The sequence below is a fragment of the Schistocerca serialis genome, chromosome 1 (genome assembly GCF_023864345.2).
Source record: "Schistocerca serialis cubense isolate TAMUIC-IGC-003099 chromosome 1, iqSchSeri2.2, whole genome shotgun sequence".
Classification (NCBI taxonomy): Eukaryota; Metazoa; Arthropoda; class Insecta; order Orthoptera; family Acrididae; genus Schistocerca; species Schistocerca serialis.
Genome location: NC_064638.1, coordinates 805622615 through 805694703, shown reverse-complemented (window position 1 = coordinate 805694703; position 72089 = coordinate 805622615). Strand labels below are relative to the sequence as shown.

The 72089-nt window shown below is 42.6% G+C and overlaps 1 protein-coding gene across 1 annotated transcript; it reads left to right on the top strand.

Moving 5' to 3' along the window:
• Positions 1-30293: 30293 nt before the first annotated feature.
• Positions 30294-64165, top strand: LOC126435305 (ETS translocation variant 4-like; the record flags this gene model as incomplete). The annotated part of the gene is made up of 4 exons (XM_050090463.1): positions 30294-30470; positions 47944-48052; positions 55955-56009; positions 63820-64165. Coding segments are annotated over 4 exons (687 nt in total), but the record flags the coding sequence as incomplete, so codon positions are not given.
• Positions 64166-72089: the final 7924 nt, after the last annotated feature.

Below are 72089 nucleotides of genomic sequence, written 5' to 3'. Positions count from 1 at the left end.
TGATTCTAATGCGTCTAGGCACAGAATTCAATGACAGGCTTTAATGATAAATGGGCTAGGGCATTCTGTGAGGCTTCAGCTTTGAGCCAGAGTTCGCATATCTTTGTGCTTTTGCGTGTAGTGGTGTGCTAGTCCCTCTGTAACCGAAGAGCAAAAGTATTTACCGGATAATAGATCTCGTGTAGATGTGGCCAGGGCAATATTCGAACACCCTCTGCATCAAGGGAGGTCTGACTGTACGAAAAATATGCGGTCTCAAGGTCTTATTGAAAGATAACGTCACTAAAAGGCAAAGACACGGGCCTTGACATGTGTGAAATTTAGCATCTGTTTTCCAAACTGCCAACTATTTGAACCAAAGGTGACCGTGTTGTGTATTCAGTGGCATCTCATACCACTACGGCAGCTGCTGTGCCCTCATTACAATGATGAATGCAAGCTGGCAACATTCACTTTCCTCGGAACCTTCATGTGTGGATACCTTATTCTTGATACTACGCACAGAAGCGGGACTTGTTTAAAAAGACAGCCTGTTCTACTCATGAGTCCAATGTTCGTTTGGCGCACCACTGTCGGCGCACTTCCTTCTGCTCGCAAGTTGAGGAAAGCTGAACCACGCTCATCGAGCTGCGAGTCCGTGATGTCTGGAGGTTGTAAGATAGCCCGTGAGGATACGTGTCTTCCTGCAGACAAGCTCACTTCCTGACTCAAGGTGCGTGACGTGGCTGCACGATCCTGAACGACACAGCGAGTAATAAGTATGTACTCTCGGGAGCTAATTATGTGGGGCCATAGACAGCCTGCCTAGTATTGTGCGTAGTCCTACGAATTCCATATTCGCATGACAGTCGTGGAAACCCGACTGCGGCTACCGGCTATATCTCGGAACGATAAGCCATAGTTTCGATAGGCCACGATCCTGCCACAACTGAATACCGACACGTGCTGGTAGGCCTTCAGCTGCTTGTATGAGGTGCAAAACGAGCTTCTCACCTACACCAAACATTCAGATTCGATTTCTGAATGACAAATCCTCTGGGTAATCTTCCTTTATATATAGAATGTAAGTGGGGTTATTACTATCTACTTTTTCGGTTGCGCTGAAATGCTGGTCATTTGCGTATCCAAGGGAGCAGAATACGCCGTACCAGTTTGAGGTTGATCGCATGCTGCCTTCATGATGTCATAGTTTTAATATCTACCAGGGTACTTTACTAAAGTACAGATATGCATAGCTCACTGAGATGGACGTCCATATTCCCTCGAATCTCAGTTCCACATTCCGATAGAAGTTGGCAGAATGAGTCCCTCCACTGGTGCAGACAACGCCATTGGAATGATGAATGAGCGCTCCTCTACCACCGGTCCTCGTACCCCTCAATGATTTATTAAACTTATTTAAAAAGTTAATTCAGAATTTTGTTTGTTAGTATGGCTTTCAATTTTACCCGAGGATGAGTTTGATGTATTACTCGTACATAATACCACGTAGAATATTTCAGTATCAAGTGAAATAGAAACTTTGGTGCCACCCCAAGCCCTTCCCGCTTCGTTATGTCATTGCCCACTTTCAAAGTCTAACGTTCCCTTGGAGAAAGCCGGACGAGCTGAAGACTATGGCTATGGTAGGCATCTGCATTTACTTCTACGTCTGTAGAATACTAATGTGGCGGAGAACAGTGTTTATTGTGCCGTATACTGAGGCTTCTTCTCGTACTATTTACAGATGGAAGAGGGAAAAATGTGTGCTTTTACGCGTCTGTGTGAGCTGTTACGAGACTAATTTTATCTGCACTATCTCTGCGGGACGGACACGTAGGGTACTGAATATTTGCAATGTATGTCCTACAATGTGTTCTTGAAGCAATGTATTTCCTGCATAAGGTGTCAATGTTGTTCTGACTGAAAGCCTATTGAAACTCTAGAAAAAACTCGGTTTTCCCATATCCACACCAGTGAGGATATTATGATCGAAGAACACATGCCGATTCCATGGAGAGAGGTACTTTCGTCACGTTAAATCATAGTGTTTGACCCCAGAGTATGTTCCAGATGTAGGTGATATAGGTCTGTAGGTTCGTGAATCAGTTGTAATCACTTTTTTGTAACGGTGTAACCTGTGCTGGTTTCCATTCAAAGTGAACATGCCTGTTCGCAAGGTATCTGCAGTAAATTATGAGCAAAAGTAGATAATTCACTCGCATGCTGATATTAGCAAGGCGACTCGCTCCGTAAGGCACAGTGCAACATAAAAAAGAACCTCACTTCACCTTCACTTCATTATAACGTGTAAACACACCGCTGCCTCAGACTCTTATAGCTAAATATCTCTCTTAGAAATGTTGTCCGTTACCAGTTTTCTAAATCTAAATTAGTTGTGATCACAGGAGGGCGAGGCAGCGAATCTGATGACGTAGCGACGTGGAGCAAGCTCTTTCGAAAGAAAATTAGAAACGCCACAAAAGTGCATGTGGTTCAGAGATTAGGTTGTAGTCATCAAACGCACTTGGTGCTAAACATACAACAGCGGCAGGAAGAGTACTCCCTACCACCGAAGTACTTCCTGTCATGAGGTGGCTTGCTTGCATGTGGCAGCTGTACATCCTCGTCACCGATCCAAATAGGGTTAGGGCAACAACTGTGGCAAAAATAGATGGCAACAAAGATTAGAAACCACAGACAGTCATTAATTGAGAGAACTTATAGAGGTCTGATAATACTTAATTGTAGTAGAAATATTGAGCATGACAATACGGTTCAGCGTTCGTTTCACTGTTCTGTCTTCAGAGTCTGGTACAGTCCTAAATCCGATGAGTAACATCACTTTTATAATGTTCACATTAACTCTTCTCGTCGGCGGCTGTAGATGAGTCCTGAAGCATTCGCTGATACTGTCCGACGATCGCCTTGAAGAAGTACAAACTCCTGAGTGGAGCCGCGCGTCTGCTTACATTCACTTTTAGCGGTATATATCCACTTGGGAGTTATTTCTGTGACGTAAGGCAGATGCGTAGTATAGTCCTACTCGTGTGCGGCATCTCCCGAGTCTGACCTTTACTATGTTGCGCCTGAGTTGTAGGCAGTGTGGCGCTCTCTTCTGTAGGCTACGCCCCTCATCTTCTGGAGGACTCGGCGCATACTACCCGCCAGACATATATGAGATAAGACGAAGCCAACGTAAAAGTTTCCATCAAGAAGTAAGTAAAGTAAGCAAGAATAGACAGAGAAATGTAGTTCACTTTTATGACAGCACAGTCTGCTCTATGATTGAAATATAGGCCTGGCCATCCTCGCCTTTGGCGTATGTCATATCTCCTAAAGGCTGTATGTCTCCTTCAATGAGAGTGCAACCACTTGCCTACCCTCCGTATGTCCATCGTAGCTTCTATTTAGTTTCTGTCCTGATTCTCAATACGGATGAAAGAGAGAGCTGATTGCCCCTCCCCAGCAAAGAAGACAGAATAATGAGATGTAAGTGATCATCCATTGCATTTTCAAAGTAAGTCAGCAATAACTTCCTGCTAGACTAGGACGTTTCTCTTTTCAGGGGTCAGTGAGGTAATATTCCTGTGTGTGTGTGTGTGTGTGTGTGTGTGTGTGTGTGTGCAGCAAACATATAGCAAGCTGATTTGACACACGTGATGTTGAACACGTCACTTGTACCTAAGCACCACTCGATGTGGCAACTCTTCCACACTCCAAAGACAAACTTCTTGTTGCTTAAGCGCTGAAATCTTGATCTCAGTTTACGGGTTTATTGTAGCCAAGCAAGCGTGGTGGTGACGATATCTGTCTACGACGTATGGTTTAAATGGCAGCAGTTTGTGCTTTGGCATAATATCTTCCAACTTCCGCAAGATACCACTCAAATTACTTTCTAGGCTAAATTCAGAAAAGAGGGAAAAGTTGAAGGCCATCAGACTGTATCACTGCTTAGAATACTCTCAATGTAAAAGACATATTTCCAAATATTTGCATTTTCACTACCCACTAGCTTTAAAAACCAAAATGTTAATTGCAAAAATGTCGCTCGCTACACAGCCGTATTTTCAGCACAGTGCAAAGCACGAGAACCTCGTTATACGAAGGTAAGTCAACTATTATCCGCAAAGTAGTTATAAAATTTTATTGTAATCAAATAGGAAACTTACAATAACATAATTTTTCAACAGAATCTCCTTACGTTTCAACTCACTTGGTCCATCGTTGTACAAGCTTCGTAATGCCCTTTTAAAAGAAAGTTCTCGGTTGAACTGCGAGCCAGAAATGCACCGCTTCCTTCATTGCTTCGTCCGAGGAAAATCGACGACCCCTTAATGCCTGTTCGAGTGGACCAAACAAGTGATAATCAGAAGGGGCAAGTTCGGGACTATATGCAAGATGATCCAGTACTTCAAATTTGAGTTTGTCTAGCGTTTCAGCAATGTGGGCAGTAGTATGAGGACGAGCATTGTCGTGCAACAACACAACACGTTTTGACAGCAATCCTCGGTGTTTGCTTCGAATTGCAGGCTTTAGCCTGGCAGTAAGCATCTCACTGTAGCGTACACTGTTTGTTGTTGTGCCCCTTTCCCCATAATCTTCCAGTACTGGACCTTGTGCGTCCCAAAAAACCGTAAGCATTAGTTTTCTTGCGGACGGTTGGATCTTGAACTTTTTCTTGCGCAGCCAATTTGGGTGTTACCATCCCATACTCCGCCGTTAACGCTCCGGCTCGTAATGACGGATCAGTGTTTCATCACCAGTAATGATCCTGTCTAAGAACTTGTCCATTTCGTTAACATAGAGATCCAAATGTTTTTTGCAGATGTTCAAGCGCCTTTGTTTATGCAACTGTTTTAGTTGTTTTGGGACCCATCTTACACATACTTATATGAAACCCAAGTCTGTTGTGTATGATGTCGTAGGCACAACCGTGACTAATTTGCAGACGATGTGCCACTTCGTCAATAGTTAATCATCTGTATAAGAGAATCATTTCACGTGAACGCTCAATGGTTTCTCCATTTGTGACGGTAAATGGTCGTCCGACTCCTTCATCGTGCGTAACACTTGTGCGACCACTTCGGAATTTTTCAATCCATTCGTAGACACTCCATTCTGGCAAAACACTTTTCCCGTATTGTACCGAAAGTCTTTGGTGAATTTCGGCCCCTGATACGCTTTCCGACCACAGAAAACGGATCACTGAACGTTGCTCGTCTTTGGTGCAAATAGACAGCGGAGCAGCCATGGTTAACAGCATGGCAGCGATAAAGAAACTAACCTTGCCGCTTCAAAATTGCAAAGATATAACAACAAATAAACAAAGCATGCGTCATCTTCCTAAAACGACATATAACTAAATTGCGAATAATAACTGACTTACACTCGTGTATATCTAGTAGGAATTGGCTGTGAATTAGCGCCGCGACGACGATGAAGACGAGGGCAGTTGAAACGAAGCATAAGTTTGAAATGACGTGTCCATTTAAAAGGAGCCACCCCAGCATTTGTCTTAAACAACACAAGGAAACCACAAAAAATTAAATAAATAAAGGAGTTCGCACTCCGTCCCTCCCGGCTGCAAGTCCATTGTGTTAATCCCTGCACCATGTCGCTCTGTATACATATTTGGGCTCCTTATACGTGACCGAAGCAAATAAAAACATGTTCGTAAATAACGGCCACCAAATTGATAAAAGGAGATATGTTCCCTCGAAGCTCCTAGACTAGAGTCGAAAATGTTAGAACAGCTCGCGAAACAAAGAATTTTATCCTCTTTCATGTTTTCGGCAATAAATTAGTAAGACAGAAGTTACGTGTTTCGTGTGAAATTTCGTGCTGAATCCTCTTTAAATCAACACAGTTCTGTATTTAAAAGAAAAATCAACCCGACTAGGGGGCGAAGCACCCCAGGAAACACACAGAGCCTCCCTTTTCCAATATCTGCCTACTGTTTCAAAATATCTGTAAGTGGTATATCTGAGGAGCGCACAGAACTTTCTATCACGTCTCGCGAATGATACGCTGACCTAATACTGGACGAATTTAGTGGCACGGTTATTGTTTGAAATTATCCATAATAGTATAAACACTGGACATTGATTACCCTATGGTGTTACAAGAATAGGAAACTCTATGATGGATTCCATATGCTTCTCAGACTGATCTCCCATTGGAGAGCATTGTATGAGTTATCAGACGATTAGCAGAGTCTGTTATTTCATCACGTAATAATAACGTAGGGCCTACAAAACTATTACCCTGTCCCACAGTATGCTGACAAAGAGTAAGTATAGCTAAGTCTCACTGCTTACTACCGCTTTTAAGTTGGTGGTGAAGATTTCGTTCGCAGCATGAACTGCGCATCTCAACCGAAGTAAGTTAGTTGCTTATTCTCATCACAGATTTTGTGCACGGACCAGACAGTTTTATTTTTCTTTTTTATTCACAAAATATCGCCAACTGCGAGTTTTTGTGACTTATCCAAAACACTTGATGTTGAAGTTCATGGTAATCCTTTAGAAAAACTTAAATAATAATTAATTCATATTACTGTTGTTCTCGTATCTAACATCAAACAGTTGATAGGAAGTGAAGAATGAAGCAGCACATTCAAGAAGAGGAGAGATCACAACTGGTGTACCACTGCGATTACTATTGGCCACAGTTCTCTATATGACCCTCATTAGATATTCAAGAAATTGAAATAGTGATCGTTGCAGATCATGCAAATTTAGAGTTCAGTCCATTTCAAAATATATTCCATAGAAAGAGCTCTTATAATTGTTTATAATTGTGTGTGTGTATGTGTGTGTGTGTGTGTGTGTGTAACTGCCCACTGCCTATACGGTGCTGATATGTACATTTAAAATTCAGAGCTGCACTCCGCTTTCTGTTTCCGACGAAAGTGACTCAAAGAATGTGGCTATATATCGAATACTGGTACAGATACAGCCGTCAAAAATTTTACACTGACAGCTTTTGGGGCACATGATAACTTCTTCCCCTCGCCGACATATTAGCACATCAGCTTAGTCGCTAAATTCTCTTCTAAAGAACTATGAGCATCTTATAGTAGGGATACGATCATAACAATCTGGAGTGTACACTTTCACTGCTAGAAATTCCACATTTCTTAAATTATTCCGGGCTGTTATGTCATGTTCTAATTTCTAGGATAAACCCAACGTATCGTCTCTATCTGTGGAGGGCGTCTTCAAATGGTGTTGTAGCTTCTGTGAAGTCTGATTCACACAGACCGAAGTAAAATTTCATTTCTGCTCACTCCTGCGCAGAGGCATGACGTAAAATCTTTTCAAAACTCGAGCGCAATTGGCCATTGTCGGTTGGTGCTATTGCTATCGTCCCATGCTGGAAGACAGGTACATATATTTTTCACACCAGAGTCCAGGTACACTTCAGTTTCACACCCTCCTCCACCCGATTAAAGTTATTGTCCCGTTCAGTAATCTCCCTTACATCTCTAGACAGCCTGTCATAGGACCCCCTCTTGTCAGCCAGGGCCAAATCGCATTTGACGGTCGTTATTCCAAAGCGTTTTGTAGCAGCTGAGCTGTCTTATTTTCCCTTCAGCTGTCTTTAAGTTTTTCAGACGTTTTTACACTGTTCTTTTTGCACAACTCGTGTACACATCTCCACGACTATACGGTAACCTGTACATTTCTGATTTTTGCAACTGTTTATGAGCATCCTTAGGGGGTCTTAGTTGTTCTTGTACCTTTCGGGTGAGTTCATAAATGATATTTCGTTTCTTCCAGATTTTTCCTGTGCCATTAGTAATGTGTTTAATGAATAGTAGGAAAACTTCCTATTTCAACAGACGAATAACCATTCTTCAGCAACACACTGTTGAGATATTCAAATTCGACATCGAGCAGCTTCTAGTAGTATGCTACAGGCATTCTGGAACAACTTGACTGATTTTGAACCGTGGAGACATCACATGCAGTCATTGACCTTGAACTCGTGTAGGCATCTGTAACCTTGACATGTCCACACACGATGTCATCAGTATGACGGATGGTAGGAAACTTAAAAATTACAGATGGCGGATGGTGGGAAATTTAAAAACTAAGTATGGCTAATGGCAGGAAATTTAATCACTGGAGTGATAATTAAATCAAGACCCCAAGCTGCCGACAGGCGTTGATATGCATCAACGGGGACAGTTGAAAATGTGTGCCCAGATCGGGCCTCTAACGCGGGATCTCCTGCTTGTATGGCAGACGCTCTATCCATCTGAGCCACCGACGGCACAGAGGATAGTGCGAATGCAGGGATTTATCTCTTGCACGCTCCCCGTGAGACCCACATTCTCAACTTAATGTCCACACACTACATTCGTAGTGCCCCTGCCCATTAGACTCATTACTCGCGGCAGACAATCTTACCGAGTCCAGTAAGAGTGGGGCAATGCATGGGCATCCGCACAGAAGGTCAATGGCCGCTTAGCCTTAACTATATGAAGATGGTATCCGTTCTTTCGGACGGCCCCTGTTTTGACCGGAACAGACGGGGAATCTCCTACCCGTTAGTCAGGAGCCTGAAGATGGCGTAGTAAATCGCCGAAACTGGTTGCCAGATAAAATAAGTGTGGAAACTAGACGGCTGAAAGGTATTTGATTTGACATTCCTCAAATGAGAGTGTCTTACACGAGTCACAGCTGTGTGCGACCGGCCTATATATATATATATTCAGCCAACCATCAAGATGCTGCTGGCCGGAAACATTTGCACCTGATGACAGCATAGTATTTTTTTTCAAAGTCTGCTATGTTCAAGGTATCCCCATTATCTCCCACAGCAAACCAATTGTACAAAAAATTTTGCTAGTGCAAGCCCAAGCGCACACATATATAGTAGCAGCAGAGGTCCAGCTGATGGGCACGTGCCCACGAAAACTAACGCAGAAACATAGCATAATGTCTGCACCTGTTTTTCTGCTTGCATCTCGCTCTCTCTCTCTACACATTCTGCAAAAGATGGAGTATGGTGGTGTGAGATATCACATGTATTGTTTGCCGTCTCTCTGCAAATGAACCAACAGGCTGCTAGCTTACTGTACTGAAATTGCAAGCAATATTTCGGAGAGTTATTTGTACAGGGGCCAGTCAAATTAAAACCAGACAGATCAGAAAAGAGGTATTAAACTATTTATTGTTTCAAAAGTAATCGGCACAACTGTTGACACATTTATCGCACTGTGGACAAGAGGATCAATGCCTTCATGGAAAAATGTTTGCAGTTGTCCACAGAAACCATAATTGTACGCAACCCGCATGTTGCCAAGGTCGTTTCGAGTAGGCCCTAAAAGTTTCACTGTGAAAACCTTATACATCTTCCATTCAGTCCCAATCTCTCCTCATGCAACTTCCGTATTTTTGGAGCCCTGATGAAAGACATTCATGGCCATCAGTTTGCTTTGGATGAAGTGATGCATGATGATAATGAAGAAGAAGAGGATGAATACGATGAAGAGGATGACGTTCACGATTGGAAGATATTGTTTAACTATCATCACATATCGATTTTGTTCACTGGGATAACCCAAATAAATTGGTAGAGCGATTAGGTTACTTGCTAGCTTTCAAAGCCATGGACAATAATTCGCATGATAGTGAAACAATATCTAGTGAAGAGCAACTTCGAGAAGCGTTGATTATTACTCAAAGTTTCAAATGAAAATGGTCTCATAAATTTTTGTTATGACATATTACAGTCTCACATTTAAAAATAGCGGACAGCTAGCACTTACCCAAAAAGCCTAGATTAAAGCCTCCATTATGGAGAGCATAATCTTGGAAAAAATTAGACAGTTAAAAAACTTATTCAGCAGTTGCCATCATTAGCGACTTTCTGAAAAATTAACCACAGCAGTACGTTAACGCTCAGGTGTCCGTCCAATCATTTTCTGTGCATTAGGCGATGACCACTGATTGGTAGTATGTAATCTTGAGTGATTGAGATTTGTGGGACGGCATACGATATTTCTGTGAGCTGAATTACTTCTGATTTGTTAGAATTCTTTCCAGTTTCTTTCTGCACACTTGTTTTGTAAGGTTGAATCATTAGACTCCATTGTTTTAATCAGTTATATAAGTGTATTCGACAGAAAGTAGTTCAGAAACTGCTAATGTAATTATTTTTGATACTTGGAACAGCTTTGAATTGGCTACTGCTTGGCGATCCCGTATTCTTTTCGCAGTGACTTTTTTGTGGTGGTGACCACTGGAACGAGATCCACTCAAACTCGTAGTGCCAACTGAGTAGCCGCTTGGAGTGTGGAAAATAAACACCGAAATCGACATGCTAGCCGCCAAAGCAATTTCAGATTGGAAACCTTGGAACACGTGACATTTAATTATTGAATTATAATGAAATAAATACCCCTAGCTGCACACAGGCGTTGATATAAGTCAACGGACACAGTTGAAACTGTGTGCCCCGACCGGGACTCGAACCCGGGATCTCGTGCTTTCATGGCAGACGCTCTATCCATCTTCTTTTTTTTTTCGTTGTGTTTGGTCGTTGTGGACGTAACATGACATCCGTTAAAGTCCGTTTGTTGATCCTTCCACTCAGTTATTCATTACAGGGGCCAACCAGCTCTCTGACCGAACACGCTGAGCTACCGTGCCGACATCTGATCCACCGAGGACACGGAGGATAGTACGACTGCAGGGACTTATCTCTGGCACGCCTCCCGTGAGACCCACATTCGCAACTTATTGTCCCGCACTAAATTCATAGTGCCCCTGCCCATTGTACTCTTTACTGCCGATTCCCGTTATAGTTCGAACACTGTATGTGCATCTGCACAGAAGAAGATGGTCAAATGGCCGGTGAGCCTATAAATATAAAGTGCTCTACCAGCTGAGGACGGGACGTGAGTCGTGCTTGCGTAGCTCAGATGGTACAGCACTTGCCCGCGGAAGGCAAAGGTCCCGAGTTCGAGTACCTCTCTATCTACATTATTCCGTGATTTATATATATATATATATATATACCGGGTGATCAAAAAGTCACTATAAATTTGAAAACTAAATAAATCACGGAATAATGTAGATAGAGAGCTACAAATTGACACACATGCTTGGAATGACATAGGGTTTTATTAGAACCAAATAAATACTAAAGTTCAAAAAATGTCCAACAGATGGCGCTTCATCTGGTCAGAATAGCAATAATTAGCATAACAAAGTAAGACAAAGCAAAGATGATGTTCTTTACAGGAAATGCTCAATATGGCCACCATCATTCCTCAACAATAGCTGTAGTCGAGGAATAACGTTGTGAACAGCACTGTAAAGCACGTCCGGAGTTACGGTGAGGCATTGGCGTCGGATGCTGTCTTTCAGCATCTCTAGAGATGTCGGTCGATCACGATACATTTGCGACTTTAGGTAACCCCAAAGTCAATAATCGCACGGACTGAGGTCTGGGGACCTGGAAGGCCAAGCATGACGAAAGTGGCGGCTGAGCACACGATCATCACGAAACGACGCGCGCAAGAGATCTTTCACGCGTCTAGCAATATGGGGTGATTCTAATAAAACCCCACGTCATTCCAAGCATGTGTGTCAAGTTTTACCTCTCTATCTACATTATTCCGTGGTTTATTAAGTTTTCAAATTTATACTGACTTTTTGATCACCCGGTATATATATGGTATCTGTTCTTTCGGACATGTCTTCATATGTATTTAATTATTGGTTTAAGTGTACTGATTAAAAGTATCCGGACGCCACTACGTGATGCGCAGTTAGCGACTTGAGGTTACAAGAGGCGGATCTGCCGGAATAAAAGGAAAGAGGGGAGGGGAGGGAGTATAGTGATGTTAGTGCAGAAGCAGTAACAGCAGAATGAATCGGTCAGCAGACCAAGTGCGTTCTTACATGGACTAGCCATTGGATAACATCTGAATAACAGTTCCATCAGGGATATTTCAACCATTCTAAAGCTGCTCAAGACGATTGTTGGTGATGTGATTGTTGAGTGAAAACTCAAGAGAGCAACCACAGCTAAACGAAAAACACAGACACCTCATGCTCTGACGGACAGTGACCGTCAAGTATTGCGGAGGGTAGCGGCAAAAAATCGCTTGAAAACAGCGGACGCAATGACTCCGTAGTTCAAAAGTGCTACCAGGAGTATAATTGCAACAACGACTAAGTGTAGGGAGGTAAAAAGAACGGGCTGCAATGGTGGAGCAGCTCCTCACAGGCCACATATTTCTGTAGTCAGTGCTAGGCGACGCTTGAGGTGGTGTAAAGAGCGATGTCACATGTTAGTGGATGACTTTGAAGAAGTGGTATCGAGTAATGAATCGAGCTTTTCCCTGTGACAATCCGACAGGGGTTTGCTCCTGGCGAATGCCTGGAGAACGTTACCTGCCATCATGTATCGTGTGAACCATGAGCTACAGAGAATGTTGACTACGATATCGGGTTGTTATTCGTGGTTTGAGTGTGGTCCGCTTGTTGCACGTAAGAAAACGCTAAATGCGAAAGGAGGTGAAGACATTGTGTACTGCGTAAGGTAGAGGAGCATTTCGGAGACGATGACTGCTTGTATCAGCATGCCAATGTAACCTGTCACAACGCAGTATCCATGAGGCAATGACTTGTGGAGAATAACATTGCTAAAAAGGACTGGTCTGCCAAGAGTTCCGACCCGAACCCAGTAGGACAGCTTCGGGTTTAGCTAGAATATTGACTTCAGTCTAGACCACAGCGTTCAACATCACTACCTCTTCTGGCTGCGGCCCTTGAAGAAGAATGGGCTGCCATTCCTTCACAAACTTTTAGAAACTTCATCGAAAGTGTACCCTGCAGCGTTCAAGCCGTCATATAGGCGAAGGATGTACACAGCCATATTAATGTTCGCTAATAGGGGTCCAGATACATTTGATCAGGTAATGTACATTGTTGAAACTTCCTGTCAGATTAAAACTGTGTGCCGGACCGAGACTCGAACTCGGGACCTTTGCCTTTCGCGGGCAAGTGTTCTACCAGCTGACGACGGGACGTGAGTCGTGCTTGGGTAGCTCAGATGCACTTGTCCGCGGAAGGCAAAGGTCCCGAGTTCGAGTCTCGGTCCGGCACACAGTTTTAATGTGACAGAAAGTTTCATATCAGCGCATACTCCGCAGCAGAGTGAAAATCTCACTCTAATGTATATTGTGGCTAAATGGTCATACTGAACAAAGCCGTATGAAGACGAACATGTCGAGTTGTGCAAGGGTTGCGTGAGAAACCCGTTTAATGAGCTCTCAGCATCCTCAACTGTGAAATGAAGAAGTAAACACGCTCTCATGTGGGGAGTCAGTGCTTACTTCGAAAGTGTACGTATTGATTCGTACCGCTCTACTAATGTAGACGGACTGTTGCGTGGTGTGTACCGCTGGAACGCTTTGCTGAGGCGTAACAACAGCTGACTCGCTGTTTCAGGTGCTGGGTTCGGCGCTGCGCAGCAGTCGGGCTACCCCGTGACGTGCTCAGCGCTGAGGGACAAGCCAGCATCGCAAGGTAGGCGCAGTGTACACGCCAGCAATGCGAGCTATACTCCTGCCACACGTTCAAACACTCTGTCTCCACTCTCTCGGAACATTTCCACGGTTTAATTTTCATCAAATAATCGTTTCTCATGTACAGCTATGCCATCTGCGAAAAGTCTGAAATTATGAATAATTTTATTCGTCAAGTCACTGTTATGTAATATGAACAACACTACACAGAGCACAGCTAATGTACGAGTAGCGTTCAAAACGTAATGTTAGACTTCTATTCTCGGACAGTTTCGGCTTAAAGATTGCGGAGTTTTTTGTGGTACATCGTACAATATTCCCGCTTCAGCCCTCTAGTTCCATGCAGTTCCAATGGGTGGCTCCACTATACGTAATAGTGTCTGGCATCTGTAACGGAGGTGCGTTCCAAGCAGAGAGATGTCATTGAGCTTCTTTTCGCAGAAAACCGGAGCATCGCAGATATTCACAGGTGTTCAAAGAACGTCTACGGAGTCAGGCAATGAACAAAAGCACAATAAGTCGTTGAGTGAGGCGTGTGTCATCATCGCAATAAGGTCGCGCAAAGATGTCCGATCTCCCGCGCGCTGGCCGGCCGCACACAGCTGTGACTCGTGTAAGTCATCTCGTTTGAGGATGTCAAATCAAATACCTTTCAGCCGTCTAGTTTCCACACTTATTTTATCCGGCAACCAGTTTCGGCGATTTACTACACCATATTCAGGCCCCTGACCAACGGGTAGAAAGATTCTCCGCGTGTTCCGGTCAAGACAGAGGCGAGAAATACTGGTATTAGTAGATTTTTGCTTGTTATAGCGATCAGTCCAAAATGGCGTAGTAAACCGCCGAAACTGGTAGCCAAATAAAATAAGTTAGGAGACTAGACCGCTGAAAGGTGTTTGATATGACATCCTGTATCGAACAGCCGAGTGCCACAACCATCTCTGAAAAAATGGACTTACAGAGACTCTCATTTGAGATGATCGATGGATCACAATCAAACATGTCGTTGCTCAGCTAGCCTGACACAACTCTGCGCACCCGAGAGGAGCCCACAAAACTTCATTGGACTGTTCTTCCTCATCCACCTTACAGCCCGGATCTCGCACCTTCCGATCTCTTCCTGTTTGGCCCAATGAGGGATTCACTCTGCGGAAGCACTACATAGGGAGGTTATTGATGCATCAAGGTGTTGGCTCCGTCGCCGACCAGTATAGTGGTACCACGTGGACGTACAGGCCCCTCACAGTAAGATGGCGTAACGCCGTAGCAATCAATGTAGGTAATGTTGAAAAATAGGGTTTTGTAGCCAGAAGAATGGGGAATCATTGGATGTATAGGAATTCTGAATAAAGCCAACCTGGTTTTAGAAAAAAAAAGAGTTGCATTACTTATTGAATGCCAGTTGCAGTTTTTTGTATCTCTGGGTGACTCGTCATTCATGATCACATATTGTGTTCGCCGTGTCAAGAAGTATTCTGCTCCAAACCATACTTACATAACTTGTGCGAATAAGCATTATCGGGCATAAGTGTGATTCTCTTTTTCTACAAGAATGCGAAATTCCACGTGCATACTCGACAGATCCTGTAAAACAACTGATACGATCAAGAGATACTGCCTACAGGAAAATTAAAGAGACCTTTGGAGGAAAGAGAACCACTTGCATGAATATCAAGAGCTCAGATGGAAACCCAGTTCTAAGTGTTGTGACTTGGCAAGACAGCCAGGCCACTACGAGGTGAAGGAAGCCGAAAGGCACGCGTATAAGCACACGCAGGCTGGCGTGAGGTCTGGAACAGGTAAAGTAATTATACTAGCAAGAAAAGTACGAAGCTGCTGGAATACTTAACTTTAATCCATAATTGGTGAACATCGGTCTGACGGTACATGCATCACAAGATAAATAGCAATTGATAATGGCGCCTTGCTAGGTCGTAGCAAATGACGTAGCAGAAGGTTATGCAAACTATCGTCTCGGCAAATGAGAGCGTAATTTGTCAGTGAACCATCGCTAGCAAAGTCTGCTGTACAACTGGGACGAGTGCTAGGAAGTGTCTCTAGACCTGCCGCGTGGCGGCGCTCGGTCTGCAATCACTGACAGTGGCGACACGCGGGCCCGACGTATACTAACGGACCGCGGCCGATTTAAAGGCTACCACCTAGCAAGTGTGGTGTCTGGCGGTGACACCACACTAAGCAAAGAAGGGAAAGCAGAAAGGTGGAAGGAGTATATACAGGGTCAATACACGGGCGATGTACTTGAGAACAATATTATGGAAATGGAACAGGACGTAGATGAAGATGAAATGGGAGATATGATATTGCGTGAAGTGTTTGACAGAGCACTGAAAGACCTAAGTCGAAACTAGGCCCCGGGAGTAGACAACATACCATTAGAAGTACTGACAGCCTTGGGAGAGCCAGCCCTGACAAAACTCTACCATCTCGTGAGCAAGATGTATGAGACAGGCGAAATACCCTCAGACTTCAAGAAGAATGTAATCATTCCAATCCGAAAGAAAGCAGGTGTTGACAGATGTGAAAATTACCGAACTATCAGTTTAATAAGCCACAGCTGCAAAATACTAACGCGAATTCTTTACAGACGAATGGAAAAACTGATAGAAGCCGACCTCGGGGAAGATCAGTTTGGATTCCGTAGAAATGTTGGAACACGTGAGGCGATACTGACCCTACGACTTATCTTAGAAGGAAGATTAAGGAAAGGCAAACCTACGTTTCTAGCATTTGTAGACTAAGAGAAAGCTTTGAACAATGTTGACTGGAATAATCTCTTTCAAATTCTAAAGGTGGCTGGGGTAAAACACTGGGAGCGAAAGGCTATTTACAATTTGTACAGAAACCAGATGGCAGTTATGAGAATTGAGGGGCATGAAAGGGAAGCAGTGGTTGGGAAGGGAGTGAGACAGGGTTGTAGCCTATCCCCGATGTTATTCAGTCTGTATATTGAGCAAGCAGTAAAGGAAACCAAAGCAAAATTCGGAGTAGGAATTAAAATCCACGGAGAAGAAATAAAAACTTTGAGGTTTGCCGATGACATTGTAATTCTGTCAGAGACAGAAAAGGACCTGGAAGAGAAGCTGAACGGAATGGACTATATCTTGAAAGGAGGATATAAGATGAACATCAACAAAAACAAAACGAGGATAATGAAATGTAGTCGAATTAAATCGGGTTATGCTGAGGGAATAACATTAGGAAATGGGACGCTTAAAGTAGTAAATGAGTTTTGCTATTTGGGGAGCAAAATAACTGATGATGGTCGAAGTAGAGAGGATATAAAATGTAGACTGGCAATGGCAAGGAAAGCGTTTCTGAAGAAGAGAAATTTGTTAACATCAAGTATGGATTTACGTGTCAGGAAGTCGTTTCTGAAAGTATTTGTATGGATTGTAACCATGTATAGAAGTGAAACGTGGACGATAAATAGTTTAGACAAGAAGAGAATAGAAGCTTTCGAAATGTGATGCTATAGAAGAATGCTGAAGATTAGATGGGTAGATCACATTACTAATGAGGAGGTATTGAATAGGATTGGGGAGAAGAGAAATTTGTGGCACAACTTGACTAGAAGAAGAGATCGGTTGGTAGGACATATTCTGAGGCATCAAGGGATCATCAATTTAGTATTGGAGGGCAGCGTGGAGGGTAAAAATCGTAGAGGGGGACCTAGAAATGAATACGCTAAACGGATTCAGAAGGATGTAGGTTGCAGTAGGTACTGGGAGATAAAAAAGCTTGCACAGGATAGAGTAGTATGGAGAGCTGCATCAAACCAGTCTCTCGACTGAAGACCACAACCACAACAAACGATCAAGAGTTGGAAATGGAATGTGGTAAATAAGTTCATATCACATTAAAATCAAATAAAGATTGATTAAAATGTGCAGAAAAGTAAAGAAGAGAGAAGGAAATTATAAAAAAAGGCAAATTATTGTTTAACGTTCAGTTGACTACGATTTCCTTAGACAGGGTACAAGCTTGGAAAGGGGAAGCGTTCTCAAGGATGTCGTCTGTGTACACTGCCTGACAAAAAAAAAGCGAAGCACCCAGAGGGCATGTCAGTGTAGCGTTGTACATGTGCACACCACCGGTGAGAGTGTAAATGATTACAGTCGCAATTCTCTGTAAAAGATACAGTGGCCACGAGAGTGCTCTAGAGAGGATCATGCCACACTCTTAGAAAAACTCAAGTTTTATGGAATTGAAGGCTATACGCACAGCTGGTTTGAATCATACCTAACGAACAGAAAGCAAAACGTTGTGCCGGATAACTTAGATAGTGTTGGGAGGGTGGTAAATTCTAGTGAATGGGGAGTTATCACAAAGGGAGTCCCACAGGGTTCGATTTTGGGTCCTCTGCTGTTCCCTATTCGTGTGAATGACCTCTCACTTAACGTTCAGCAAGCAGAACTAGTACGTTTTGCAGGTGACACGGGTGTTATAACAAATCCCATTCCAGAAAAAGCAGCTGAAGATATTGTTAAGGACGTCTTTCAAAGAATTATTAAGTGGTTCTCAGAAAATGGCCTCTCCCTTAATTTTGAAAAAAACTCACTATATCCAGTTCTGTACTCCGAATAGAGTCATATAGACAATTGTTGCAGCATATGAACAGGGCTCAATTAACATGGTAGATTTCTCCAAATTTTTGGGTGTTCACATTGATGACAAATTGAACTGGAAGAAGCATATTACTGAGCTTTTCAAACAATTAAGTTCAGCTTCTTCCGCTCTTCGTATAATCGCTAGTCTTGGTAATAAACAGATCAGCCACCTAATGTACTTTGTATATTTCCACTCGATAATGTTTTATGGAATAGTTTTGAGGGGTAACTCACCACTTAGACATAAAGTATTGGTTGCACAAAAGAGGGCACAGAGAATAATTAGTGGTGTTCACCCAAGGACGTCATGTAGGCACCTATTCAAGGAGTTATGTATTTTAACTGCACCATCAGAGCACATATATTCGCTAATGAAATTCGTTATAAATAATCCATCTCAATTCGCGAAGAACAGTGATGTTCATACGTACAACACTAGAGGAAAAAATTACCTTTCCTATCCGTTATGGAAGCTGTCAGTTGCTCAAAGAGGAGTACATTATTCAGCAACAAAAATCTTTGATCATTTGCCCAACAACATAAAGTGTCTGGCAGGTAGCAGACCAATTTTTAAATCTAGCTTAAAGTCATTTCTTTTGGTCAACTCCTTCTATTCCAAGGACGAGTTTCTGTTTCAGAACTGGTAAAAAAAAAGTACCTCTAAATGTAGTTGCATGTGTAGAACTAAAAATTTCTGTAACATTAAAATATATATCTTGTAATCTGAGTTGTTCCACATCATATCGATAAAATAATCGTGAAAATGATCTACAGGACATGACATAACTAAACTAAACTGTTGTTCCTGTTCAGTATTGTTGGCAGGCATGTTGGGGTATTGTTGTTGTTGTTGGAGCATATAAGGGACTAAAACAGCGTCATATGTTGAGTGATCACTGTGAAGGTCACGAAAATGCCACAAACTCCTGTGAGACATCCTTGTCGGCAACTGATTGTTCGGAAGGAACCTCATTGTGGATCTCCATTTGACATCTGGTGTAATCGTGCAATATGTACTGGGAGATGAGCAGCCTGCACAGCATAGAGTAGCATGGAGAGCTGTATCAAACCAGTCTTAGGACTGAAGACCACAACAACAATATCTAGATTTGTGAGGCATTCGAATGTCTCAGTGACCAGATGTTGAACTCCATGGGAACTCGTTAAGTTTCCGATCTGCCTTTTGTCTGCTGCTGTGAAAAGGGGTCTGTCCTCTTCACTAAACCGAGCGAGGTGGCGCAGTGGTTAGCACACTGGACTCGCATTCGGGAGGACGACGGTTCAATCCCGTCTCCGGCCATCCTGATTTAGGTTTTCCGTGATTTCCCTAAATCGTTTCAGGCAAATGCCGGGATGGTTCCTTTGAAAGGGCACGGCCGATTTCCTTCCCAATCCTTCCCTAACCCGAGCTTGCGCTCCGTCTCTAATGACCTCGTTGTCGACGGGACGTTAAACACTAACCACCACCACCTCTTCACTAAAACCAGCTATTTAACGAAGCAATTCTCCACGTGAAGATGATGGTGTGACCCATCTAAAGGCGTAGTGACAAAAGAAATAAGTGACTGATGCAGAAGGGAGGATCGCCGTTTTCTGCGCCAAACACATCGTAACCACTTGGTACCTGCGCCTGCCGTCCATGAACAATCAGTGAATTCCCTGCAACATTCTCTGTTGTCCCGCACCATTATTCAGAGACTAGCAACAGCCTGACTAGTGAATTACCGCCCCGTGCATAGATTTCTGTTAACACCACAACAGAAACGGCTGCATTTGGGGTGATGTCGTGTCCGGGAGGCACGGACTGCTGACGAATGGCGTGACATTGCCTTCTGTGACGGATCGCAGTTCTACGCTATCTGAGATGACCGTCGTCAGCGAGTATGGTGACGACCTGGGAAGAGCTCCCTTCGATGTTTTGGAGAGCGACAGCGGTGGTACTCCTGGTGACATGGTATGGGTAGCCATCAGGTACGACTTTAGGTCATGATCGGGAGTGATTGGGAGCGCTGAAGTCACATCGGTACGTCGCTGCGACCTTACGTTCATCTTTGGTACCTTTCCTTGGGACAGTGTCGAGGAGCCAATTTTCTACAGGCCAGCGCTCGACCACACATGGCACACGTCTCTACGAACTGTATGCGTGACGGTGAGGTACTCCTGGGACCTCCGTCCCAATGCAAGTGTAAAGGATAGCAAGGACCAATTAGAACAGTTGTGGACCACCTGGCCTCAGGAGATGATACAACGGCTTTATAACACCCTTCCCTACCGAATCAGTGCACGCATTCTGGCCAAAGAGGTGCAACTCATATACATTAGTTCTTTGTAAATTTGATTCTGTTTTATAATCACTGAAATACGATCACATGTTCTCTCAAACCGTGAAGTTTCGTTTCATTTTCTCCTCCCCTTATTGGTTCTTCGTGATTCACTATTTCTTTTTTTTTTTTTTTTTTTGTCAGCCAGTGTACTTTTCAAAAGAAAACCGACCGCCGGCCGGTGTGGCCGAGTGGTTCTAGGCGCTTCAGTCTGGAACCGCGCGACCGCTACGGTCGCAGGTTCGAATCCTGCCTCGGGCATGGATGTGTGTGATGTCCTTAGGTTTAAGTAGTTCTAAGTTCTAGGGGACTGATGACCTCAGATGTTAAGTCCCATAGTGCTCAGAGCCACTTGAACCATTTTTTGAAAACCGACCGCAGACATAGTACCTATATAATGGTGTCCTTGCAATGTCTTGAACATCCGTCCTCTTGAATACGTGTCCAGTGTGCTGGATAAAGAGTACTGTATCTGCTCACTCGTATTCATTTGTATGCGACATATACTATTCTCATAGTGACAACTCGAAAGTCCAAGTATCTGTTGAGTATAATGTCAGAGCGAGTGAGGATGTCCACATAGTTTCGATGCAAGAGTTTTCCATTAGCTATAGTGTTATATCATTTTTATTCCAGATTTCGTACACCTTCTGCCTGTTTTTAACTTACGTCTGAACGCGTGGTCTTCTTCCAGTAGAAAACTGCGCTGAAATTCAACTAGAACTTGGAGGTCACGTGAGGTCTGGAACAGGTTTAATATACATTCGGAGTCACTCACTCACGGTAGTTGTCTCTTTTACGTAAGTAAATATGCAACTAAACTCTGAAATATTTGTCATTTGCACCAAGCAACTTGCCTAGTCAGCCAAAATCACATTCCTTCCTTTTATTACTGCCAGCTTAAGAGATATTTTTGTTTCATATGAACAGTAAGGTGTTACATGCACATGGTTTGTAAAGGATGCTTCACCCGTAACCAAAATCTTGTATAGAAGCGTCGCATCACTTTGCAGTTTCCGTTGTCACCATTTGGAGAACAGTAACCTATCTTGGAATTCGTTGTCATGAAACTATTGATAGAGCGAAGTGTGGAAAGGATGAAGTATGTAGGAACGGTCCTTTAAGTGATCCTACTTGCCTCGTAATAAAATGTGAATTTTGTGTTGCTATTCATTTTCTTTGGCGTAGTTTATTTTTCACACATCCATTTTCTTCAATTTTTCTTAATGTCTGCAGAAACAGATCGTGAGACCTTGGTACCATCAAGATAACTTTTACCACACAGCGGCACCGTTGTTCGAACAGTATGGCGACATTCACAATAAAGGAAAACCATATTCTTATCTACGCATCACAACTATGCGCCTATTTGCTGAACATGAAGATAACCTTAATAACTTCGTGTTTTGCCGCAAATATATGTTTAATTGCCGAATCAATTCACAATGTAAATCGTTGAAGTATGTTCGATCTCGAGGAAACTGTAGTAGCTGGAATCTATTCGAGCTACAGAAACCACTTGATCCGAACCCTTGAGTGACCTTCATACTATCCAGTGTAAGTAATCAGCAGAGAAATCTGAACGTTGAACAAGGTCTCCCGACCGCTTACAATATTTATAGCATTAGGTGGAATTCTATTGGGCACGAGAGCAAGCAGGAATGCGAGACAACTAAGTGGTAGATGCCTCACTCAACGAGGCTGCCACGACGTCTACTGTGGCACACTAACCCCCGTATATGCCGTGACCTCACTGCTGGAACGCAGGGTCATCCTTTATTGGGATGACCAGTGGCCGGAAGGGAGGTCTGTGGTCGTTGTGGCGTACGGGTACATGCAAAAGTCCGCCAGATTTCTACATGAGAGGTCGTATCATGGGTGAAAATTATTTTGGACGGTGTCACTTAGTGTCAAATGCCTATTACGTTATTTCCCTGTCTTCCCAGCTTCAACCAAAAGTGATGGAAAAGAACAATTAGCTGGTTCTGCAGGCTAATTTTCAAACAGACAGATTTTCAAATCAGTTTTGGAGCTGTCCTCATATATTTTCACACATTTTTATGTACTGATGTTTTCTATTTATTTGACTATGTGTTACTGTTATTGCATTTACTTGTATATTACTTTCTCTTTTATGCAGATTATTTGCTACATATCTTAAAATACCAGTATGCCGGTGCTAATGACAAGAACGTTACAAGCTAAGGAAAAATTATGTTTCTGGACGAAAAGCGCATCCGATGCTGTGCAACTGCAAATTTGTGCTACGAGAAGTAATAACAACAGCTAACAAGCAGGCATTTGAGGGAATCCTTTCTAAAGGTGTTGTAGCTTCGAATTTCAAATACACTAAGATATACATTTCTTTATATGTCATGTATACGAATCCATGGTGGATGGGCGAAGAAATTAAAACTGAAAATTTCTATTACGAATTTTTGTATCATTAGCTTTATCCATCAGATTTGGCACCCACCGACGTTGATCTATTTCCACATCTAAAGAAATTTGTACCTGAAAATATTTTTAAGTAGCTTAGTATCCGTCGTTGCCTGTATATATACTTCAATTCTCTAGTCAATCTCCTCTTTCCCCATCTCTCTGTACATCTTCTCTGTCCCGTTTCTCTGCATCTCCTTCTCCCCCTTCTTCTGTCCACCTCCTCCAGCCCCAGCTCTCTTTCCATCCCTCTCTGCCCCTCTCTCTACCCATCTGCTACTCCCCCTCTCTCTGTCCCTCTCCTCCTCTTTCATTTCTATGTCCATCCCCCCGCCTCTCACTGTGCCGTACAGTGATATAATTTTGTAGGTACATTCAGCGGTAGATGTGGATACTGTCTATTGAATGTTATCATGAAAGAAGCAATAAACACAAACTTCATGCCCGATGCAGCGGTTTTTCACGCATCTCGGTGTTTATGACGTCATATCTCCCGAACTCTGATCCGTAAAATGTTATAATTTTGCTCATATATTGTTCCGTACGATAAAACTGTCTGCAAAATGTGTTCCGAATGGAGTTAGTAGTAAAGGAGCAATAAATTGTCATGGCTGATGCGTCAGCTTTACTGCATGAACAGAGAAAATGTAGTAAGCGATAAACGTTTTTCCTTTCATCATTTTGTGGGGTTGTAAGCGAGAAGAATTTCCAGAAAGATTTGAAATTACGTGTAAAGTTTCTTACCAGTCACTAACAAGGAAACCCTTACATGCGAGGCCGCAGTTTCAGTGTTTAGTAAGACTCATTTGAAAGTGTTGTGTTAACGATTATGACAGGAAAAATATTATGCGCTAATGACTCAGCCACGTGCATCAGGAAGGCGACAGAAAATAGTGTCCGAGAAATTCAGAGATCAACCGCCTATGGTATGTATGTATTACACTTCACAAAATGGATCTCGTCGACATTTAACAAATGTTCAAAACAAACCATTAACTAACACCAAGAACACCGAATGAAAAATGGCGTGCCACAGTGGTCACAAAGGTTGGCAGCATCAAGATCGAAGACAAACCCCGTGGGAGTTGCAAATCTTGCAGGACCTTCAGCTGGATATCCACTACTAAGGAATATATATAGAATCACACTTGGGTAACGAGGTGATGAAACCTGATGAGATGTGATGACATGCAACCGAATGCGAAACAGTCGGTCGTGGAGCTTATCGTGAAACTGGCTGTCCTTTAAGGTCTAGCTGCAGATAGTGCGATAACATGTTTCATGGACCCGGAAAAAAACAAACATCCAGAGGCTAAATTTTTCCAATGGTTCCAGGTGGTATGAATTGCATTGTCATTCACTTTTCAGAAAGGATAGTTTGCTCTAAAGGAGCCTGATTTTTATACGCAAGCCAGGAAGCAAACAAAATCGAGTTATTTTTACCAACTTTTGACCAAAACCAGTGCTCGTACCGTAGTTGTAGTTCTCTTACACCCATTTCCCCACTCGTGCTTGTTGTGACCTAAATATTTCGTACTGTTCTTGCAAGATCACCCACACGAGAAAGAATCGTAGAGGACAGAGCACCTCCAACTTGTCGCAGCACAATCAGGAACTTTCCAGCCAATTTGGGATCCATTTTAACTGTCAGCATTATTGTATACGAATTCTTTAAGACACTGATGTTAGTTGATCTTGATACAACTCTCTTGCTACCTCCAATTATCAGGGCTCCTTTCACATGCATTTCCTCTTCAAATCCCAATGGGTCGAAGTTGACACAAATTCCTTATTGAACGACAGGATAAGTTTGTTTACCTCATCTACAAATCTTTGGGCCGATTTCGCATTTTGCTGAGCATCCTCAAGTCGACGCTTTGTTTGAAATATCTTACGTCTTCCAGTTCTGTAGCACTGAGGTTATGCAATCATCCACTGTTTCCCTTGAAATGGCTGTAATCTCTGTCGCAAGCAATTTGATGTGCATAGCGCAGTAGGTTGGTGTCATGCACCTCCTATAAATTGTGTTGAGCATCCTTGAAACGCGCAAACATCAGTTTTTGTAACAAGTGCGCCCTGTCCTCCCTTGAATATTCGTAGGTTTTGTTACGCACTATACGGTCACACTGCTGCGGTCTTATTCAAAATCTGTTCGTATTTGTTTTTGTCTTTTTTTATCAGCGGATGAACTTCCATGTACGTAATTATGTTTAGCATCTGCTCCTTGGAGAACGGTTGTCCTTTACTATGTTTCACTGGAGACACGAACTGTCATTACCTGTCCAACAAGGATGACGAACTACATGGCTCGACACCAGTTTCAATATCACTTTCACTTCTTAAGCACGCATCTTCATTAATGTACTCCTCATGTACATTGTCCGCACAGTCAAGCGTATACGACACCATACATTCCGCTGACTCATCTTGCAGAAATGCTAATATTTCATCTGCCAATTCTTTCTGAGTATGCGAAATCACTTGGGTTCCTTTCTGACTAGATGTCAACTCCGGCAACTGTTGTTACAGATATAATGCGATGTTTACTTTCTTTATCGTTGTCCTTGCTCTGCTTTGTGTCAGCACCATTAGCATTAGCATCGTAGTGCTGTTGTGAGTTACTCATAGACTAAGCAGTTCAACGACGCTCCGGAGCCTCTTGCTGTGCTCACCAGTGGATACCTTCAGTCCCTCCACCTGTTGCCGTGAGTAGCCAATACTGTGGTTGCGTGGTAGAAAATATGTGGGACGTCGAATGCAGTAAACATCACTGGCCTTTCAGACCTCGCAGTCAAGGGGTTCCTTGTCAGTGCTTTCGTTCTAGATACTGATGGTGCTCATAGTAGCTCTACGTCATACAACGTGTACTTTATACAGTAGTGTGGAAGTATGGATTAAACACACTTAGGATTGTATAAGCATTGTATTCGTTACTTTCAGTCGTATCACGTGGCACATATCAACCAAGAATAGCATTTTGACAGATATCGTAAAGATGATAAGTCAAAGAGTAAAGAACTTTTTCAACGAGCAAATATTTTTCCCTAATTCGCTTACTATTCTTCAAATTAGTAAGTATCTTGTACCACAAATGGTTCAAATGGCTTTAAGCACTATGGGACTTAACATCTGAGGTCATCAGTCCCTTCTTGTACTACAGACTTTCTAAAGTAGCCTTTGTTCTTCCTCTGGGTTCAAACTATCTCCTTACCGTATTTCATAGAAATCTGCCCAACAGGCAAGTAATACTAAATTTAAACGCCATGCAAGATACGGCAGTTTTCAATGCATCTCTCTTCGTGACATCATATATCGTAAATTATGTGTCGTGCAGTGATATACCAGGGGTATTCCGAAGCTAAGGTCAGATCTGTCACGATATGGAAACCACGGTGAAAATGAAAAATGTTTTATTTGAAAGAGTTAGCTGCACTGTTCAGATACTTCTCTAAACAATCGGTCACCGACTGAGACATTTGTCATAGTATTGTACCAGCTTTCCAATACCCTCGTTATAGAACGCAGCTGCCTGTGCTTTTCTGCCAGTTCTCTACGTCGACCTACAGCTTGTTCTCTATGTTGCCTTCTAGCCAGCGGTTTATGTCAGTAGAGATGAAAATGAGAGGGAACCAAGTACGGGCTGTATGGTGGTTGATCACTGATCAGACATTCCCATCAGAAAGGGAGCAGGTGTGCCCTCATTGCCCCTACAGTGTGCCGCAGAGAAGTGCCATGGTGAAGGAAATGCATGACAGCTACGTTATGTGAGGTGCATGAAATCCGGCGAAATATCCCACAGGCACTCATACTTGGCGGAAGACACTATTTCCTAATCATCTTTACGTGCTCACTGTGCGCTCAGAACTGAAAAGATCTACGTGACGCGATTGACAGGCATGCTAGACACACTGTCTAACATACCTATGCAAAGCGTCATCGGATTTTCCCTGTGGTTTCCATTTCGCGACCGATCGGACCTAACATTCCGAATAGCCCTTGTAATTTTGCAGGTACGTTCAGCAGTATTATGAGAATACTGTCTGTAAAATGTGTCGCCAATACAATTAATAGTAAAGATGTAATAAATTAAAATGTCATGCCTGATACGAAAATGAGCAGAGAAAAAGTACAAAGCGATAATTTTTTCCCCTTTTATCGCTTGCTACATTTTCGCTACTCATTTCGCATCAGGCATGACATTTTAAGTTTATTACTGCTTTACTGCTAATTATATATGGGATGTGTCAGCGAGAAGAAGTTTCGCAAAGGTTAGAAAGTATGTGTAAAATTTGCTGCAAGTCATTAAAGTGCACTCGTTCTCAAATACTGGGTGAATGATATCTGAGTATTCGCGTGCCGCGGCCTACACTTCTTTTTCACCTCCAATCTTACCCCTTTGATATGTAGGTTGGTTTTACCCGCACAGAGATTCTTTCCAGACAGTAAGTGATATGTGTGGTTGAAAGCGGGCCAGTGGTTTCGGGGGAGATGTGGAGCATGCATACATACGTTGAACATAAACATATGCATACATACATTTTTATGATATGTATAAGTACCTTTTTCATGATCCTATGTTGATGAAATATAGTCTTTACGGTGCCCATAGCTACTCTGAAACTACGAGTGAAAACCTACAAAAATCTGTGCAGCAGATTTGGAGATTAGCGGATTGATACAGACAGACAGACAAGAAAGCTTCAGTACAACTTTAAGTCAAGATATTTTTTTTGTGATCCGATTTTGATGAACTGAAGCCTGTATGCCGCACCAGGATACACTGAGGTTACGTGCGAAAGCTCCACGAAAATTCAAGTATTTTTGGAGCTTAGCGTGTTCAAAGACATACAGACAGATTTATTATTAGTATGGATTCTAGTGATTACGACAGCCGTAGTTGGATGGTTACATATATTCCAGAATCTCTCTTCAGGAATGGAATCTATTGACTGGAGAAATTTCGGAAAAAGTATAAGAACTTAAAACGGGACAACGCAGAAAAATACATCTTTCACTGCCAATTAAAAAAAAAAAATTTCTTGTCCCTATGTACAGCACACTCAATTTACGGTTGCAGATCAGTGTACAGGGCTATTACAAATGATTGAAGCGATTTCATAAATTCACTGTAGCTCCATTCATTGACATATGGTCACAACACACTACAGATATGTAGAAAAACTCATAAAGTTTTGTTCGGCTGAAGCCGCACTTCAGGTTTCTGCCGCCAGAGCGCTCGAGAGCGCAGTGAGACAAAATGGCGACGGGAGCCGAGAAAGCGTATGTCGTGCTTGAAATGCACTCACATCAGTCAGTCATAACAGTGCAACGACACTTCAGGACGAAGTTCAACAAAGATCCACCAACTGTTAACTCGATTCGGCGATGGTATGCACAGTTTAAAGCTTCTGGATGCCTCTGAAGGGGAAATCAACGGGTCGGCCTGCAGTGAGCGAAGAAACGGTTGAACGCGTGCGGGCAAGTTTCATGCGTAGCCCGCGGAAGTCGACGAATAAAGCAAGCAGGGAGCTAAACGTACCACAGCCGACAGTTTGGAAAATCTTACGAAAAAGGCTAAAGCAGAAGCATTTCTTAAACAGGAGATTGGAAAACCGATGGATCGGTCGTGGTGGAGATCATGATCAACAATTCATGTCATGGCCTCCACGCTCTCCCGACCTAACCCCATGCGATTTCTTTCTGTGGGGTTATGTGAAAGATTCAGTGTTTAAACCTCCTCTACCAAGAAACGTGCCAGAACTGCGAGCTCGCATCAACGATGCTTTCGAACTCATTGATGGGGACATGCTGCGCCGAGTGTGGGAGGAACTTGATTATCGGCTTGATGTCTGCCGAATCACTAAAGGGGCACATATCGAACATTTGTGAATGCCTAAAAAACCTTTTTGAGTTTTTGTATGTGTGTGCAAAGCATTGTGAAAATATCTCAAATAATAAAGTTATTGTAGAGCTGTGAAATCGCTTCAATCATTTGTAATAACCCTGTTTATATATGCATACACAGCAAAGCAACTAATGGCGAATTCATGGCCAATTGCCATCACAAAGAAACACAGACAGCAAAGAAAAAAGTATAATTTTCGTCAGGCAAAGGGACCTGTAAGGACTATGATATGAAGATTAGCATCTCCAAAACAAAAGTAATGTCAGTGGGAAAGAGATATAGACGGATTGAGTGCCAAACAGAAGGAACAAAGTTAGAACAGGTGGACGGTTTCAAGTACTTAGGATGCATATTCTCACAGGATGGGAACGTAGTGAAAGAACTGAAAGCGAGGTGTAGCAAAGCTAATGGAGTGAGCTCTCAGCTACTATCTACTCTCTTCTGCAAGAAGGAAGTCAGTACCAAGACTAAGTTATCTGTGGGCCGTTCAATCTTCCGACCAACTTTATTGTATGGGTGCGAAAGCTGGGTGGATTCAGGTTACTATATCAATAAGGTTGAGGTTACGGATATGAAAGTAGCTAGGATGATTGCAGGTACTAGCAGATGGGAACAATAGGAGGAGGGTGTCCACAATGAGGAAATCAAAGAAAAACTGGGAATGAACTCTATAGATGTCGCAGTCAGGGTGAACAGGCCTAGATGGTGGGGTCATGTTACACGCATGGGAGAAGCAAGGTTACCCAAGAGACTCATGGGTTCAGCAGTAGAGGGTAGGAGGAGTCGGGGTAGACCAAGGAGAAGGTACCTGGATTCGGTTAAGAATGATTTGAAGTAATAGGCTTAACATCAGAAGAGGCACCAATGTTACCTCTGAATAGGGGATCATGGAGGAATTTTATAAGGGCGACTATGCTCCAGACTGAACGCTGAAAGGCATAATCAGTCTTAAAAGATGATGATGATAGTGAAAGGGACCTGTGTCGGAAACGAGAAAATAGGGCTGCGAAGTACGATTTGTCGGAACGTGTACGTAATTTTTCAGTTTTGATACCCTCTGACTTCCAACAATCTGATATCAAACAAAAACTATGACTGAAAAATGTTTTCACTCAGTGAAGAGTTTTTCGCAGCTGTAGATGTGTATTTTGCAGACTTTTAAAAACCGAACTTCATTGAAAAGAAATCGGGAGACGTGTAGTGTCCAAAAAATAAGCGCAATTTTTAGCTTAACTTTTAATCTTTTTCTGCCATGCCGAGGAAGTTTTTCCTAGCACTCGCTTTTCTTGTCTCAGTGAACCTGAAAGCTTGGTTCGGAACACTGTGAAACTGTACCGCGGTATGCTGGCAATGTACCAATGTGATTCTGCTGTACAGAGTACAAGTCGACCGCGACGAGTTCGCGGCCTGCCAGCCCGCCGAGCAGCTGGGAGGTGGCTGGCAGCGGCGGCAGCGGAGGCCGAGCTGCTGTTTCCACTGGCGGGGGCGGCGGCGGCGGCGGGGGCGGAGGGGGCGGCTACTCGCAGCGGCGCGGCTCGCTGCAGCTGTGGCAGTTCCTGGTCGCGCTGCTCGACGACCCGGGCAACGCCTCGTGCATCGCCTGGACGGGCCGCGGCATGGAGTTCAAGCTGGTCGAGCCCGAGGAGGTCAGCGACTTGCTGCTGCACATAATTTATCTATCGTATGGTATTACTAGTACACTGTAGTATCTACACTCAAATGGAAAGGTCCAAATGTGACGACCAGTCAAGAGCACGTTGAATTACTTGATGTGAAGTCCTCAGACCACCGTCAAACGCTCGAAGAGGGCACTCCTTAACAATGTGATCTATTGTTTGTTCCTCCGCTCCGCAATCGCAGTCATCACGTGGACGGGAACCCTCATTTCTTCATGGTGAAACCACATCTTCCTTGGCCAGTCCTAATGCGGTTCAGCCTCGGCCAGACTTGGCGTGGTACTTCCAGTCCCTCGATCTTTATTGGATCTTGAAACAGGTGAGCGTTGTTGGGCGGATGTTCGTTTCAGTGTTGTCACCATTTTGTGGTCACGTCAAAAGAACTGCTACTTTCTAATCAACCCAGGGTGGTTTGCGTGATTTCAGACGAGTTGTTGGTGGATCTTGTAGGACGTCATACATGGGAGAGTTCTTATGAGAAGTAATCTTTTTGAGTAAGTTTATCTTCGGCAGGCAGCCACTGACTGAGAGTAAAGCTGACAGTACCAGTGGTAACTCCCACGGCATCATTAAGCTGCACATCAATCTTTATTGTGAGGGTACTGTTTTCGCACACAGGAGTGCAATACCGTTCAGCAGAATACACAAGAGCGAGTGCAAGAGCAGATTTGGGTCCTGCGGCTTTAAGAAACTCGCACATATGGCGATCCCCTTGTACCGGTATACGACACATCCAAGAAGTAAGCAAATGCTGATATTGCACAGTTCTTGAGTAAGAGGATTGTGGAGCTAAACTGAGGTGTTGCAGCGAGTATCTATATCACTTACTACTTACTTGTCTGGTGACTAACTTTTTCCAATCTTATATTAAGTGTACCAAGTTCGGTTGAAGCTCCTCCAAGCATTTCAGAGCTATGCTTTACACGTCACCCCTTCCTATAACCCCAAGGGGTGAAATGTCCTAGCCAAACGATGGAGACAACTTATTTAGTTTTGTTACTCCTCACAAAAAATGTGAAAATGACTAACAGACTTGCATACACACAAGATAACAGTTCTGGCAGTTTAAATGTCCCCAGCGGAATTTGTTTTAAATTTTATTGGGCAATTGTAAAATGTGCTGATAAAACTTATGAGAAACATCTGGAAAGTCAGTGGATGTTCTTTCAATACTGATTTCCAACTGGAGAGTCCCGATCGAGGGAACTTAAGAGTTACTATTGCCCAGTTTTGATTTTTTTCCAACAGTAACATTTCTGTCAGAAGTAGAAGGGCATAACACAACACTATTTGATCATTTATCTCTAAATATAACTTCTTTCGTTAAATAATGGGAACCATATGATAACCGGTTTGTCTGATGCTGGTGGTCAAATGCCAGCAATAAATGATCCACATATATTACCTAGATCCAAGAAGGGAAAAATAAAGTTTTGTAGATATCTAAAGACGTAGTCACCTCGTTCAGAGAAAGATTACTAAACGAACAATGGGAAGAAGTTTACCAATAACACACAGTAAAGAAGAAACGTACTTCTTTTCGAAAGATATTCTTAATACACAATGACACTAATTTTCCTTTAGAACGAGTCAAAATGCAACTGACGTCTAATTATAGACTTATCTTCCCCCTTCCCGTGTTTCGAAGGTATCTTACAACAATATACAGAACCATTTTTATGTCAGCCTATGAACAACTGCTCAGTTTGCCTGCCATAAAGGACTCACAACAGCAAAATCTCTTCTAGAATTCCTCGAGAAAAGCTGTCCTGTTGGAATTTTCTGTGACCTTGACGAAGTGTTCTTTTGAGTAGCTCAATCAGAATGTGATAAAGCCATACCCCTCACGTCGATGGAGTAGTATTTCGACAGCATAAAACAGAGAGTCATATTAGCAAATGTTACCACAGGAATAAAACTAAACTGATAGTAAAAGAACATAAAAACTTGTGTCCCTCAGGATGCTGTGCATGTTTTTCTCCTGTTCTTGTCCTACTTAAATAGTTCACAAGGAATATTGAAGGATTCTTCAAAAATTTTGACGCTTTTTAATCACACGGGTACACTGAAAGAAGGTTGAAACACACCCATACCAAATGCAGCAAGAACAATGGAATAGGCTTACAAGTAGTTCGCATGAAACAGCTTAATCATATAACGACCCATATCATTCAGGCCCAAACAAATGAAAATGACTAACAGGTAGCAGAAGTAGAGGTCAATGGACATATACCACACAAAGCTCAAAGTGTGATATTCCTAGGCATCTAGATGTGCTAAATTGAGGACGCGTCAGTTAACCAAAAAGATTGGTTTTACCTGCTTTGCACTTAAAAAAATCTCCTATTACGTAGACCTGCTGACACGATTGCTAGCATACTTTGCATACTACCATGCAATAGTTCACTATGGCATAATCTTTTGTGGTAATACACTATGGCCAAAAAAGTATTTACTCTAAAGACGTATAAAGTACGAATATTATGTCAGATTGATTACTGAACACCTTACAGCAGCGTCCTGAGGATCTAGGGAACGGTAATTTTGATTAACAATAAGATTGAATTTACGGTGAGCTGTGAAAGCCAAGGGATTCTTAACCTTATGTGCCAATATATCTACTGTCTAATGGTAATTTTGGTTAACAGTAACAGTGCATTTAAAATGACCTTTGAAAAATCGAAACCGAAATACTAGATGTAAAAACAATTTGTGTATAAGCTATATACCCCTGTCTGGGATGCAGAATGAAGTACTATGTTCAAACGCAAAAGTATTTAACAGATTTCCGGCAGACATTAGGTAAGAATGGGTACCAAGTCTTTCGTGAAGGAGTCCTTGGATAAAAATTTCTCGGTAAACTTGCCACGTCAAATCTGGATAAAATCCATAAGGTAGGAAACTCAAAATGTCCATATATTGAAAAGTAAAGTGACAGAACATTTTATTAGTCACTCCTACAAGTAATCATAACATTTGGACTCAGGGACAGCTGGTAGTCCTCTGCGTAAACATACTTTAATGCTTAGTTGAAAGCATTAAATAAAACTAGCAGCTGAGAGGTATAAGAGGAAGAGCGGTGTCTTCTTCCAGAGTAGCTGCTTTTCTGGTTATTTCCAGTACTCTAGAAGTAATTTCCATAATTATCAATTAGAATGTATTAACATTAGTCGTAGATGGTTGTTGGTACACTTTAGGGGAATAGGTGTAGCGACTGTTTCTGCCTCTTAAGGAGAGTTAGAAGGGAAAATTTGTTTTTTACATTTTCGGATTTTTATCTCATTATATATATATATATATATATGTATATATATATATATATATATATATATATATAATCACTTATAAACTCACATGGGAAGTATTTTATTTTTTTAAATATAATCTACACCTGTTGAAAATGTTAAAATTTTTACGTGCATTACTTCAAGATCTAATAAAATAGGTATTTTTTTATATAGAAGGCTGTGTATTGCTGTATTACAAGGGTTAAAAGTCGTGTCATGTCCAGAAGAGGATGGGTACCAGGTTGAGGAAGTTGAAACAAAGTTTGAGAGACAAGAAACTTTCTGATGGTGAACCCATAAGAGGCGGGCTGACTGACAAAATGATTGATGAACTACAGCAGTATTATGGGATGGCCATTAGAAATAATACTGGGGATTTGTTGAAAATGAAGCAGGCAGTATGGGCTACCTTCTTCCACAGACTGTCAACAGATAAAAAGCCAGTACACCAACTTCGCCCTCCTGGTGCCCTCATGATACAATTACCGCAATGCCCAGTACTCAGACAGTTCATACAGCCATAAACATTACATCCCAGCAGCAGTCATGGATATCATAAAACCTATTTACAGACACCTGGCAAATCCTGAATTACTGAAGAAGTGTCTACATGGTCAGACTCAAAATCCCAATGAGTCGTTCAGTAATCTTATATGGACTCGCTACCAAAATATGTTTTTGTTGGAATGAGCACACTAAAGTGAGGGGTCAGTGATGCTGCTATTGCTATTAATGATGGCAACATTGGTAGGGTGAAAGTGCTACAGCATATGGGAATTAATCCTGGAGCAAACTGCATCAGAGAGCTTGAACGGATGGACAAGGTCCGCATTGATAAAGCAGAGTATGCAGCACAATTGGCCACTAAGGAGTCCAGAAAGAAGAAAATAAGAAAAAACTTGGAAAAAGATCAAGAGGATGGTATACAGTATGGTGCAAGGTGCTTCTGAGCGACTAATAATAAAAAAATAAACATATATTAAGTGAGTTACAGCCTTTCGAAACCTTAGAACCCGTTCCTGAAAATTTACATTTTCCGTTGCATTTTTCCCTAAATCTCAGAAGCCACTTCGAGTAGAGTATTCAAATTTTCAGGGAGTAATAACATTCATATCTTGAATCTACTGAACTAAAAGAAGAACATAATGTCATGTACAATTAAAATTGTTTAGGTTAACGTAGAAAAAGTACACAAAATTTTAACCGTGCAGTTAAAAAACATTTATTTCGGAAATCAGTGGCTGAAATGCAATTATTGTAGTTCACTAGACTCAGAACATACAGTTTAATGTCCTGTAAATGTTTCATGTCAATGGCTACAGTGGTTCCTGAAATGCAGGGAAGCCAAGTCATTAAATTTAACATTGTCGGGATAGGGCGTTCCAACTCCCCTTAATCTTTACTTTAACTGCTTGCAAAATATTCGTACGACCAACCGTAGAATACTGCTCAAGTATATGTGACCAGGCGACATTGAACATACGTGTGACAGTTCACAGGTATGTTTAACTCATGGGAGAGTGTCACATAAATGCTGAAAGACCTGACTTGACAGACGCTCGAAGATATACTCTAACTGTCTAGCGAGAGCATGTCTACAAATTTTCAGGAACCGACATTATCTGAAAAAAAACGGGATAAGTGCGAGTAGTACTCGAGGCCGAGTGTTCCGTTAAAACTACATTACGTACACAGATATTTCATCCATCACGGGAATCTAGAATCTTGAATATTTTTGCCTGTTATCGATATCGATATTGGCAAGATATCAGTTCCTGGAATTCCAAGACTTTCGAGAATGATAAAAAATTATTTTCTTGCGATATAATTAAAAATTAAAAATTTTCGGAATTTTTCCTTTAGTTGCACTGTGAAATCCGCCGTAGTGCAAAAATTTCATGATTGTACGCCAAAGGTAAGTACTGTTTACCTTTTGAGAGAGAGTTTGCGAGTATCAGAATATGTGACATAAATCGCCGTACCTCTTGAATTCATTGATTTAGAAGGTTACATTTATTACACCGCCAAAGAACCATAGACCTTAGTATGTGATATGTATTTCAGCTCGATACGTCCACCTGTTCTTGAGAAACTGGATCTTAACAGACGGATGGACATATAGACAGCCAGATAACAAATAACAAAAAAATTTTTTTCGTTGATATGATTGCAAATAAGCAATTTCCGGATTTTTACTTTTGTTGTACTGTGAAACCTTGCATCTTGACAAATTCGTAATTCTAAGTCAACAGGTTTTCATGAGGTAATTGCGAGTGTAAAAGTAAGAGAAAAAATGGGCGTATCTTTTCATTCCCTTGACTTACAAGCTTCAATTTTTTTACACCGCCAATGGACTGTTGACCTTAGTACGCTACATACATTTCAGTTTCATACGTCTACCCATTACTGAGAGAAAGAGCTTCTAACAGTCGTACAGACAGACGAATAACAAAGTGACCCTCAAAATGTTCAAATGTGTGTGAAATCTTATGGGACTTAACTGCTAAGGTCATCAGTCCCTAAGCTTACACACTACTTAACCTAAATTATCCTAAGGACAAACACACACACCCATGCCCGAGGGAGGACTCGAACCTCCGCCGGGACCAGCCGCACAGTCCATGACTGCAGCGCCTGAGACCGCTCGGCTAATTCCGCGCGGCAGGAAAGTAACAGAGATTAATCGAGTACTCGCTCAAATACCAGTTCTAGAATATAATGAGATGTTGTACATGATTCCGCACATTTATTAAGATAAACAAAGCACAAAAAGTGATAAACGTTTCCATTACAACTATTATAATCAGTCAAAACACAGTCCCACCTTTCTTCTTAGAATCTGTTCCATACAGCAGTAGACTATACAAATCCATTTTCCACAGTAACGGTTCATACATTTTTTTTATTTACTTATTATTGGTTTCTAGTGCGCATTATTTTTAGCCATCAAAAATTTAAAAAATTTACGAATATAGCAAGATTATATTTTACCTTCATCATATATACATTTTAGAGCATACAATCGTAAATTTATTTTCATAGTAAAAATATTACATGTATTCACTTGAACTACTAGCTTCAGTTGACAGGTAACCACTCGTTTGTATTAGAGCAGTTAATTCAGTTTGTTAGTTAATTTCAATGGCCACCATTCCTTTTTGATGTTGATACTTTCTTGTGCTATAAACCTGGCCAAGACATCATATGCAATCCTGGTCGTATCTCCGAGAAATGGGATAGTGCAGTGTGGCAAGCAGTGACCAAGTCACGGGGGCTCCTTTAAAAAGCCGACTCTGCCTTTATTGTAGTGCTTGCACTGAAATGGAACGTGATTTGATCAGCAATTGTTATTTCATCACATTGAAAGTACTGTGTCTCCAATGCGCATTCTCACAACGGACGCTATTAATTTTCTTGACTGACTCGACTATCGGTGATTTTCACCTACGTCGTACCTCTAACAAACGTAGGCAGGATATGCTCAAATATATACAGATGAATAGGGAAAATCGTACAGGATGCGCTTTCTTCTTCCCACAAACTGCGGAAGAAAGCAAGTTTCAACTATCATGCGATGCTTCCATATTCCTGTCTGAAGTATTTGCTGTTATGCAGGGAATAAAATACGCAAGATCCCTCAAATTCCCTAAGGTAGTAACAGTCACCGACTCACAAAGCGCTCTGAAATCAATTAATTACAGGAACTGGAACAGAAAAACTAGTAAATCCACTATTGGCCTTGTTCGTACGTTTGCTTCGTCTCCAGCAAAATAAAGGCGTTTCACATTCCAATATTAAATCGTATAGGACTCTGCTCTCTCTCTCTCTCTCTCTCTCTCTCTCTCTGTGTGTGTGTGTGTGTGTGTGTGTGTGTGTGTGTGTTTTTCATTAAATCACTCATAGATTAAACAAGTGTTTTTATTTTTCTTGTACAATAGGATGATATCGCTGACGCAGCAGCTAGTTTTTCGTTCTGATCAGTCACGTGAACCAACAGCTCCTCCATTTATTTGTTTTACAGCTAAATTTGAATGTGATTATATAGTTCTGTACAAGACTCCAATACTTTAATTAAATGCAAAATTATAAATCACAATTTCTTTTTACAAAGACCATTCGCAAATATCTGGCTGACAGTTTGTATTTTTTCATATATGTTTCTTTGAATTTCTGATTTACAGTTACAGGTATATCATTTTTAATCAACAACATTCACTTTTAAATTAATAGTTTTCCTATGAAATTATATGTTCCAGAGATATGTTCCAAAGATATATTAAGTTTCATCTGCTTAGAGAACAGGAGATCCGGGTTCAAATCCCGGCCTTGGTGCAAATTTTGATTCTTTGGTTCGACCTTATTCATTCTCATGAATAAATTTCAGTCGTTATGTCTGTGTGAAATGTGCCGAAATTATCGCATATATGAAATGTGTCGTGAACCCTGGCTACAATATTTAATTAAACATAAATGAGAAGATACCACGTTTGAATGGCCCGTCTTCAGTTAGTCAATGTGAGTGCCCAGTGTAAAACTTTCGTTTCGTTTCATATTTCTGTTTATTAGTAGATGGTTTCTAGTAAAAAGGATTTATTCAACATTCTTCTGTAATTATCTTGCTACCTCAGCTGTTATGAAAGGTTGTAGATCAAACTTGGCATTCCTTCCCAGATGTCAGCAGTTTAGAGTAAAGTCAATACGCGAAGAAGTTCGTTAGAAGTTCAATTATGTTGCTAGTACAAATCATGTTCCGTTACTTGAAATTTCAACTTCTTCGACATAAAATTATTACCTCTGGGCCTGCATTAATAAGACCTCTTTCTGCTGAAATGTCTCCAAGCTTCTTCTTACACAGTGCGCCTGTTGCTAGAATACTAATAAATCTTGTGTCTATTTTTAATTACTTCTTCTCCGGTATTAATTTTTTTAAATAAATAGCCGCACTCTTTTAGCAGAAGAAAGAATACATTTTCTTTGTGGCGGGCAAAAGCATGTATCGGAGAGTGTTTTTCGCATTGGATGGCAGACGAGAAAGTTTGCCTTGTCGTTGGACAGTGGGAAGTCGGTGCAGAGAGCGTTCCTCGAGGTGAGAGCGACAGGGCAGGGGGCGGTGCTGTGCCCCCTGGCGGCCCCCGCGTGCCCTTTGAGTGTGGGCCGCCTCGGCACAGTTGAGTCCGCACTTGCCACTCTCTTAATGGGTATCGATCGCGCCAACTACACCCCAACTTGGGAGCTCAGCTCCATCTTGACACGTCCTGCGGGACAACGCACGCCAACTTCTCACCCTCGCTGTCTGCTGTGTGTTTAAACCCCTAGCTCATTCGCCTAGTTTTGTCGCGAAACGTGCCACAGGCCGTAAAGGCTGCGTGTCCGGAACTCCAAAAGTGTCATGGCAATGCAATATATGTAGTGCGTAAAATAATTCATTGTTAAATTTAAAAAAAAAAAAAATCATTCGACAGCTTACTGCCCACCTGAAAGTAAAATTTTGACGTAGGAGACCAAAGAATTAATGTGTTAGACATCTATAGCGAACAGTCTACAAGATTCTACATTCTCCCCTATACTTCGTAACCAGTGTGGTTCAGGATACACGTTGTTGCTGTTGTGGTCCTCAGTCCGAAGACTCATTTGATGCAGCTCCCTATGCAAGTTTATAATGCAGAAGCATCTTAATCTCTGCGCAATTGGAACCCACGCTCACTTGAATATGCTCACTGTAGGCACGGTTTGCTCTCCATTTACAATTTTTATCCACCAAACTTCCCTCCATTACAAAATTAACTGTTCCCTTATGCCTCAGGATGTGTCATACAGCCTACCCTTTCTTTTAGTCAAATTAAGCCATTTAGTTACCGCTCACCAGTTCGATGCATTATCTCTTCGTTAATTAATCTACCTCGGGCACGGTAGCTCAGCGTGTTCGGTCAGCGGCCATGGCCACCCTGTGTAGTAAAAAATACTGAGTGAAGTACTCATCGGAGATGTTAGAGTGGTTTCATGCGATATCCGCGCAGAACTGCTGACGGAAAATGACGAAGAACAGATAGATACAACGGAAGATGAAAAAGAAGAAAGGTAAAGCGCATGCCTGGAAACCGAGAGGTCGTGGAATCGAATCCCGGTCAGAGCACAAAAAATTACACTCTGTCTTTAGTCTAGCTTTTACCTCTCAACAATGCGAGAAACCGTGGGTCGTATTCCACGTTAAACGGTAGGTTCCCTTTTACCAGTTGGATAACTGGGGTGGGTTCTGGAACACCCAAGTCGCCAAAATGGAGCCTAATAGAAAGACTTGTACTCGGCCATTGAGCCACATGAAATTACTGCTAATTTCTTCAGTATTCTTCCGTAGCACCACATTACAAAGCTTCCATTTTCTTCTTGTCTATACTGTTTGTCGTCAACGTTTGACTATCACGCGTGATTACTCCCAAGATAAGTAAGTACTTACAGAAAAGATTTTCTGAAACCTATGCTCATACTTCAACATACTTGCCGCCGTGGTAACACCAGTTCCCGCTAGATCACCAAGATAAGCGCTGTCGAACTCGGCATGCAGTTGGATGCGTTACCACTGGGGTCTGCCGGGCACTGTTATCAAGTGAGGTACATTCAGTCTGTGTGAGGCCAGTTGAGGAGCCACTTGACTGAGAAATAGTGGCTCCAATCACGAAAACTTACAACGGCCGGTAGCGTGGTGTGGTGACCAAATGTCCTTTCTTACCCGCATCCAGTGACGCCTATCGGTTGAGGTTGACAAGAAGGTAGGTCGATACCGTTGGGCCTTCTAAGACCTGTTCGCGCGGAATTTTAGTAGAAATTTTTTTTCGATGCTAACATATTTCTGTTGTCCGAAACGATTTTCTCGCTACCACTAGTCTTTATTTTGGGCTATTTGGAAAGTAAGAAACGATCGGTCACGAAATGGAAACCACAGCAAAAATCTGATGAAGCTTTTCACAAATGTGGTGGGCCGTGTCTCTAGTGTCACGTCGCTCTTCTCAGTTGAGCACGTTAAGATACCGAGAACTACAGTGTCTTCCGCCAAGATTGGTACCTGCGGAGAAATTTCACCTGATTTCATGGAACCTCACATAACATAACTGCCATACAGTTCCTTCTTCATGGCAGTTCTCGGCCGCTTTCTGCAGGGACAATGAGGACACTGCCGCAGGTTTTTCCATGGGAAGAATTTGAACACCCTCGATACAGCTCGCAATTGGCTCTCTCTTATGTTCATCTCTACTCAGATGAGATGCTAGCTATGAAGACAACATTCTAGTGTGGACAACGAGCTACAGTCTAACGTAGAAAATTGTCGGAAAGCGCAGGAGATTGTCTTCTATGACGAGTATGTTGAAAGAAATTTGTTATAACGCGACGACAGGTATCTAAGTCGAAGCGACGACTACGCGTAGTAGTAGCTGGAATGTGTACCTGGCTGTTGTAAATAAAACAGTTTTGATTTTCACTTTGGTTTCCATTGCACGACCGTTCCTTCCTTAATTGCCCTCACACATCTTGTTTACTTCACCCATTCTCACTTATTTTGCTGACCAAATAGCTAATTTACTAGTTCTAGTGCCTCATTTTGTAATTTTATTCCCACAGCATCGCCTGAATTAACTTTCCTAGTTCTACTAATGTTGATGTTCATCTTGCAACCTGTTTTCAAGACATCATCCGTTCCTTTCAACTGATCTTCCATGTCCTTTGTCGACTCTGAGAGAATTACAATGTCATAGACAAACCTTAAAGTTTATATTCTTCTTCCTTAACTTTAATTCCTTTTTCCAAACTTCCCCTTGGTTTCCTTGATTTCCTTTGCTGCTTCCTTTGTATATAGATTATATAACATCGGTCACATGGTGCATCTCCTCTATAAATGTGTGTTCATCTTTCTTGAACCTATCTTCTAACACACATCCTAGGATCTGTATTCCTTCCCGTGATCCTACGTTTCTATGGAACCTAAATCGGTCGTTCCATCCTTCTCTAAATAATTATTGAACCGGTGGTTCGCTGATTCTCACACATGCTACTTTTGTCCATTCGAATTGAGCGATACTAAAAATCTCGTCCCGCGGATCGGATTTAAAGTTTTCCGTGTACCTAATAAGGCGATGGTTCTTTTGGAAAGGACGCAGATTATTTCGTTCCCTTTCCTTGTCCTATCCACGCTTCTTCTCCGTCTTGAACGACCTCACTGATGTTTCTTCCTCCCCTCCCCCCCTTCCCACGCCCATTCTTTCGTATCTTCCGTCAATAGTGTACGGAAAGCTTTGTCGATGCATCCGTGCATAAACTCCTATTTCTCTTCTGATCATTAAACCAGAGGTGTGTTGGAGAAATTAATGTTTCTTGACTCGTGTTGTAGCATAGCGTCAAGTTCTCCACAATGGTCAATGTTCTTGAATGAGATTTTCACTCTGCAGCGGAGTGTGCGCTGATATGAAACTTCCTGGCAGATCAAAACTGTGTGCCGGACCGAGACTCGAACTCGGGACGTTTGCCTTTCGTGGGCAAGTGCTCCACCAAATGAGCTACCCAAGCACGACTCACGCCTCGTCCTCACAGCTTTACTTCTGCCACCGAAAGAAAGGATATTGCTGAGACATGGCTTAGCCACAGCCTGGGGGATGTTTCCGGCACACAGTTTTGATCTGCCAGGTAGTGTCAATGCTCTTCTTGTAACGTCTACCTTTCGAGTTCGCAAAATATGTCTGAGACACTCACGCTGGCTAAGAAAACTCACAACTATCGCATAGTTCTTCTTTAAATCATATTCAAATCGGTGAGTGTCCTGAACTGACGACTAAAATAAGAACTGAGTGACAGACGGTTCTATAAGCCGTCTTCTTCGACACTGAATTACACTTTCTTCCGTCCGATAAAGTCTGTCATTTGTATGTCCCACATCCAAATGTACGAGACATAATTTTTTTTTTTATCAGAACCGTCCCTACATGAGCTGCTGGTGCGCGACGTTGTGACAAAAGAACAGTAGCTGAAGGCAGAAGTAGCAACCGTCCTCCGTACTTTTGAATCTGAAAATGGCCTAAGTTGGCCGAAACCAGTAATACAACTTAATTAAAAACATGGTTCAAAATCCAGAATGAGATTTTCACTCTGCAGCGGAGTGTGCGCTGATACGAAACTTCCTGGCAGATTAAAACTGTGTGCCCGACCGAGACTCGAACTCGGGACCTTTGCCTTTTGCGGGCAAGTGCTCTACCAAAGGCAAAGGTCCCGAGTTCGAGTCTCGGTCGGGCACACAGTTTTAATCTGCCAGGAAGTTTCATGGTTCAAAATCTTTTGTTTTTAAAACTATAAAACAAGATCAGTGGCATCTTCTGCTACATATTGTTGCCATCCCACGAATTAGTGAGCTTATTCCATCTTAAATGGCTTTGAATACTTGTTTCTAGATGCCTGACAATTGTGACTGGTTCCAGTAACTGGTCACCGAACTTGGAGCCACAGGATATCGGGTCTTTTCGTCTGTTCACGCTCGTCACATGACATGTATCAAAGGACAGGACCAGATGAAATAATGAAGCAAGACCGATGAAGGGTTCCAGTTGATGTGTTGAATTGGTGCTTAAGTGAAAATAATGTTTGGCGGCAATGTTCTGGCGTGGAGGACGGAGAAGCAATAAGAACGCCTGAGGTGGGAGACAACCAGCAGCACAGTGAGATGTGGTGGGTTGCCTCCATGTGATGCCCCTAGCGAACTAACTCGGAAGCTGCATTGTGTACGAATTACTTTAACGTTCGATTGTCGGCGACAATTAAACGAAAATCATTCAACCGCCTCTACGAAATCCTAGGAGCCGGAAGTCGGACAAGGATCCTGCTGTCATTATCTGTGATATCTGTCGTCATTCCGGTTAGACGAAGCGTGTTGGACTTTGTGCTATGCGCAAAGATTTTCAGCTTATGTGTTGCCTGCACAATGTAGCACAGGCCACAATAACACCTCACCTCATGTAGGTACGTTAAATTCGTCTTCAACTGAAGGAAGAGGGCTAAGCTTTTGGTTGAAGTGCGAAACTAGTCTCATCTCGAGTTTGCTAAAGTTTTTTCCTACCTTTCTTTTTCTTTCTTTCTTTTACCGGCATTCGTACTCCTGGCTTTCGGACAGTTCACTCAGTGCCTAAGATTCAGTCACACGTCAGAAATTCCACATTAATTTTAGTTGTTCTAACGAATAAATGTACATGATTCGTCGTTTCCTTCAAACTGGTCACATAAACGATGAGATCTTGCTAGTAAACAACATGCACTCGATAACGCCGCATGACAACGGCGAGAATCGAACCCACAACTTCCGCGTAACAGCTTACCTACACTGAGACTATGCAAGCAGTCTCTTTCATATTTCAGCTGAGACCCGCTAAACATAGGAAAAATAATTGAAGTCACTTATCTCCTAGGGTAGTAGAAGGTGAGACCATCTTTTCTAACCACCGGAATTAATTGTCTCATTAATTATGTAATGATTAAAGCGTACATATTTTTGTGATGCTATTTTGTGTGATAATAAAATTGTATGTAAATAATTCTTAGTTTCACAAACAACAAATGGAAGGTATGATGCTACCATCCACTTTGGATATTGTCAATGCGGTAGTTGTCAGATCTATAAAGGGCTGTCAAAGGAAACGAGACAGATAGAAGAAAAGTAAGTAAACTGTTTATTTTTTCAAAAGTAATTGGTATATCATTTTGTGCATTTATGCCACTTTGAGACAGTACGATCAATGCTTTCAAGCAAAGGTGTTTGCGGTTCCTACAGCACCATTATTGTACCCAGCCGTGCACCTTTTTGTCCGAAGCGATTCGACGGTCACGAACTTCTTTATTTGGGGCTGCAAAAATTTGGACATCGCATGGGGAGAGATCGGGACTGTATCTGCCGGCCCACATGTTGCCAATATTGTTTCGACTAACGCTGCAGAAGTTTCGCTGGGAAGCCATTACACATTGTAGTACCGATCTCTCCCAATGCGGTTTCCATAGTATTACACCCTCGGGGAGAGACATTCGTGGCTGTCGATTTGCTTAGGACGAAGAGGTGTGTGAAATGTGTGTGAAATCTTATGGGACTTAACAGCTAAGGTTATCAGTCCCTAAGCTTACACACTACTTAACCTAAATTGCCCTAAGGACAAACACACACACCCATGCCCGAGGGAGGACTCGAACCTCCGCCGGGACCAGCCGCACAGTCCATGACTGCAGCGCCTGAGACGAAGAGGTGCACGCATTGCTACAATCATGTTTCCGCATGAAACCGCAAACATTTTCTCACGAAGGCACTGACCTGACCATCTTGTCTCACAGTGGGATAAACGTGTTAACAGATATGCCGTTTGCTTTTGAAATAAGGACCAGTTCTTTCCATCTATCTCGTTTTCATTTGATTACACCTTATAATTAATTCTGTTTGGCTGGCTCTAATTGACTAAATTTTCGGTTTTATCCTTGCAGAGATTCGATTTCTTCATCGAAATAGCTGGTGTGACCCCACAGTAAAAACCATACTTTCTGTGTTTCGTCTGTCCCATGCGTGTGAACATGGGATTTGAATTGATGATAATATTGTAATCTGATACAAAATGCAATAGGGGCTAATGAAATAATCCAGTTTAAATGATTTTATACTTGAATTTATTAATAAATTTGATATTAATAAAACCACTACAAAACACAGCTTCCTGAACCAGGCCAGTTCATGAGAACTTCTTTTAACCTACACGTGAGATTCATTTTTAACATTTCCAGTCGACCATGTGATCATGTCTCCATAAACAGACGTTTCAAACCATTAATTAGCCCGAGTCTTCTACACGGTACACTGATTTACTTGCGCATGGCCTACCATCGTTCCATAACAACAATAAAGAATTCATTCGTTGAACACCTTGGCTGAACTTATACCTAAGAATAAATTTTGCCCATCTGATTCTCTATATCAGCCCCACGGCTCAGCAACAAAACCACTCTGCATTCAGGGAACATTGAATCTTTACCTTTTATAATTGGCGTAGCTCTTTTTCTCGGCATGTCCCAGCACTCTCCTTTCTGTTCAACGTTGTGAATTTTGCCCCTGCTCTCTTCGTGTCAATTTCTGTTTTCCTTCCTCCGTTATAACCTTACCATTTTATTTCTCGCTCTTACTCGGGCCATTCACTTCTTCTCTAGATTTAATTCCTTCTACACCTTCCAACCATTTCTGGTAGAGGTCATTGCGCACATTCGACAAAAATGAAATGAGGAAATTACTTAATCCATTATTAATTAGACTGGGATTTCTGAAACACCATACCTTGATTACTATGTATTATTATTATTAATATTATTTTTATTATTATTACTATGTAATTCTCACATAATAATGTTAGTTTCCTAAGAATGTCTGGTGAGATGTGAGAGGGGCGACCGGGCCTAATCTTCTGAGGTACATAAATAGAAAAATATGTCCGCCCCGATACCTGAGTGGACAGCGGGACGGATTGCCGTCCTACGGGCTCGAGTTCGATTCCCGGCTGGGGCGGGGATTTTCTCCGCTCAGGGACTGGGTGTTGTGTTTTCTTCATCATCATTTCATCACCATCCGGAGCGCAGGTCGCCCAATGTGGCGTCGAATGTAATAAGACCTGCACCAAGGCGGCCAGACCTGCTGCGTCAGGGGCCTCCGGGCCAATGACGCCAAACGCTCATTTCCATTTCCATAGAAAAATATGTATTTATCATGATGTCCTCCCTGACTTCACTACATGCCGACCCGTAACGCTCTCACCTGAACCCCACGCTTGACAACCGGTCGCTCGCGCTGAGCAATCACTACCCTCATTGCCCTTCGTTCTTCCTTTCCTTTGAGAATTTGGCCTTTCGTACAGTTTCCGTCACATCATGCCGTACAATAAGCAAAATCAACAAATTAAAAAGGAACTGCCGTCGTTTGTAACCTCACAAAGGCCACCGTAATGAATTGTGAAGAAGCAGTCACTCTCTTAACGAGGTTTAGAAAACTCGGCCTACATTCTTAAAAAACGATCAAGCTATAAACATTGAAAGTGACCTTCATTACACGACCCACATAACTCAACACCTAGTCGCATGTTCTTCAACACTTGTTGCGACGTTTGTTGAGGAATTTCAGCAATACCAATTCATTCAGTTTCTTTCTGCACATTAAGGATAGTGTGATGAGTTTTATATGCAGCGTTTTTACAATTGCCTCACAATAAAAAGTCAGATGGGGATAAATCAGACTCTTCGAAATCACTGATTCAACGTAGTCATCATGATGTAGTTGGCTATGTGAGTAATAGCACTGCCCATTGTCTATCTGAAATTGTGGGTTCTATGGCTGACTTCAAATATACTGAATACAAATTGTTACACCACCTGTATGTAGCGCTCTATGCCATAAAAATATGTGAAAAATTTCGGTTCATGACACGGCACACCGAATACCTACTGTTTGTGCGTGCGGAGAGGACTAGTGCAGTTGATGTGGATTTTCGGTAGTCATAATGTCTGAGTTCCGAACAATAACATGTGCATCAAGATGGAAGCAGCTTTTTCAGACCAAAACAATCATCGATTTCTTCCCTGTCTAGGGTTGCAAATTACATGAGCCAATGGTAGAAAACTAAAGGTTTTCCATTGTCTTCAGATAACAACTCATGAACAACACGAATTCTGTTCAGATTCATGTCCAAACACTTATGCAAAACAGTACGAACACTAAAAAAGGACAGACCAGACTGTCTATGTAGGCGTCATACATACATAGTTTGTGGGACGTCAAAGTATATGTAACTTGAACCACGATCAAATTTTCTAGTTTTCACATTTTCGGCCAGTCAACTTTGGATACATCTGTCAGATTTCTTGCATTCTGAAACAGCCGCTTGGTGGTGGATTTGCTTAGTGTATCCTTGCACACTTTTTCTATGAAGGCATTCTGAATGACATAATAACTGTCAAATCTAATGTAATGTATGACAATGAACACTCTATCTTTTAATATGTGCCCATTTCTTCCTCATGTAATCAAGGCTCGCACCTTCACAAATAGAAACATTCTTCCTTTAGGTTACGTTATTTACTGAATACTCTTGTGTGTGTGTTGCCTGCAGGTGGCGCGTCGGTGGGGCGTGCAGAAGAACCGGCCCGCCATGAACTACGACAAGCTGAGCAGGTCGCTGCGCTACTACTACGAGAAGGGCATCATGCAGAAGGTCGCTGGTACGTAACACTGGCCTCGACCTTTTGCAGGTTCACAAAATTCAACACTAAATGCAATTTTCGTCCCTCTTCTACAATTGCGCTCTTACTTACGAAGGTTGCTATAGGTTTCCTCGACTATAAACATAGATGGTATGAATGTAACCAAGATATTATGACCTTTAAAAAGTACGACTCAGTACATAGCGCGTTGTGAGTACTTACTGACGTACTTTTCTTATTGTGCTTGTGACCTTCGTGTACAAAATAAAGTGTTAATATTTTTCTAAAGATAAGAAGAAAGTGAACTGACCCGCCAGGGTAGCCGAGAGCGCTAATGCGCTGCTTCCTGGATTCAAGTAGGCGCGCCGTCCCCGGATCGAATCCGCCCGGTGGACTAACGACGAAGGCCGGTACGCCGGCCAGCCTGGATGTGGTTTTTAGGCGGTTTTCCACATCCCTCTAGGTGAATACCGGGCTGGTCTCCACGTTCCACCTCAGTTACACGACTCGCAGATATTTGAACAAGTTCACACTATTCCATGGTTTACACTAGACGCAGACAGCTGGGGTACACTACTTCCATCCCAGGGGGTTCGGGGTGGTGGCAGGAAGGGCATCCAGCCACCCTCTGCCACTAACGTTACCAAATCAATAGTAACACGGCCGACCCCGCCTGAAGCGGCACCAAGGCCCGAAGAAAGAAAGAAAAGAAGAAAGTGAACCACAGGCTCTAATAAAGTCCTGCACTTTAAAATGCTTAAGAGCTGGATTAAGCAAATCTTCCCCCTTGTGTCTGGCAGCAAAGGCTCAGATAACTCTGCAAGCAGCACTTCGCTTCCAGGATTAGAGTTGTAAAACTACCATAGGCTTCCATAAACTTATCATAAGTAAACATGTACTACGGTAGTTTTCCTAGTAGTTTCAGTCAGTTAAGGTAGCACCCGCGATACTTGTACATTATATGTGTTGCATAGCAATTGGGCGATACCTCATAACGATCGCTTTCTTTATGTATGCAATCAGTGTCCTACTATGTTCCCCTAGAAACCGGAAGCGGTGAACCGTCTAGAAACTGAGTGAGGGTATATAAAGGGACACGTAATTTACTGATTATTTTTGTTCTATATAGCCATCTGTCAGTCTGGTATTTATAAATAAACAACACTTATAGCAAAATTGAAATTTTCTACGTTTAATTCAGTTTTTATTCGAAAATTGTTGATTTGTAAGGTTGTAGTAAAAAAAAAAAAAAAACAATTCAGGTTTATCATATAGCAATAGAAAACGCAGTTTCTGAAAAAAATTAGAATAAAAACAACCTCAAAACAAAAATTTATCAAACTTTGCGTCAATACTTCTTCGAAATTATATAAAACGAGTATCAAAAAAAAAAAATGGTTCAAATGGCTCTTAGCACTATGGGACTCAACTGCTGAGGTCATTAGTCCCCTAGAACTTAGAACGAGTTAAACCTAACTAACCTAAGGACATCACAAACATCCATGCCCGAGGCAGGATTCGAACCTGCGACCGTAGCGGTCTTGGGGTTCCAGACTGCAGCGCCTTTAACCGCACGGCCACTTCGGCCGGCCAAACATGTATCCAATTAATTAGTAATAACAGAAAACTCGTGTCTTTGATCATGATGAAATATGTCCTACCGAGTAAAAAATAATAATGATTATATAGATTTTTAAGTTTTGCGTGTAAGCTGTACTTGCATCAAAAGTAATTGCTTTGGTTACATAAAAGCGCAGAAGTTACGCGATCAACTAATTTTTATGACTTGTAAAATGCAATTTGTATCTTGTACGGATATAAAATACGCAATGGACTAACACTGAATGATGGGCGGTTGTAATTATGAGTGAAACAAACAACCAAACAAACAAAAAACAAGAGAAATCATCGGCTCGTAGTTACTCTCTTAAATATTCCTTTATATTTATTTCCTACCAATGCTACCAATATTGCTAGTAAACCTCCCATTTACTGCGTCACCTATTTACCGTATCAAAACTACCCAGCTGCAGTTTTGGTAGAGCGTACCCCCATCCGGAATTCGGGTAGGAGCGCCGACCCCTTACAAAATCCGCCGGGCGGAAGACGACGACGGCTGACGTGCAAGACAGCCTGGATGTGGTTCTTAGGCGGTTAATCACGTCCAACTACGTGAATACCTAGCTGGTACCCAAGTCCCGCCACTGTTACAAGATTCAGAAACATGCAGAAAACGTTCGCACACTTCCACATGCATAACACTACAGGTACTCAGTTCGGGAAAGGGGGGGAGGGTACACATGTAATGTCCGGGGATGAAGGGGGTAACAGTAAGGGCATCGGGCCGCATCTAATATTAATAATACTAAATCCGATAATAACGATGACGATTCCGTGTAGGTAAAGGATAAAGACTGCTATGAAACCTATTCAACTCCGGCAGCAGGTCACACAACATAGAGGTTCCGCGTCTATAAACTTGGCTTTCCAGATTCGTGATCCACCTGTTGGTTGACTTCTGCGACTTTTCGTAAAGCAGTCTACCAGTCAGCTTGAATCGGTCCCGTAGCAGTGGGAAGCCATCAAATTTGTGAAGTTAACTTGGGAATTCCCGAGGGTGATGCATTGCGAGCCTTAGTACTCGGCGCTGCAAAGATTGTAGTAGACGAATGCTTTTGTCTGCGGCGTTCCTCCACGCTACGGCCGCATATTCCAGCGCTGGTTGGATCAGTCCTTGGTACAGTGAACGCCGCAGCGTGAGGGCAAGATGGATGTGGGATTTAGTAGGGGATACAGCGCCGTAATCAACAAAGTGCCTGTCCCCTCTAGGTGAGGTGCCTGTCCGAGGTCAACCCTAATACTTCTCAGCACAAGACCATGCGATGAGGCCTCCCATGATCCGTACTGGCTGGATGGACGCAGGTACTCTACGACGCGTAGTTATGAGACCCTGGTTTTTGGGGGCGTTGAGTCTCGTTTGCCACTTAGTGGCAGGCTCCTAAGACGTCCCATGCCGTCTATAAGCGGCTTGGCTATGAAGAGGTGCGCCGCTGAATTTGAGGTTACCGTACAAGCGATTCGCCTGTGCCACGTAACTGCCCTATCGTCGGCGGAGGAAATGTGAATCCGTGAGCTTGGACCAGCTCTTTGTGCTGGCATATTTAGTGAAAAAGTTTTTAAGTACAGTCACAGTCATGGTTTTTGCACTCTGATAAATTACAGAATGCAGCAATGGACTCAAAACATACAGTACCAACAGTTCCTGCTTGGTCCTCAAATCGCTGTTTACAACGCCCTCGGTTACTGTAGCAGTTAAAACGTCTAGGGATGAGAGTTTATAAACGTGGCCAAACGCAAACGCCAACACCTAATACTTAAATATTCCAGTTTTCCATGGAAACTGTACAGTTCATTCCCACCTAAATAAATCCCACCAAGCATAATCGTCCCCCGTCTAACTGTTAGCAGTTCGATCTGCAAGGTATCCACCGAATGGCATCACCCATTAAGGCTTAATCAAGGTCTACTCGACTTGGAAAGTTGCAACCGCCAATGAGCTATCACTAAATAAAACTGTCGTTGCGAAATCACGCAGGCCCGCACTAAAACAATAGTTTGGTTGCTTATCTTGCAGCTACTATGACACTCGGCGTCTTCGTCCCGCCAGACCTACATTCTTCCTTCAAAAGGGTCCGAGACCGACTCCATCGTCCCGCGAGTTCCGTGCAACTTCCCGTATTTATTGAACACTTGAGGCCATCAAACACCTACATCTATATTCCGAAAGCCAACTCACGGAATGTGCTGGACAGTGGTTCTTCTGTAAATTGCCATTTTCTTCCCGTTCCGTTAGCAAATGCTGCGCAGAGAGAACGCCTGTAGCTAAGCTTGTGTTGCCAGACTGTTCTTGGTATTTTAACAGTAATCCTTTTCGTGACGCACTGTGCAACACTTGTAGCGTTTGCCACTGGCGATTGATCTCTATGATCGACACGCTTTTGCATTACTAATCGAACGCGTAACGAAATTCTCCTCTCTTCTTTCGATCCTCACTATCTCCTCTACAAACCATACCTGGATCAGGTCCCAAGCTGATGAGCAATGTCCAAGAATCGGTCGAAAGAGTGTCACAGATGAAAGACATTCCATTAGGATTCTACCAATGAATCTCTGCAATACAGCTGCTTTTTCCTGTAGCTAGTCTTATGTGATTGTTCCCCTTCAGGATGCTCCAAAGGGCTACTCCCAAATATGAGGATTGGAACTTAAATAGTGGCAACTATTTATTCACAACCGACACAAAAGAGTTACATGTTTGCACCTGTTACTGTCCTTCAAACGGTCGCAGGTTCGAACCCTGCCTCGGGCATGGATGTGTGTGATGTCCTTAGGTTAGTTAGGTTTAAGTAGTTCTAAGTTCTAGGGGACTGATGACCACAGATGTTAAGTCCCATAGTGCTCAGAGCCATTTGAATCATTTTGTCCTTCAAAGTAGTCACCAGCATTGTGTAGAGCCCTTTCCCAGCGATGTGGAAGGCGTAGTATACCGTCAGCAGAGCCTGTTCTGTTGATGTGCGAATGGAGCGGTCTACTGCCTGTCCACCGAGCGAGGTGGCGCAGTGGTTAGCACACTGGACTCGCTTTCGGGAGGACGACGGTTCAATCCCGCGTCCGGCCATCCTGATTTAGGTTTTCCGTGATTTCCCTAAATCGCTCCAGGCAAATACCGTGATGGTTCCTTTGAAAGGGCACGGCCGACATCCTTCCCCATCCTTCCCTAACCTGATGAGACCGATGACCTCGCTGTCTGGTCTCCTCCCCCAAACAACCCAACCCAACCCCAACAGCCTGTCGAATCTCTGGAACAGTTCTGAAGCGAATGTCACGAAGCGATTCCTTCATCTTCGGAATCAAATCGAAGTCACAAGGACTTAAGTCGTATTGCTGTTCGTTTTTGGAGCATCACCTGCGACCAGCTTTGCGAAAGAAGCGACGACACTTCCTGCGTAACCCACCCATCATTTTGCACGACAATGCGCCGGCACATACAGCGCAAGCTGTGGCTGCTCTGTTTGGTCGATGGGACTGGTAAGTACTGTACCATCCACCTTACTCCCCGGACAAGTCCTTGTGCGTTTTTCTTCCTGTGTAGGACAGCGTCAACAAAATATTTTCGCATTCTGAATGGAAAATTGGTGACTGAAATTTCCAGAGAAGATTCCGCAGCAACAAAAAACGGATTTGTTTTATGATGTCTAATCCAAATCCTGTATCATTTCAGTGACACTCTGTCCCCTATTTCCCGATAATACAAAACGTGTTGCCCTTCTATGAACTTTTTCGATGCACTCCGTCAATCCTATACGGTAATGATCCCACACAGCGCAGCAGTATTCTAAAAGAGGACGGAAAAGCGTAATGTGGGCCGTCCCTTTAGTAGATATGTTACATTTTTTAAGTGTCCTGCCAATAAAACGCTGTCTTTGTTTAGTCCTCCCACAACAATCTCTATGTGTTCCTTCCAATTTAAGTTGTTCGTAATTGTAATTCCTAGGTATTTAGTTGAATTTACGGCCGTTAGATGTGACTGACTTATCGTTTATCCGAAGTTTAACGGATTACTTTTAGCACTCATGTGGATGATCCCACATTTCTCGTGATTTATGGTCAATTGCCAACTTTCGCACCCTGCAGATATCTTTTCTAAATCAATTTGCAATTTTTTTTGATCTTCTGTTGACTTTACTAGTCAATGAACGACAGCGTCACCTGCAAACAACCTGCGACGGCTGTTCAGATTCTGCTGAATCGTTTAGACAGACTATCGTTTAGGCAGAGTATGCATAGTTACCGATAGACCAATAATATAGTACTATCACTGTAAATTCAAATGTTAGGCCTATAGGACCTTCACAGTGTGCGCTCACACAGTAACTCCACAGGAGCAGAGCGAGAGCCACCAGTGGCGAGAGTTACGCTCTACCGCTGGACGCCTTTCACAGCAAACTTCCACTTCTTGCAAAGATTAAAGCTCCCTCACATCAGGATAGTCCTACCATCACAGAAGTTTCGAATCGTTGTTGCCGAACTATGTGACCTCTTCTAAGTGCTTCCACATTTTCCCTGCAAGCAAGGTTTTGCTCCGACAGTTTACTGTTTGTTTCCATATCTGAAGAAAGGAATTATGTTGGACAGGCGCTTATTTTACACCACTCGAAAAATATTATTTTACTAGGAGTATTAAAAACTTGGAAAGTTATCAGTTTACAAAGTGGCTATGACGAAAAATAAGAAATAAATAAAAATGGGGCAGCTTATCACCTTTATAGTTTAAATGTGTTTTACAATGTATTGTAAGGATCTGCAATTTGTAGCTAAAAATTACAAAGCTGAACTAAAAATTCCTGGAAGAACATCAAATGCAGTCACGGTAAACTACCTGGCTTTTGAAGACGATTTTGCAATGTTTTCAGAAAATATGACATAAGCAGTATCTCAAATACATCTTCTGGAAAGAAGAATGGATGGAATTGGTCTCAAATCAGCTGTAAAAAAATTATTATAATTGTAAAGAATGCACCAAACTACACTGCATCTCCAGTAGTTCTGTTTCTTGCGTAAAAGATGGCACACGGCCGTGGATCTGTTAATAGCGCTCATTTCGATTACAGTGTGGATCGTTACAGATGTTTAATAGGCTGTTTACGTATTGCCAATGAGTATTTCATATTTTTAGGACTGCCAAGGCACTTTTTGTTTGTGGCTAGGATTATCCTTGTGGGATGTGTACGACTTGTAATGACAATCACTTTGAATCACAAGCAACCAAAATAGAATAAAATCTCTACTATTTCCAACCCGCTTTCACACTATATACGCCTTTCTCCGTGGATGTTCACCCTCAGACTGAAGCCATTCTTCCATTTCAGGCCTTTCTGGAGTCTATCTTCTCGAATGCTAGCCAGTCGGGGACCTGAGAAGGCAGTACTTATTTATAACAGCTCTGAACAGCAAATGGGAGACGAAAAAACCTATTTCTCAATCGCTCCATGTGATCGACCACGCACTCAGTGAGTGATCATGATACAATAAGTGTCGTCCAGTTACGTTGATCCCAGTACAGTTTACATGTACCGCAATTATTTGGTTGGAATGACTGTTTCCGAATGAGCCAGCATCCTGATTCACATTTGGCAGATCCGAGTACAGGGACAATTAGCCAATTATATTGTAGAAGCAGGATACTAGTCGCTGGTGAATCTCCCAGGATGTACGGTCGTGATCGACTTTTGCCGACTGTTGGCAAGACTGAGCGGAACCAGGGGCACCTCTGAACACGTCCAGTGCAGCTCTGGACGAAACACAGGTACGAAAATGTTTGATGGACCACGACCATACAGCTTGGGAGATTCATCAGCAGCTGTGACATGTAGTCGTGAAAGTCTTCATTGTGTGATGGGATACGAGGTTTTTTGGTTTTGTGAAGTGCAGTATTTTCCATTTATGGGCATTTTATGTAGAATTTCCTGTCTCTGTATTACTCTGAAATCTTATCAATGCCGAACTGTACGTTTGTTGAGTTCCAATCTGTGTATTACTTTGAAATCTTATCAAGGCCGAACTGTAGGTTGATGGAGGATTTTTTTTTTTTTTTTTTTTTTTTTTTTTTTTTTTTTTTTTTTTTTTTTTTTTTACGAGGCATTCCAGAGACGTGATGGAATTACCCGAGAACATTGGCTTGGAAATGGTCACGAAACACTGTTTTACTACCACATACTTCCCTACTGAATACTGTTGACAACAAATGCTGCTGCCGCCAGGATTCGAGCCTGCAATTCCCAAATCGAGAGTGAATGCGGTTGGGTTATGAGTTTCGACACTGCGAAATGCGGTGGTTCTGTTGAGCGTGCCATGTTGCAGGTGAGAGGTACGTCTACAAGTTCGTGTGCGACCCGGAGGCGCTGTTCAACATGGCGTACGGCAGCGCTGCCAGCGGCATCGTCGTCGGAGGCAGTGCCGGCGTCGCGTCCTCCGGAGGCAGCGTCGCTGGAGGCGGCGGGGGAGGCAGCAGCGGGGGCGGGGGCCTGCCCGACCCGGGGGCGCACCACCACAACATGGCGGCCGCGGCGCTGCACCACAACATGGCGGCCGCGGGCGGCAGTTACGGAGACATGCTGGCCGCCGCCGCCGCCTACGGCCACCACCACCACCATCATCACCACCACTTCCCGGCGCAGTTCCTGGAGCCGCCGTCCGCCGCGCAGCACCCAGCCGCCTTCAGGTTCGCGCCACGAGCAACGTTGCGCTGCTCTATTCATAGATAATAACAACACATGCTATACGCTGAAAACTTTGTGATCAATAAGACGATTAGATGTCGTATGTATTCGTTATTGATAAGCAAATTCCTCATCGCAGCTCCTTCAGATTTAGTGGTAAGATGGCCCAGTGGATAGACACTCACAAATTGAACACACATCGAGCATGAAAGCAGGAAGTCGATGTACTGAACTGTAAAAAAAAGAATAAAATAGGAACAGTGAAAGGTCCAAGCACAAGATCTGCAAAATCCAGCGAGTTGGAAGAGTCACGGCGTCGTGGTGGTGTGATCAGGGACAAAGTGGGGGGATCTACACTGAAGCGCCAAAGAAATTGGTACAGATATGCGTATTCAAATACAGAGATATATACACGGGCAGAATAGTGCGCAGTTGTTAGATCGGTTACTGCCCCTACAATGGTAGGTTACCAAGATTTAAGTGAGTTTGAACGTGGTGTTATAGTCGGCGCTCGAGCGATAGGACATAGCATCAAATGGCTCTGAGCACTATGGGACTTAACATCTCAGGTCATCAGTCCCCTATAACTTAGAACTACTTAAACCTAAGGACATCACACACATCCATGCCCGAGACGGGATTCGAACCTGCGATCGTAGCGGTCGCGCGGTTCCAGACTGAAGCGCCAAGAACCGCTCGTCCACAACGGCCAGCGACATAGCATCTCCGAGGTAGCGACGAAGTGGGGATTTTGCCTTAAGACCATTTCACGAGTGTACCGTGAATATCAGGAATTCGGTAAAACATCAAATCTCCGACGTCGCTGCGGCCGGAAAAAGATCCTGCAAGAACCGGACCAAGGACGACTGGAGAGAATCGTTCAACGAAACAGAAGCGCAACCCTTCCGCAAATTGCTGCAGATTTCAATGCTAGACCATCAACAAGTGTCAATGTGTGAACCATTCAACGAAACATCATCGATATGGGCATTCGGCGCTGAAGGCCCACTTGTATACCCTTCATGATTGCACGTCACAAAGCTTTACGCCTCGTAGGGCTCGACAATACCGGCAGTGGACTGCTGATGTCTGGAAACACGCTGCAGGATCGGACGAGTCTCGTTTCAAATTGTATCGAGCGGATGGACGTGTATGGGTACGGAGATAACTTCATGAATCCATGGATCGTGCATGTCAGCAGGGGGCTGTTCCAGCTGGTGGAGGCTCTGTAATGGTGTGAGGCGTGTACAGTTGGAGTGATATGGGACCCCTAGTACGTCTAGATCCGACTCTGACAGGTGGCACGTACGTAAGCATCCTGTCTGATTATCTGCATCCATTCATGACCATTGTGCATTCCGACGTACTTGGGCAATTCCATCAGGACAATGTGACACCGCACACGTCAAGAACTGCTAGAGAGTGGCTCCAGGAACACTCTTCTGTGTTTAAACACTTCCGCTGGCCACCAGAATTCCCAGATATGAGCATTATCGAGCATATCAGGGATGTCTTGCGACGTGCTGTTCAGAAGAGATTTCCATCCCCTCGTACTCTTACGGATTATGGATAGCCCTGCAGGATTCATGGTGTCATTTCCCTCCAGCACTACTTCAGACATTAGTCAAGTCTGTCGTGTTCCAGCACTTCTGCGTGCCTGCGGGGGCAGGTGTACCAATTTCTTTGGCTCTTCAGCGTATGTTCAGATCTCCCTCGTGCCCGATTTTTTTACAAAATTATGAACTGTCTGTCCAGTCATTGACGTGTCTGTTTTCTCCTTGCGCGAACAAAGATTTTGCTATACCTCTTGACAGTTATATTGGTCAGAAGGATCAGGTATTGTACAATTTTGATGTGGCAGTAGACGTAGTCACCATTCCTCCAGGCTGTACACCTCTTGTGCGACCGTTAGGTGTGTTTGGCTTCAAAGAAGTGAAATACTTTGTGAAAAGACGCAAAGCTGCTCAGATACAAAGAACAATATTGATTATGTGATCGTGTGTCTATTATCAGAGTCCAAGCTGTCCGAAATTCCACGATATGTTCAGATTTGCTTGGACTTACGCAGGGTGTGATGGCGCACATGTGGAAAACTTCAAAAACGCTAAAAAACACACGTTTTGATAGAACACAGGGAAAAGTATGTGCTTCTGAAACCGTTGCGTTAATTTGTTGTGGCTTATGTGGCAAACTACTATGTTTCCATCATTTCTTTGGAAGTGATAATATTCACATTCATACGAGCACGTAAATGGGGCAAGGGGTCATATCTCACTCACTCACCAGGCGTGCAAGTTGGTTGCGTCGATAAGGAGGAGGAGGAGATTAGTGTTTAACGTCCCGTCGACAACGAGGTCATTAGAGACGGAGCGCAAGCTCGGGTGAGGGAAGGATGGGGAAGGAAATCGGCCGTGCCCTTTCAAAGGAACCATCCCGGCATTTGCCTAAAGCGATTTAGGGAAATCACGGAAAACCTAAATCAGGATGGCCGGAGACGGGATTGAACCGTCGTCCTCCCGAATGCGACGTCGATAAGGGAGCCCTATCTTATGGCACACATACTGTCACCAATGTCGTGTATAACACATCAGACGCGTTTACCAATGGACGATTCGGTTGATCTGTCACCTTGTCATCAAACGTTTGCACATCCCATTCGAGAGTCACTTCCTTTCGGCTGCTGGCAGAGTAGTCGTGCGGAATCAACTTTCGTTATAGGTTCCTTCCTTACACATCACTGTTGCAAACGGGCGTTAGACAACGACATTGACACACATTTGAGTACAGTGAACAGATACGTCAATGCCTAAGGGACGGTTCATAATTTTGTGGAAAAAAAATCGGAAACGAGGGAGATTTGAACACAGATTCCCCGCTTTGTAGCCCAACCTTTTTTTTTAATCTCATTTTGTTCGTTATTGTTTGTTGGATACGTTCAAGTTCATTGTTGACCCTTTCAATCAGTTTCTTTATTACAGAGAGCAGCTAACTATCTGAGCGAACACGCTGAGCTACCGTGCCGGCATTTGGCATGACGTTTGATGGCAAGTTGTCCCCACCTGGGGAAGTTCGGCTGCCGAGTTGCAAGTCTTTTCAGCTGAGGCCACAGTGGGCGACTTGCGTGATTATGATGACAACACAAACACAGCACAACACCCCGAGATAAACATCTTGAACACACAACTACAACGCTACCGTTTTTCCAGATCGCTCAGTATTGCACATCTTCAGCTTGGACTGTTCACTGTTTCTATTTTGCTTTTTTTTTTTTTCACAGTTCAGTGCAGCTTCTTCCTGTTTTCAAGTTTGACCTTTGTTCAGTTTTTGACGGGATATCCACTGGGCTATCTTAGCAAATCTGATGGGGGTTTGCGATGGAGAGTTTCCCTTGCGAGTAACGAGTATTCCACTACACTCGAACTGCCTGCAACGTTTCGTTATTCGCATTTTTTCTACCCCGTACGGAACTCGTATCTGACTCGGAACAAATCGGTTGTGCTTGTAATTCCCCAGTTCGTTACTCTCAGCGGAACCTGAGTAACAAAACTATTTCATTACTCGCCTGTCTACTTTCCCGTAAGTTCGTGTCGATTCTGTAGTTTTCGTATTCCTCAAATCTTTTATTTTCAGCAGAGAAAGTCATTAGTGATACAGAGCATCGAAAATACTTTATCACCCGCCTTATTTTCTTTCTTAGTATGTGATTCGCGACCGACTGGTCCGGAGTAGGAGGTATTCGTAATCCTCCAGTTGCTTCATTCCAGACGCTACGGTTTCCGCCGTACGGCAAATCGCCTGCTTTTCGATAGCCCACAATATTAAATGGGACATTTCCCAAGCTGTGTTAGCTGGCCGGAACACGGCTGCAGGCGTACGTCGCCGTGCCTTGTCACAGTTTAGGCCGTGCGCCGCACAGCAGAACCGCCACGTCTGCCCTTAACGCCCTGCTCGATACTAGGTCCAGATTCAGTTTGGAATCATTTGATGCAACAACGCGTTCAGCTGACAGCTGCTACCGTTAAAGCCAGTACAATCATGCTAACTGTTCGTCAGTGTGTAGAAGAGAATAATCTGTTGGGGAAAGAGATCATACTAAATCGTGCATTCACGAACACGGTTATACCCACCACGTGATACATTTTCAATAAATTATGTATCTGTAATAGCTACACCACTAATGACGTTCAGTAACGAAAGTAACGAGTAACGAATGCTCTTTAACGGGTTTATTTCTCTTCAATATGGAACTCATAAGGTATAAAATTTTGTCGTTTTTTTCACATCCCTAGTGATAGACGTGTCGGCAAATTAAGTGGTAGGGGATATTCCCTAGCCAATCTTAGTTCTCTTATTGAAATAATCCGGGATATTATGACGTGGCTGAATGAATTTCTTGCAGAAAACCAGTGCTCTTTCTGTCCAACCTCGCTGCCCATTGTGATGTCTTAGACAAACACAATCTGAAAATAAACGCAAACAGGACTAAAATAATGGTGATACATAAATTGAGCAGATAACTAACAGTAAACATTAAGATTAAAATACACTTGTAATTCAAGAAAATGAATTATCTTACTCGAGAAGCGCAATAACAGATGGCAACAGAAGTAAAATGGATATTAACAGCGGAACTGCAATGACCAAATAAATCTTCAGAAATATGAGTAGTTTATTAACAAACATGCACCTTAACCCAAAATCAAGAAAGAGGTTCACCAAGACATTTATTTGTAACATTTTAATCTATGGTTATGACGGGTGGACTCTGGGAAAACAGGAAAGAAAAAATTAGAAGCAATACAGATTTTGATATGGAGACGAGTAATAAAAATGTGCTAGACTGAAACATACTCCAATGAACCAATAATATAAGGAATTAAAGAGAAAATGACGTTCATTAACATCATACAGAACTAAATTAAATGGACACCGTGTTCGACATAACAGTTTCATAATAAACATCTCAGAAGGAAGGAAATCTAGAGGTAGGCCGAAAACATCTGTATTACGAACTGAACTGCAGCAACTTCAACTGGATAGAAAGATGTTGAGAGACAGAGGCCGCACGGGATTAGCCGAGCGGTCATAGGCGCTGCAGTCATGGACTGTGCGGCTGGTCCCGGCGGAGGTTCGAGCCCTCCCTCGGGCATGGGTGTGTGTGTTTGTCCTTAGGATAATTTAGATTAAGTAGTGTGTAAGCTGAATGATTCAAATGGTTCTGAGCACTATGGGACTTAACTGCAGAGGTCATCAGTCCCCCAGAACTTAGAACTACTTAAACCTAACTAACCTAAGGACTTCACACACATCCATGCCCGAGGCAGGATTCGAACCGTAGCGGTCGCGCGTTACAGACTGTAGCGCCTAGAACCGCTCGGCCACTCCGGCCGGCAAGCTGAATAACTACTGTACTCTTGCGTATACCTACAGGGTGAGTCAGGAGGTTTTCCCTCGGTTGCTGGAGGTTATTCCTTAGGTTATTTGGAACAAAAAATGTAAATACAGTAATGTAATTAGATCCATAATTAAGGAGCTACAACAGAGTTCTGAAACATACCACAGTGTATGGAGCGCTACACTTGTGTCCACAGGACCCACGATCAGTCTTAGGTAGACAAGTGCAGCGAGTGGTATGTTTGTATAATAACCACGTTGTTGATACTGCAGTCACTGTTTACTGTTATTGTCTCCTGTTTACGATACACTTTGCGACACCGTACAGGTTTTCATCGCAGGAGTATGGAGAGAGCCGCGCGGAGTGGCCGAGCGGTTTGAGGCGTTATGTGACGAACTACGCGGCCCTCCCGCCGGAGGTTCGAGTCCTCCCTCGGGCATGGGTGTGTGTGTTGCTCTTAGCATAGGTTAGTTTAAGTAGTCTGTAAGTCTAGGGACTGATAATCTCTGCAGTTTGGTCCCTTAGGGGAATTCATACACATTTGAACATTTGAACAGTATGGAGATATGGTGTACATTTGGGCTTCTTGGATGGTAATGCGAAAGCTGCTGTTGCCGAATATCTCCGTCGGTATCTTAATCGTAGGATTCCGAAAGCCAAAACATTCAGTGGAACATATCGAACATTGCTACAAACTGGTAGTCTTCCCAGTATTGGTGTTCGCTCCGAAAGACATCGTGACGTTCAAGAAGAGGGAAACATGCTTAATTCAGTAGAGCGCAGTCCTCGATCAAGTACAAGACGCCTAGCTACCCGATTGAACGTTTCACAATCTAAGGTATGTAGGATTCTCCATGAGACTGGACTATACCCTTTTCATGTGCAGAACGTTCACCAATAACAATCACATGAATGTGCCAACCGTTTGCACTTTTGTAACTGGTTAAAGGGAAATCGGCACCTCTATCGCTTCATAATGTTCAGTGATGAGGCAACCTTAATAAGAGATGGCATCAACAGCATGCATAACATACATGTCTGGGCAGACGAAAATCAACACAGATACAGTGACAATGTCTGATTTGGTGTTGTGTGCGACCAGTTACTTGGGGCCGTTTATTCTCCCGGGAAATTTAAATGGTCAGATATACGGTAACTTGTTACGAGAAGACTTACTGGAGCTTCTTGCAGATGTTCCTCTGGAAACAAGACGCCACATGTACGTCCAACATGACGGGGCACCTGCACACTTCCACCATGTGATAACAACTTATCTTAATCAGCAATTCCTACATCGATGGACAGGTCGCGGGGGCCCTATCAACTGGCCTGCCAGGTCCCCAGATTTAACACCCCTAGATTAGTGCATCTGGGGGTGGATGAAAGACATCGTATACGAAGTTAAGGTGGAAACACGTGAAGAATTGATACATCGCATTTTCGAGCATATAGGAACGAGGATGCGAAATTACAAAATGCTACTCGCGCGGTTCACTCCCGTGCGAATCTTTGCCTTCAAATGCAGGGAGGAAATTTTGAACACTTGATTTAAATCCACTCTGAATGCAAGAGACTGCTACAAAATTGTTCAAATTAATTATTCCGTGCATTTTTGATAGTGAAATCCTACAATAAAAGCTTTTTTCTACCATTTTCCTAAATTTCTCAATTATTGTAGCACCTTAATTGTGGATCTGATCCCATTACTTTATTTACATTTTTTTGTTCCAAATAACCTAAGGAATTCCCTCCAGAAACCGAGGGAAAACCTCGTGACTCACCCTGTATATCTACGTCGGTTTAAAATAAGTGCCGAAAAATGTCAAACAACGGTTACTAGACAATGAGGCAATCATAGTTGAAAACATAAGGTCAGAACCAGGCAACTGGAGCCATTAACTTTTATTTCTAGGTCGATCTTGTCCATTATACAAGACAAAAATTTAGATTTTGTGTACGTATAATATGATCGTATGTGTGTTGTGTATCGATGCGTACTGTGATCTTCTGACAATCTATTAACCGGAAAATATCGTAAAAGTTCATGATTTGTTGTTTTCAATTCAAGTTTTGCGTCCATTCTGTGATGTGTACTGTAAATTCGTTTACAGGCCGCCGTCGACGTCAGCGTCCTCACCGGCGGCGCGTTACCAGTACGGTCCCGCGCCGACACCACCAGCCGAATACCTGCAGAGAGAACTGCCGGCAGATGGTAGCACCGTCCACAAGTTGGGCGACGCAGGACAAGCTTTCCTTCACGGCCTGCCGCTAGATGCCACCAAAGTCGGCAGTGCTTCGCATTTACAACATTCGTCGCTAGGAAGCGGTAGCAGCTCAAAACAGAATGCAGACACCACACGTCCCGCCTCTCAAGGAACAGTCGACAACAATAATTCTACGCACAAACTCGATCCACCAACATTTCATTGTTTGGGTGTCGATAGTTGCGTGTGTTAGTGTGATGCTCAGTAAACATACAAAATATTGCATCATATCTGTCGATATCGACTTCTGACGGGTTTTCAATATCAACTTCACAATCAGTCCTATTATCACGTATAATTTTGATTAGTGTCAAACACTCTGCGGCACAACAATATTAAACAAATAACATGTATTTCTGCGCGAATAAACGAATTAGCAAACAGCGACTCTTAGCACAAACACTGTTAAAAATTCCAGGGTAAGGAACTGAATATAAGACTAACGGCGACTTCAGATCTAACATGTATTTTGTGTTGTAATTGTCGTATTCACCAAGATACAGAGTTTCGAAGTATTTGCCAGTACTGAATTCTACATTAACTACGAACACTACCAACTGCGACAAAACATAAATTGCAGACGAGACGAAAATTATAATGAATTAGCATCTATTCCCTTGAAGTCCACTAATAAGCAACCAGACACTTCTTCAAAACTTCTTGACGCCATTTTTATTTAGATAATACATATTTTTTATTTTTAGGTCTTTTCGTGATATGTGTTACGTCACAAATTTTTAAATTCACGAAGACGATATGTCTGTTGCTGAAGAAGAGATTTTTTATCGTCAAGAGCATATCATAGAATGTAGCGTCAAAAAAAGGAAAGGAAAGATGTTTGCCATCAATCATATATGGAAAAATGGTTATTACTGGCAATTTGTAAGTCGGAAGCAACACCTATCATTTTACAGACGAGAAGTTACCCCGTATTTTTATCTCAATAGGCATATTATATTTTCCTCAAATTAGGGATTGGGATTGTCTGGTCTTTTTCATGTAACAATTTGTAACTTAGCAGTTTTCGTGTGTCAGGAAAAAAGGATTTTCTCAGATTACTGTATCCTTACCCTCAATGAACCTGCTTTACGCCTAACGTCCTGTTTTTCTTCCGCTCAGCAATTCCATATTTGTCATTTCCGTACAAAATGCCCTGCTGTTGGTGAACAGTTACCGCTCAGAACCGTATCAGGAATAGCAGCGGTGTCTCGATGTTTATACGCCCCACTATTTCTTTCAGAGCCCTCAATAGCAGAAATGTCGGTAAAGCAGTAGCCCGTCATGTGATAAAAGATGCACACTGTTGGCAAGTCCGCTAAAGGCCTTTCAAATTCGATAACTCTCGATTTCGACGAAGATTTCACCCTATCAGAATCACAAATTAGAATCTATCTTACCAGAAACTACAGTCGATACACCAAGATCTGAAACTGGTTCTTACATTACACACGCCAAAGACATCATACCCAACTAATCCTACCGTTTTTCGCGTGTACATTCCCACAACGGTATCTTTCCCCTCAGTCCCGGAAGTTTATTGTGGTTGCATTCCAAAGCGCGCTGAATATACGGGTTGACTTTGCTGATTGTGTTTAGATACCTTTGGTCATCTTGTTTACTTCTTTCAGCCCGTCATCATTCCTCTCCTCCAGCAAAGTTTTCTAATCTTAAATGAAGGCCGATTTGAGGCTATGGTTTTGATCCTGGCATGTAATGAGATTTGATCTACGCTAATTCCTATGAGATTTTATGTTATACACTTTCTGAGTCGTCAACCAAGTGCAGACGTTTCCCATGTTGACGAAAGTTAACTTTCAGTCTCACCAACATTCCATTCCTTGGTGAAAACTATTTTTTGCCACCTTCTCGTTCACGAAGCCACTGAACAGATGAAAACACGCATCTTCTACGGTGAAAACTATCCGGAAAGCTGCAAACGATTTTCAAAAAGGGATGAATTACCTGCTCACTGAACCAGTCTCAAAGTACTAATAGGAACCGCTTAGTGTTGACAATATTGTAGAGGTTCCCATACCTCGATAGAAGTTTACGCTACTGGATGCAGCTGTGATTTCTTCAGTAACAACACTTTGCGAAAAATCATACGAACTGCTCACGAGCAAAGTGTGGATGTGCAATATTTTGATGGTTATTTGTCAATATTATACGTATCTAACTTAAGCAATTGTAATCGTTAAAGAAAATATTGTATCTACTGTATACTTTCAGCAAATAATACTGTTATGTTTTCTTTAACGTGTGTCTTGGTGTCTTTTTCTTTCCATCCAAGCCAATGCCAGAGCAGAATAGAATACTGACAGGGGCGCCTTGTTCGTCAGTAAGCCACAACCTGTCACAAGAGGTAAGGAAAATAACTGTAGGTTTGTTGCATTATAAGGCATTGGCGTCTGCAGAAATTTTTGCAAGAGGGGACAAAATTCGGAGACTGCCATTTTTGTTGTACAGTATCTGACTCGGTGACTTTGAAAACTTGTCGCATCACAGGAACTAAGTTTGACAAGAACTACAAAATACTTACTGTAGCTCAAACGACTGATAGTAGCCCGTTAATATTTTCAGATAGATTACTTTGATATCCAAACGGTACGCATATTCAACTGTATATGCAAAATCACAAGACGTTTCCTTGGAATTATTACATGTAATTATTGGTAACTGATGTAATCAGTATTAAAGTCTTACGAAATATTGGGAAGGTGCATAAGTTTGCAGCGTTTTCCCATAAGCTCAATAAACACAAGAGATACACACGACAGAGACCTTATTCATCGATAATACATTCTCCTTCAGTACTTACAACAGTCTACCAATCACATGATTATGAGGATAAGAACTTGTCGACCACATTCGGGGCGCATTTATATCCGGAAAGGAACTTCCTTGAAGGTTGTTCATCAGAGAGCGGGAAAGGTGAAAATCTGAGGGCGCAAGATTAGGTGAATCAGGTAGGAGTGGAATGACTTCCCAACCCAACTCCAGTATAGTGTTTTTGGTCACTCTAGCAGAATGCGGGCAGGGGGTTATCCCGGAGTAGCACCACTTCGCGTAGTCTTCCTGGTCGTTGTTCTTGGATTGCGTCTCCAAGAAGTTTCAGTTGTTGACAATGAAGGTCAACAGTGATGGTTCCACGACGGGGATGCAATTCATAATACACCACAGCGGCGCTGTGCCACCATATGCGTGACATTATAATTATGTTGTGGTTGCGAGCATGTCTTTGTACGGGGAGATGCTGCTTTGCTTGGCCCCAGCTATTCCTTTCTTTTCCTTACTGTATGGTTAAATGATGATGGCGTCCTCTCGGGTAAAATATTCCGGAGGTAAAATAGTCCCCCTTTCGGATCTCCTGGAGGAGACTGCTCAAGAGGACGTCGTTATCAGGAGAAAGAAAACTGTCGTTCTACAGATCGGAGGGTGGAATGTCAGATCCCTTAATCGGGCAGGTAGGTTAGAAAATTTGAAAAGGGAAATTGATAGGTTAAAGTTATATTTAGTGGGAATTAGCGAAGTTCGATGACAGGATGAACAAGACTTTTGGTCAGGTGAATACTGGGCTATAAACACAAAATCAAATTGGGGTAATGCAGGAGTAGGTTTAATAATGAATAAAAAAATAGGAGTGAGGGTATGCAACTACAAACAGCATAATGAACGCCTTATTGTGGCCAAGATAGACACGAAGCCCACGCCTACTACAGTGGTACAAGTTTATATGCCAACTACCTCTGCAGATGACGAAGAACTTGAAGAAATGTATGATGAAATAAAAGAAATTATTCAGATAGTGAAGGGAGACGAAAATTTAATAGTCATGGGTGACTTGAATTCGATAGTAGGAAAAGGGAGAGAAGGAAACGTAGTAGGTGAATATGGATTGGGGGTAAGAAATGAAAGAGGATGCCGCCTGGTAGAATTTTGCACAGAGCACAACTTAATCATAGCTAACACTTGGTTCAAGAATCATGAAAGAAGGTTGTATACATGGAAGAAGCCTGGAGATATTAGAAGGTATCAGATAGTTTATATAATGGTAAGAGAGAGATTTAGGAACCAGGTTTTAAATTGTAAGACATTTCCAGGGGCAGAAGCGGACTATGACCACAATCTATTGGTTATGATCCGTAGATTAAAACTGAAGAAACTGCAAAAAGGTGGGAATTTAAGGAGATGGGAGCTGGATAAACTGACTAGCCCAGAGTTGTACAGAGTTTCAGGGAGAGCATAAGGGAACAATTGACAAGAATGGGGGAAAGAAGTACAGTAGAAGAAGAATGGGTAGCTTTGAGGGATGAAGTAGTGAAGGCAGCAGAGGACCAAGTAGGTAAAAAGACGAGGGCTGGTAGAAATCCTTGGGTAAAAGAAGAAATATTGAATTTAATTGATGAAAGGAGAAAATATAAAAATGCAATAAATAAAGAAGGCAAAAAGGAATACAAACGTTTCAAAAATGAGATCGACAGGAAGTGTATAACGGCTAAGCAGGGATGGCTAGAGAACAAATGTAAGGATGTAAAGGCTTTTCTCACTAGGGTAAGATAGATACGCCGGCCGGTGTGGCCGTGCGGTTCTAAGCGCGTCAGTTTGGAACCGCGTGACCGCTACGGTCGCAGGTTCGAATCCTGCCTCGGGCATGGATGTGTGTGATGTCCTTAGGTTAGTTAGGTTTAATTAGTTCTAAGTTCTAGGGGACTGATGACCTCAGAAGTTAAGTCCCATAGTGCTCAGAGCCATCTGAACCATTAAGATAGATACTGCCTACAGAAAAATTAAAGAGACCTTTGGAGAAAAGAGAACCACTTGCATGAATATCAAGAGCTCAGATGGAAACCCAGTTCTAAGCAAAGAAGGGAAAGCAGAAAGGTGGAAGGAGTACATAGAGGGTCTATACAAGGGCGATGTACTTGAGGACAATATTATGGAAATGGAAGAGGATGTAGATGAAGATGAAATGGGAAATATGATACTGCGTGAAGAGTTTGACAGAGCACTGAATGACCTGAGTCGAAACAAGGCCCCGGGAGTAGACAACATTCCGTTAGAACTACTGACAGCCTTGGGAGAGTCAGTCCTGACAAAACTCTACCATTTGGCGAGCAAAATGTATGAGACAGTCGAAATACCCTCAGACTTCAAGAAGAATATAATAATTCCAACACCAAAGAAAGCAGGTGTTGACAGATATGAAAATTACCAAACTATCAGTTTAATAAGTCACGGCTGCAAAATACTAACGCGAATTCTATACAGACAAATGGAAAAACTGGTAGAAGCCGTCCTCGGGGAAGACCAGTTTGGATTCCGTAGAAATGTTGGAACATGTGAGGCAATACTGACCCTACGGCTTATCATAGAAGCTAGATTAAGAAAAGGCTAACCTACGTTTCTAGCATTTGTAGACTTAGAGAAAGCTTTTGACAGTGTTGACTGGAATACTATCTTTCAAATTCTGAAGGTGGCAGGGGTAAAATACAGGGTGCGAAAGGCTATTTACAATTTGTACAGTAACCAGATGGCAGTTACAAGAGTCGAGGGACATGAAAGGGAAGCAGTGGTTGGGAAGGGAGTGAGACAGGGTTGTAGTCTCTCCCCGATGTTATTCAATCTTTATATTGAGCAATCAGTAAAGGAAACAAAAGAGAAATTCGGAGTAGGTATTAAAATCCATGGAGAAGAAATAAAAACTTTAAGTTTCTAAATGGTTCAAATGGCTCTGAGCACTATGGGACTTAACAGCTGCGGTCATAGGTCCCCTAGAACTTAGAACTATTTAAACCTAACTAACCTAAGGACGTCACACACATCCATGCCCGAGGCAGGATTCGAACCTGCGACCGCAGCGGTAGCGCGGTTCCGGACTGAACGCCTAGAACCACGAGACCACCGCGGCCGGCCCTTTAAGGTTGCCGATGACATTGTAATTCTGTCAGAGACAGCAAAGGACCTGGAAGAGCGGCTGAACGGAATGGACTGTGTCTGGAAAGGAGGATATTAGATGAACATCAACAAAAGCAAAACGAGGATAATGGAATGTAGTCGAATTAAATCGGATGATGCTGAGGGAATTAGATTAGGAAATGAGAGACTTAAAGTAGTAAATGAGTTTTGCTGTTTGGGGAGCAAAATAACTGATGATGGTTGAAGTAGAGAGGATATAAAATGTAGACTGGCAATGGAAAGGAAAGCGTTTCTGAAGAAGAGAAATTTGTTAACATCGAGTATAGATTTAAGTGTCAGGAAGTAGTTTCTGAAAGTATTTGTGTGGCCACTAAAAAGTACAATATATAGACAGCCCAGGCGAATCTCCCATCACATCGTTTATAACAACATAAGTCATATAAACCAACAGAAGAGGTCGTCATCTTTTACAAAGTATTTTGTTTCAAAAAATGGAAGTGTCAAAGAAACGGCGCTTCTAACTTGCAGTGTCTACGCACTACATTTAATATGGACTCTTTGGCTTTTAATATATTGTCCTTGTTTTGTGAGAGAATTAGTCCATCTTAAGAATTTACCAAAACAGGTGAAAAATTAACATATTTATTGTGAGTTATGCTTCAATGTTATACCCTATAACAGTAAGAAGGTTCCGCTTCCTAGAGAGGATATTTTTTGGCATTGAAATTTTACGCTTTTTATCCTTTCTTCTTGCACATAAAATGGAATTTTCTATCTGGATTGACGCATTTGGGCTTACAGATTAAATACAGACGGCTCCGCTCTTCGGAGGCTAGACGTTAAACACTAATCTCTTCTTCTCTGTCTCTTCGGAGGGCACTGCAATAGCTCTGCTATATAAACTGGAATGTAGAATTTGCAAGCCATCATGCGTCCTTTTTTCCCACAGAGAAACGGTTAACTTCTATTAAGATCCCATTATGGAATGGGGGTTTGGGGCCTTCCTGAAGAAGTTCGCGATGGATAATAGGCACTTGTACTGTTGCGATGCTTAAATTGCATTGGGATCCGCGCTCGATGGCACTGGATCGATCCGGTTCTGCAACTCGAAAAAGGCTGTACGAGGAAAAAACAGTGAAAAGATCGATGACACCATCTCAGCCCTGTTCTGTATAGGTTTACATCTATCTTGACTGCAGCATAGCGCCAAAACTGCCGTTGCACCGTGGAATCAACGTCGCGAATACCAAAAGAATCCCCTGACAGATAATCATTGCTAAAAGCACAATAGTTCTTATTGCGCGCAGTACTGCTAAACCTGCAGTTTGGTTGAGTCGCAGTCAATTGTTGCTGGAATATCTTGAGAATTCTGTAATGAACAAAAAGTCTGTACCCCCAGATTCCTCTTGCCCCTGCCTCCCTTGCGGATGCCTGTGTTAAAACGGCACATTGAGCAGATAGTTTCGTGCCAGGGTGCTCAAATGTGCGGCCTCACACAAGAGACAAAAACTTTTAAATGCTTTACGGTCTGTCTCAACCAAAGGTTAAACACCTTATCGCATAGTCTCAACATCGCTCTGACGATTTCAGTAAATAGTGTTGGTAATAAGGGAAGTTTCTGTGAATGTATGCAAGAATATATTCGTATCTTAGGGGTAATTAGGCCAATTGGATTTAGTATGCGATTTTGTATTTAAAAGTCAACTTTCAAATAACAATTAAGTAATATTTTGTACTATTAATCAGTATATAATGAAATTGAAAAATACTTATCACAGTCAGACGGAACATTTCAATTAAGAGAGGTATTCATAACAGGGCAAAGTTATACATGATGGTCAAAAGTAGACTGAAAAGGTTGTAAGGGTGTTGCTTAAAAATTTTTCAGTTTGTTTCTGACCACGCTATAGATCTACATACAACTCGACAGTTAACTATGACTGATAATCTTACATAATGAGTAGGTGGAAGAACGTCAGATAAGCAGCAGAAATGAGATATCTCCGGAAAATTCAAAGAAGACTAGGTTGAACAGGACCTAAAGCGCACACGTTTGGAAAAATCTAAATGCAAAGTCGTTGGGAAAGGCTGGTCTAACAGTTGAAGTGGTTTGGGCATATCCACCAAGTTCTGAAAGATGGGCTGCGAGGATTAATGGAAGAGGCCAGAACAGAAGGCAAAAAAGCATGATGACGAGGAAG